Source organism: Excalfactoria chinensis, chromosome 1 (genome assembly GCF_039878825.1).
Source record: "Excalfactoria chinensis isolate bCotChi1 chromosome 1, bCotChi1.hap2, whole genome shotgun sequence".
Classification (NCBI taxonomy): Eukaryota; Metazoa; Chordata; class Aves; order Galliformes; family Phasianidae; genus Excalfactoria; species Excalfactoria chinensis.
The window spans coordinates 87,271,619-87,343,147 of record NC_092825.1 but is presented as its reverse complement, the minus strand read 5'-3'; the positions used below and the strand labels follow the sequence as shown (position 1 = coordinate 87,343,147).

Below are 71,529 nucleotides of genomic sequence, written 5' to 3'. Positions count from 1 at the left end.
TTACCTAGCTACAGTTATGCATACATCTCACGTTGCTGCTTCCGTTCTCTGCTTGGGAAACACTGCTTTATTACAGGCAGTTAAAGTTGTTGTACAAGCATTTACATCCATTTTGCCTTTGAATACACATGCAACATAGCTTGCCTGGAGATAAAGAGAATGGGCTGCTGAGGCAAGTCTTTGCCATGGGATTAATTTTTCCAGGAAGACACCTCTGGTACAGTATCTCCTCATGTAGGGCTCCCTGAGCATAGCCACACAATATTTAGGGTAAAGGCATCAGAGGAACGCAATTTCTTCCAGATCACCAAATTGGCTAAAGGAGGCAAAGGGAAATGCTGCAGTTTAATAAGGAAAGAAAACAGAAGAACACAAACCACATGGTCGGGAAATATCCAACAAGGATCTTTTACTCCCTTTCCACTGACATTTTCCTGCTGCTCCTTCCCACTGCCCTCCCTCATCTAACCTCTGCTGATGCTGAACTCCTCTGCCCAATCCACACGTGGCATGCTTTGTAACTCACCACTCTATACCATCTAACCACAGTCCCCTTCTTTAAAATTGAATGACCCAGCAGCTGAGGATAAGCAGAAGCTTAGACACAGCTTTAAAACTGCAGCATATGTCTGTGAACCAATTGCATGGTCAAGAAATGTAGGCTGGGACTCTATGAGGTCATTTCATGAAACCAGATTTGGGGCAATAGAACAGTGGGGTTTCTGTGGTTCCTTCGGCTGAAGAGGCTCATGTTTCTGGCACTGAGGGCATTCAAACACTGTAGTATGGAGACTCCAAAAGGAAAACTGATCAGGTAAGGAGTAAAAGGATCAGATGACAACGGTATTCTGAAGCTTTGTGGTTATAGCAGTGTGTGAGCAATCACTTCAGCTTCTGGGAAATCTACTGCATGTCATAACAGTGCACAAGACATCTGTGCTGAGAATGTCTGCACCTCCAAGTAATGATGGCTGGCTGTGGAAAGTTCGCAAAGGCTAGATATGGAAAGTTATACTGAAATCAAAGCAGAGACATCTTTGCCTGCACTGCAAAGACATTATTTTAGTTACTTTACTTGATTTGTCAAAAAAGTTTTGGTTTTGCAGAGTCTTATAATAATTACACATAGAAGTGGGCAAATACGTGCAATGTACAAACTAAGAAGAGGGAGAGCTTACATGTTCTAAAGGACTGTTATCTTTCTGCTTTCTTTGGAGTGCTTTAAACACGCGCCTCCAGGTTAGAGCTTAAAATGGTCATAGAATCACCGAATAAGATGATATTTGCATGCATTGTCACAGATTCAGAATACTTCTCTTTTCAAGGTTTTCCCTCCATTTACATACTTAGTAGGGTTTGACTTTTTCAGTTTTACTTCCTCTTGTGCAAGGAACAACAAAGCATTCTAAAGAGGCAGTAGTGCGCCTGAGAAAGATTGACTGTAGCAGCCCTTAAGAGAACACATAGTATAGGTTGCTTTTCCATTAGTTTTAACCATATAGTATAAAAGTCAGAGTGAGCATTGTCCAAATAAGATCACATAGGCTGTATGTCAGTTCCATCAGAACTGCTTCTTTCCTCTGTCAGTAACATTACCAAAGCATGCCTGTGTTTTGCATCAAAAACTTCTGCCAACATCACACCTGATTAATTACCCCATAACGCTCCCCCCTAATGTTCTGGAGGTACCATGTAGGTATGTGTTCCATTCAATTGTCTTGTTCTAGGGAGTCCAAGACTAGACAGCACTCCAGATGGGCTCTCACTTGAGTGGAAAAAATCATCTCCCTCAACCTGCTGACAACACTCTTCCCAGTGCAGCCCAGGATACTATCGACCTCGAACGTGACAAAAGCCTGTTGCTGGCTCACGTTCAACTTGGTGTCCACCAGGACAACCAGCCACTCAGTTCCCTGTGTATACTGACATGTGAGGTTATTCCTTCCCAGGTTCCACAATTCCATTTGTTAAACTTCATGAAGCTTTGTTAAACTTCCTCCAGCCTTCCAAAGTCCCTCTCCTGATGTGGCAGTCACTCCTTCCAGTCTTGTGCTCTCTCTGCAGCTGATAGATACTCTGTCACAGTGTCTATGTCAGTGATGAAGAAGTTAAGCAGTTATAGGGTCAATATCAATATCTGGACTATACTACCAAGGCTAGCCACTGGATTTTGTACCTCTAATCACAAAATCCTCTGAGTCCAGCAGTTCTGCCAGCATTCAGTACACATCAGAGTGTTCAGTCCATTTACCTAGGCCACGCTTTGTTGGGTTGGGTTTATCTATGAGGACAGCATGGGAGAAAATGCAGAAAACCTGTTAAGAGTTGAGATAAACAATACTGACTGCTCTTCCCAAATCCCCCAAGCCATTCATCCCACTGCAGAAATCTACCGTGTTGGTTAAGCACTGTTTTCACTTAGTGAATCCATGCTGACTACTCACTATCACTTTCTTTTCCTTCACGTGTATGTAGATCATTCCCAGGGTTTGAGGTGAAGCTGCCTCGACTGTAGTTCCCTGAAACCACCCTCAGAAAAGGCCGGTCATTTCTGAAACTAGACAGAAACACACCCTGGCCAGGATCTCAAACCAAAGCAAACAGTGGCCACCCATCAGCACTGCACATATCAACAAACTACTGCCTGTTCTATACCTGAACAGAAACTAGCATCACATGGTGCATAAAAGAAGACAGTCATTTATAGATATGACTTTTTTAAAGCACTGGAGCTTATGAATGACACTCTCAGTGTACATGAACTTAAAAAGGAAATGTTGAAGAATCTCTTATTCCTTCCTACCATGCATGTAGCGTTATGCAAGAAAGTAAATCTTCACAAGCATCTTCCTGTCCATAAAAATAGGAATGTGCATCACTAATAACCAAATTAACTTAAGACTCAGTATTAATATCATTACCACTGCCATCCTGTTAGTTTCAGGGTTCCAGGACTGATACATATGCACGAAAGTTAGCAGTGTAGTAGGTACATATAAAGAAGGGAAGATACATTGGAAGTCACAAAGAAAGTTTAGTTTTGCTGTAGAGAAAACAAATGAGTTCCCTGTAGTATGTTTCAGCTCTGTAGTATGTCCCAGAGTTGATTTCCTTCACAGTGGCTGGTATGATACCATGTTTTGGCATTAGGAGAAAAGCCTCTGTTGCTAACACACCAATGATTTAGTTGTTACCGAGTAGTGCTGTACAGAGCCAAGGACATTTTAGTTTCTCCACTTTTTGTACTGTTCTGACAGTGAGGGAGCTGGTAGGGCACAAGGAGTGGAGGGGGGACAGAACAAGGACAGCTGACCTAAACTCCCCAAAAGGGTATTCCATGCCATATGGCATCATGTGAGAACTATACAACTGTAGGGAGCAACCACTGGCTGGGCATCAGTGAGCAGGTGCTGAGCAATTGTGTTGTGCATCACTTATTTTGTAGATTTATGTATATATAATGATTAGCATCATCACTACTATTTCTCTCTTCCTTTTCTGTCCTAGTACATTGACATTTAGGTTTTTATCTCAACTGTTGTTCACAGTGCATTTTTTACTTTCTTTCAAGGCAGCTTTTACTTTCTGTCAGCTGCAGAACTGCAAACACAAAATTGCAAATGCCATGTGCTTACAATGGAGAAAGGAACTATTGGGTGGCTGGAAATACGTCCTATACCCCATGCAACTGCCCATAATACTACACTGGACTTTGACAAGCAAGTCTTGTGGTGACATGGCACTCATCACCACACTCCAGGCAGTGCTGGATATATCGCAACTTATCAGAGCAACAAAGCAATGCTTCATTATGAGAGTACAATGCTCAAAAGGATTCAACAGGGATGCACACTTCTGTAAGCAAACCAACGTATCACCAGGGTGTCCCTCTGTAACAGGTAATAGCAGTAGCATGGCTTTCAGACCCCTCTACCTCCAACCTCCCTTCATTTCCCACCCAGCCCATCTGTACCCCTGGTCAGGTGCCCTTATATAGGGGAGAGAGGCCCTGCCCCCTATTTTGACCAAGCCAATCATAAAGTAGCCCAGAACATTCTAGAACCAAAGGCCTACTGCTACCTGGCTGGGCACCTGGTTGTACAGTTACCAGTGGTGCCCAAGCAGCACAGGGCAAGGCACACAGTCAAACCTCCAACTGAAGCCACCTGCAAGCATCCAGCCCTTCAGAGCTCCCCCAGCATCAACGGATGGGACAGCACTGACAACACTGCACTTCACCCAGGAGCACCACATAAAGCCCCAACTCCCTCTGCCATCACTCAGAGCATCACCTTGGTGCTGCTCCAGTCTCAAGGACAGAGTTTGTGCATGAGATGGAGATAGACTGAAGCACCTGTGCTGAAGGGCCCTGAAACCCCAATGGGGCTTTCGCATTTCTTCTGACCCAGCATAAAGAAACCCTCTGCAAACCCAGAGTGTATTAGACCTCACCGCTTAAGAAAAGCACGTAAGAAGGAACGCTGGTGGTGAAAATGTCCTGAAACACATTGAAAAGAGAAGCTGGGAAATTTCAGCTCTCAGGTCTACAGCCCCAGTTGCTCCTCCTTCCCTCACCAGCACTGCATGCTCACATCTGCTGTAGCTTAACAGCAGATACCTGCATCTGTTTCTTTGCAACACAAAGACATCCAGCTTACATAGCAGATGGCACAGCCCCTGTAGGCCACACTGCAAACTGAAGCCTTGCTGAAAAAGCAGTCAGGTGTTTGCCAGTGTGACTGAGCTTTTTCCCTGCAGGCAGAAGGAAACTCCAAGCCCACTGCCCATTTGGAATGAGCTCTTCATTCATCCTCTGGCTCAAAACTTTAGTAGCATTTTAGCTCTCTCACTCTGGTTTCAGACACTTCGTCATCATCAGATCATATTTTTTTCCCAAAAAAGATGTCAGACTGGGCATCTCCAGAAATGTCATTCGCTGTCACCAAATCATGATGATTCTCAGTCAGTCTAAGGCACTATTCAGTGGATTCTGGCAAGTAAGAAGCTGAAGCAGCTTTTTCATCTTTCCTTACAAGCACCCATTAGGAATTTAATTTTACACCATGAATACTCACAAGCTCACACTGTGGGCTGAAGAGTTTTGCCTTCAAACCAGGTGTTTGCTGTGATAAGCCTGAATGCGGGCTAGCAGGTGATTCCCTCCAAAAAAATATCTAACCTCTTGTAAGGGTGGCTAATATAAAGATGTTAACGAAGATGATGGTAAATATACAAAGGTTATATGCAAAGGAAAACTCACCAATGTTGATGCCTTGGCTGAGGAAGCTGGGGCAGTCCTCACTGAGGAGCAATCTCCAAGAGATGCTGCCTCAGTGGGGGTCAGCCCTTAAATGAGGTCATAGAGGAGGTGGAGTCGGAATCCACCCCTTCCAGGAGCACAGCTACATTACACTCACCTGTGCTCCCAACTCTTGCCTCAGCTGATTAATCAGAGGTTCAGGCTGTGATTACCAATTTCCCATACACCTCTCCTTTCTGAACACAGTATGAAGGGTAAGGGTTTTAAAGACGGGCTGTTATCCTAATTGCAGTTCCTCAGTAAAAACTGCTGCATCATCTGTGGTAGAGTATGCTTCCCATGTATAATGCGAACTGACTCTACCTCAGTGGTATATTCTTCTAACTAAACACCAGTATCAAAATCATGCCGAAACTGCAGCTTTCTTAATGGTATGCATTATCTGAAGGCTTAGGCAAGCTGCTCATGTCCATCAAGCTTTCAAAGTGTTCACCTTCTTCCCCATCCACCCACACAGGTGCATGAACCACATGAGATAGGCACAGAGATGACAGCTCTTAGCATAAGTACAGATGCAGTGACTGAACTCTTCTCCTAGTTAATTACATCTGCTTTCCAGGGGATTCTGAATGGGTCCTCCTGAATGACCTTCAGAAACACAAAGGGTAGAGAAAGGCATCACCCCTGGAAAACAAACTAATCTCCAGAGAGATTTCTCTTCAGACTTTCGGCCAATTCTTCAAAGCAAGCAAAAAAATCAGGTTTCTCTGAACAACAGCAGAGTTACAAGGTGAGCTCAAAGCCAGATGAGCCCAATGCTGCCAACACATTTTCTGGTAAATCTAATAGCCTGAATGTCCAAATTTGTCCTGTGTGTGTCCCCTTCCGAATGAAACATACTGAAAGGAATCAAGTCCTCCACTGCATTTCCAGGAGACTTTGCATCTTGGAGTCACATGGTGTAATGGAACATTCACTGGCTTGTCTTCTCCTTTATGCTGTGTTGGTGGGAGCAGTGCTTCTAGCCAACAGCTCACTCACATCTACCAGTACTACTGAGCAAAGACACCCAACCATTTTGGATAGGGCTGGCCACAGCTCTGCACACCAGTAACTTGGGCCTAGTCTTCAATTCCACTGGAAGATCAGCCCTGACCATAGCATGGGGGAGCACTGCCCTAACACTCCCCTGAGCACAGGTCAACTGCTTTGCCTGGGCAGCAGTACTTCCTTTGCTCCAGCCTGAGTGTTGCTTCCAATCCACTGTACAAGTTAATGGCAAATTCTGCTAACACTCTTCTTGTTTGCTGCTTGAATATAGCGCTGCTTTTGGTTAGTTTCCTTGTGTTTGCTTCTGATTACCTTGAAATGTGCAGACAAGATGTATCAATGTCAGCCGTTGCTGGGTTAGTCTCTTGGCTGTTGTTCAGCAAATCTTCATTGTTTTGCTCAGTGGTGTTTGTGGAGAAGCTGTTTCAGCACCATCTCTGTTAGATTCAAGAATATGAACCCACCAATAAATCCTATGATTTCTTCAGATCTTTCCACTCCTGAGGGAAGAAAAATGTATGTTCACTACTATGGTATTTTACATATCAAAGAGTGACCACAAGCAAGAATATTCCTGTTCTACCTTCCTAATTGGGACTGTTCTTTGCTCTAATGGAAATATCAGCCCAAAAATCAATACAGAGAGATATAAGACTGTCTTAATAACCTAACTTGCAGTAAGATAGCTTTTTCCCCACTCTAACTAATGCTTCTTCCATTTCAACTGCATATACAGCTTTTTCATCACTACACTAAGGTTGGCCCAATAGCGGGTAAACTCTAGGTTAGTGGCACTTTATCCAGCCTTAAAACAGTAACTGACACTAAAAACATTAATTAGCTATCTGCACAAGACAAATAAATCAAGTGTAGCCACTTCGCATTTTGCACCTCCATTACAGTCTCAGCTCCTTATTGCAGGTCACATAGACCTGCAATAAAAAAAGGTCAGTGGTAAAATACCAGGACACTGTAGTGGCACAGAGCTCTGGGTGGGCTGCAAAACATGCTTTGGAGGCTACACTCTACATAGCTCACACTGAGCTCTACCTCTGCATGGGTAAAAGGTACCACGGGAGCAAAGTCTGTCCCTATGAATAAATTGTTACATGTGAGCTTGAAATTGTATTCTACACACCCCTAGCCCATCCCCACCCTCAGCCTGCTGCCTACAGCAGAAGAGCAAGTCAGAGATTTACTCATGAGGCTGAACTTGTACAAGTCTATGGGGCCAGATGACACGTATCTGGGATGACAGGTATCAGGGTCCCGAAGGAACGGGCTGATGTGGTCGCCAAGCCACCCTCCGTTTAAAAGTTATGCTGTCAAATGAAGTCCCCAGTGACTGGAAAAAGGGAAACATCAGTCCCTTTGTCAAAACAAAAGGAGAAAGGAAGACCCGTGGAACAGTTCTGTGCCTGTCATGGAACTGGGCACTGCATGTACTGAAAGGAACAAAGGCAGTCTGAGGAAGGACTCATGAGCTTGGAGATAGAGCGCTCTTACACAAAGCCAGACATGCCTCTCTGTTCAGGGTTTGGTTCTACATCACACCCAGGAGCTACGTCTCTAGCCCTTTTGTGGTACATTGCAGAGACACTTACTGTCTGCCTTCTTATCTGGGCCACAGGCTGCTTTTCTTCCAGACAACATAGACTTATCCAGATGACTGCAAGCAGGCCAGGTAAAAAGCAACACAGTCACTAAGAAGCTCTTTGACAAGGTAACCTGTTGAAAGAACGCACACACGTGAATATTTACTTAAGGGACACATAGGATATCATACATATTTGCTTTTTGAAATCTTTTACTACCTTGGAAGCATTTCCACACAGGTTTACAAGTTATCTGCTTGGTACTTGCATGCCAACAGAGCTTACTCTTGAGAGAATGGCAGATAATGAATAAAGTCCCTGAACAGTTCCCTAAGAATCATATGAAGGTCCATTTCCTTGTCATGCTGAGGAAGCAGTTTACTTGGATTTGATTTAAGACAGTGGTATTCTACTGGGAGGTAACAAGCCAGAACAAGAGTGTATTATGAATCAGCATCTGTCATATGTATTAACACCTAGGGACACATCTACAAGATTGTCTTCAACACTGACCAAAACTCAAAAGACTAAGTTTGAACAGTTTTCTTGCAGAACCACATCTTGTCATTTACAACAGCAGCTATATGGAAACAATAAATCCTGCGTCTTTTGCCACAAGTTGAATTCAGGATGTCTGAGTTATAAAATGACTATGCTCTCAATGTCTGAATGAAAATAACTCCCACGTTAATAATGATTTCTTGCTTCTAATAACGACAATTGCTCCTGTGCAATTCTGAGATTGTTTTGCCCCAACAAGCAAAGATTACTTAACTTGTTAAGAGTACTTATCTCTTTCATCCCAAAACTCTCAAATCAGTCAACATAAAACTAAAGACAATAGAAAAAAATATCTGAAATCTGAAAGAAAGAATTCATGAAGCCCTAAGAAAAGAGTCCAACAGACTGCAAATCCTGCCCATGGAATGACAGTGAAGGCTAACACCACTTTCAGTAAACCTTGCTGGACTGGGTTGACCTCAGTAGCAACGTTAGCACAGACTTCATAATTAAGATCTAATTTTTGTAGCTGGTAATTTCAAGCAGTGGATAAGAAGACAGCAAAACCAAGATGTGAAATGAAGCGATGGCTGCATTTAAAAGTAGGATCTTGTTTCTAGACTTGCGTAGATACTAATTGTGAGTGCAACAAAGGTTTCATGAAAAGCGTAACATGCAAGTGGTCTCATGAGATTAATACATAAACTGGCAGAAGATGCCAGCCATGAACACACATCTTATTTATCATAATGTAATCACTCAGAGGGTGGTGATGCACTGGAACAGGTTGCCCAAGGAGGTTGTGGATGCCCCATCCCTGGAGGCAATTCAAGGCCAGGCTGGATGTGGCTCTGGGCAGCCTGGTCATAGCAGGCTGGCAACCCTGCACATAGCAGGGAGGTTGAAACTGGATGATCATTGTGGTGCTTTTCAATCCAGGACATTCTATGACTCTATGATATGACAATGTAAGCATCCCTGTGCACTGGGAGAGCAAGGTTAAATGAGAATTTACACTCACAATGCCATATGCAAAAAATATCCTTTTGTAGGGACAACACCAGAAGCTGATGCATATCATAGCTTTGTGCTGTCTTGCATCCTCTTTCCCAACAGTGCACAGCCTTAGTGTTCCATTAGGAAATATGTGAATCCACTGTCCTGATCCTGCAATTAGTAAACCCAGCAGCATAAACCCCACATCGTTTTAAATCCCATTTAAATGTAGAAGCACACTGCTGCTACAGAATTAGGAATTAAGCAAACGCATTTTCTTACCTTCAGGAATAACAAGTGCACACAATACAGTCTGGAAGGTGAAAAAAGATAACAATCCAAAAAGGATCCTTCCTTTGCTAGGATGCCCATTTCATGGGCTTAATGACCAAGAAATCACTAAGCCCCACTAACCTAGGTCTCACCAGTGAATGATGTGTCTCGAGGTAGGTGAGTAGAAATACTTAAAGGATGCTTTCACGCTAACTGCTAACTCTACATAAAATTCTCAGGCACACAGAATAGCTTTTCTTAATTTGTAAGACACACTTTGTGGCTTCAGGCCACTGCATCAAAGGTGTAGCAGCTATGAACTTGTGGGTGAGCATCCCTTTTTTCATCACGACATGACTGTTACTGCTGAAGTTAGCACCATCAGACTGCTTTTCATAGGAAAAAAATAACTATCAGAAATATGTTTGTCGTTGCTACTGTGTGCAGAACTTCAGAGCAAAGCATGACCTGCAGGTCAACAAATGAAGACTGTGAGCTGGTGATGGACTTGTGCATCAGCACAACTGCTCCTCTGGTCTTCTGCAAAAATACTGTAGTGCTAGAGGTGCACAGGGAGCTGGGAGGGGACACAGCAACGGCAGCCGATCCAATTGACAAAGGGTTGTCCCATCCCATGCCATACGGCATCATGCTCAGCAATAAGAGCTGGGGGTCTTGGCTGCATGTCTGCCGCTGCTCCAGGACTGAGCTGGGCATCAGTGCTGAGTGATTTTGTTATGCATCACTTGTTTGGAGTATTCTTTTTTCCTCTTCCCTTTTCTTTCACGTCAAACTATCTCAACCCACAAGTTTTACTTCTTTCCCCCAATTCCCACTGGGTGCAAAGTGAGCAAGCAGCTGCACGGTGCTTAGCTGCCAGCCAGGTTAAACCACAACAAGTGCATAGTTTTATAACCAGAAGCGTGAAAGTGTCTACCATAAAGAGCTATATCTGCCAAAGTGAAAGTTCCCCAAAGTAAACTGTTCATGTAAAATAGAGTAGCACCAAAATATTGCCACACAACCCATTCAGCTTCTAGTTTTTCAACAAAGCATACATGACACCAATAAAACAACCCATGGGAGACAACGCAAAGTGCTTCTTGACAGGCCAAAGGAACACAAGCGAGACCAAACTTCTGCAAGACTCAAGAGAGGTCTGTGGTTCTAATGTATCTGTCACCTCAGCAGTCAGCTCAAAAAATACATTCATTTCTGCGGTTCAAAAAGTTTGATTTCTCATCCCATAAATCTGGGTGAATTTGCCATTCATGGCACCGAGACTGCAATCTGTGCCATAAATTGTCAATTGGACTTATCTTCATTGTCTCTTCATTGCCCTGAAAATGTTTATCTTCACTTCTACAAGACAGAAGCAAAACCACCTAGTCTGAAGCCCAGGATGAACAACTAAATGGACAGGATTTGTAGTGAGGAAAGCAGGTCACCTCTCTCTGCTTATCAAGCAATACCTCATGTCCGAGTACAGAGACATAGAAGTGCACATATCCGAGAGCCTTAAGATGAAATGTATGTCAGCTAACCTGCACCGACAACCCAAAATAACTGCTTACATGGTGCACTCATATAGAAAATGAGAGACAGATGCAACTGCCCTAAAGACCACAGCATGACTAAAAAAAATTGCTGCTCTGCAGGTAATCAACAGGACAAGCAGCCCTGGCGTGTAAACTTGATCAGAGTCTCCGTAACTTTCATTGCTGCCTTCACTGGATGTGCCTGATCATGAAATATAGCTTTGTGGGTCATCTTTATTGCCTTGTTTCAGCAAGTACGCAGACCATGGACATTAGAGCACTCTGAAGACTAAGGATTTATGATGGCATATTCAAAAGAAAAGGACAAAACCCACAAGCTAGCTTCTTTCAACAGGAAAATATTTAAACCAACAAGAAGTAAACACAGAAAGCCATCAGATACAAGAAGTCTAAACAGTACAGCACCAAGGAGATACAAATGAACAGGGTGATCTAATAAACCCAAGGAAGTAGCCAGAGTCTGTCAGTACCATGTAAAGCCAACATCATTTGACTACAAAAGACCTCTGGGGCAGAGCAGCCACACCAACAATTACCCTCTTTAACCATGATGAAGATGAACCGTGTGCTGCTTCAGTAGCTTCCTCCCCAATCCGGGTATGGTAATCTACACCCAGGCCAGCTTAATGAGCTCCACAAGCCATGTAGGCCCAAAAGGCACCCATTTACTGGTAATTGCAAACTTCCTCTTCCTTCCTTCCATCCCTTGTTAGAAAGGGCAACACTTCAGTCAGGCAGTCAATAATTGGCTGAGCCTTTACACAACCCAAGTGGGGCTTAATGAATTCATTCACCAGGTTCAAAGTGGAAAGGTGTTGACTTGCATCATTAGTCACACTGACCCTGTAAACTTCAGCATGCCCTTCATAATTCTCATGCTAAGCTGAAGAGACCTGCGCATCCACAAGCATATGTGCATGTATCCACGTGCAGCCCTGCTTCAGTTTTGGTTGTAAGCTTCCTCTGGCTTGGTTGGCCCTCAGGCAATCACTGTAATTAGAAAAGGCATCCAGGGAACCAGCTGAGTGACTCCGGCCTGCCTCTGACAGCCTTATGTACAGCCTTCCCCAAGCGCTAGATGCCAGTTTTCTCATCACCACCTGAACTGCTGAAAGTCTCTTTTGTGAATCACTGCTTCTCAGCACCCACAGACCACTGAAGCCCAAATCATTTGCATATCATTACCTTCGGGCAGATAAGGCATGTGTATGCAATTTCAGGTACACAGATTCACTTGTACCCTGTCAAGCAGTCTGTTCCAATTGAAATTAAGCTGCCATGGGACCTGGGGCTGCTATCTTTAACTCTGCAGGACGCAATTACCCTGATGAAGGCTACAGAATGCACATTTAAACAAATAGCCTTGTTAATATCGTTCAATTTCTGGATCAGCCATCACTGACACTGAAGTTATTCAACACCAGGCCGCCTGAGGGAAGAAACAGGGAAAGACTGCCCCCTCCAGTACACAGATATGTTATTCTCCAGATATCTGAAAGCAAAACTCTCAGCACACCCTGGAACATTTATATAGCTGGAAAAACAATAAAATTAGCAAAGCACAGTGACAGCTGTACAAACAATTTGCAGCTTCGCCCTGCTGAAACACAAGCCTAAGTGATAGCTGCTGCACTGGTGGTTCCCCTTCAGTTCTCTCACTGCTGTACAAGATGTTTTACTTGACGCATCCCAGCTGCCTTCCCAATGCTTCTGAATGACCGATAGCCCTCCCAGCACAGGAGTACATCAGCAGTACAACACAACCTCCTCAAAAACTGCTGGGAAATGAGTGGATATCTGTATCTGCCACTTCCTCTCATCTCACTTCAGCTGCTCAATACGGTATTTTTTGGAAGGTTTTCTACATACTCAACCTATGCCCCAATACACCCCCTGTATCTGTTGTTCTTTTCCTTGGATAACAGCTCCTATGTAACAGTTCCTTGAAAATGTTCAGTTATTCTTAGACATTGGAGGGTGGAGAGACATAAACTACTCCTCACACTTTAGTTGCAGGTATTAAGGGAAAGCCGAAACAAAAGAGCACAGAACTTGCCACATCCATGAGATGGATTAAAATGATTAGATGAACCCTTGGAAAGCAGTTTGCTACCACCACCAAACATTGCCTGCTGTCACCTTATGAAAGAGAATGTCCCATTCCTGTGGAACAGGGAAACAGGCTGCAAAGCAACATGAAATCCATGTATCATTAGGGTTGGAAAAGAGATCCAAGATCACCCAGCCCAACCACCAGTCCACCCCCACCATGCCCACTGACCACGTCCCTCAGTGCCACATCCACATGGCTCTTGAACACCTCCAGGGATGGTGAGTCCATCAAACGATCTCAGTTGCTTAATTTGCAGACTATGTAAACTGAATGTCTCCTGCAGATGGCATACGTAGAATTCCATGTCTGTTGAGACTCCTCAATGTAGTTTCCCAACCTGTTTTCACTGGGATTTTTTTGTTTGGGTGGCGTGGGGCTTTTTTTGTTGAGCTTTGTTGCTATTGTTTTGTTGTTTATTTGTTCTGATCCTTAGCCCCCACTGGGTTTTCTAATAGCATTGCCAAAGCAATAGATCTAGGTAATAGGCAAGGAAGCAATCAGCAATAGAGATCAATCACTCCTTCAACAAATGACTTTTATTGGGTACATATCACCAAGACATGCATGAATTCCTCAAGATGCAGACCTTCCAGAAAGCTGCCATGTATTACAGTATAAAGAACTGATAGCTTTGATACATGAAGGAGTTGCTCTTCAGTACTAACACAAATGGAACACAACAGCGTACTGCTGCTACACTGTTTGGAAGTTGGCTTGCTTCTCCACAGTCTCATACAGATTCAGGTAGCTGCATTTTAGCATTGATGTACCAATTGCCTGCTTTACAATTTTATTTTTATTTTATTTGATAGTAGTTTGCATCCTGTCTTGCTTTCTTCCCATTCCCCATGAAACGTAATACAGACGTATGTAATGGAGACAGTAAAACTGTGGCCCAGGGCAGCCTGCTGCAGGTGTCCCTGTTTGAGCAGAGGGTTGCACCAGGTGATCCTCCAGAAGTACCTTCCAACTTCAGCTATTTGGTGATTCTGTAATTCCCATATCAGAACCAGCTGCGAGATTGAAGGGGGAGCTTTGGTACTTCCAATCAAACCATGGCATGTCAGTGTCCTCTGGGAAAAAACTATGCTTTCCGTGGCGTTAACAAGCAATCTTTTCTAGGCTATGGAAAACCATGGCTCTGGTTTAAAGCTAAAATATTTACAGTTGCGTTCTCTGTCTAAATGTGTTTGAAGAATAAGACAGCAAACCGGCCTTACTGTTTATTACTCTTTTAGCAGCTGTGCAGAGCAAAAGGTGAACATTTGAGTGATTAATATATCGCTCTGCTCTTTCAAGTGAAAATGGTCGATCAATACCTAAGTTTAAGAAACAATCTTCAGTAGGCAGCCACAATCACTCAAACGTCTTTAAAACCTTCCTCCCTTCTATTCAGATGGCAGCTGAGCTAAAGGTAAAGTTAATTACCATAAAGACTGTTGGGCAGATAGGGCATTCATTCAGGCACCACAACACCAAGAGAATGGTAAAGCTGAGAGGCTAAAACTAACAGCAAAGTGGAAACTTAATCACTCCCCTGTGTAGCATTTCTCCTTATTGACTGTAAACCTCATTAGATTTTCATTGCTTTGCTCCAACAAACTCTTCATTAGACACACACCTTTGGTCACTGCAGCTGCTTAGGTTGTTTTAAAGACAAACAAACAAACATGTTTAACCCTTAATGCATGGAACCTTTAAAAACCGGTGTATCAGCTTTGTCAAAACAACAGCAACAAAAGGGTGCTTCCAAATCATCAGCCAAATGAAGCTTCACCAAACAGTAACACTGTTCTGCAATAGCAAATAAAGGGAGCCAAGGCATGGCATGGAAACCCACTTTGGGGGGCACTGTATTGGTTATTAATATACAGATGGTAGCAAATGTACAGAAGGAATAAGTAAAGGAAAACTCACCAATGGTGGTGCCTTGGCTGAAGAAGCTGGGGCAGTCCTCACTGGTGAGCAATCTCCACAGGATGCCACCTCAGTGGGAATCAGCCCTTAAATGAGGTCTCAGAGGGGATGGAGTCGAGCTCCACCCCTTCCGGGAGCACAGCTACATCACTCTCACCTGTGCTCCCACAGCTGACCCCACACTTGCCTCAGCTGATTAATCAGAGGTTCAGGTTGTGATTACCAATCTCCCATACAGGCACTTTACTGCTTTCCACATTTTCAAGACAGCCAAACACTCTTGGAAAGACTTCTCCACAGTTACCAATTGGTAATTATCGAGTTGTCTGTGGGATGATACATGCATGGCTGCTTATAGAATCACCAAAATGTTGATTGGAAGAGACCTCTGCAGTCCAACCTCCTGCTCAAAGCACAACTACCACCAGCACTAGAACAGGTCTGCCATGGGTTTGTCCAGCTGAGTTTCAAAAGCCTCCAAGAACAGAGAACCAGCAGCCTATAAGGTATATATAAACCACTTATATGGTCTTTGTTAGTCACGCCACCAGTCATGTCTGGATAGTAAGCAATCATGGTAGTTAGATGGGATTTGTCATGGTAGATTGAAACCAAGGGTTTCCAATCACCTTCTTCTCAACACTGTATTTGGAAATGAATTCCATGGTTGCCTTCACTGATGCTGGACAGCAGTCTGATGCCTGAGCCTAATGTTCCCTCATATCAGTATTTAAGCCACAGCCAGTACCGTAGTTTCACATGCAGGATACTCTCCTCTTTCATTCTTCTCTATACATCTGTACTCTGACTGTAAACATACTCATCTTCTGCCTTCCACATTTCTAAGCAGATGTGCTGCGCTGCAAACATGACAAGGATGCACCAACATGCCTGATGGTCATATTGCTTTACAGATAGATGGGGATGCAGAATCACAGAATCATTAGGTTAGAAAAGACCGCTAAGATCATCTGGTCTAACCATCAGCTCATCCCCACGCTGCCCACTAAACTGTGTCCCTCAGTGCCACATCTCCGTGATTCTTGAGCACCTCCAGGGACTCCATCGCCTCCCTGCGCAGCCAATTCCAACACCTCACCACTCTTTGTGAGCCTAACATCCATTCTGAAGCTCCCATCACAGAAACACAGAATGACCCGGGTTGGAAGGGACCTCAAGGATCATGAAGCTCCAACCCCTCTGCCTGGCAGGGACACCAAACATACACATTTACTAGATCAGGTTGCCCAGGGCCCCATCCAACCTGGCTTTGAACACCTCCAGGGATGGGGCATCCACAGCTCCTCTGGGCAGCTGTGCCAGCGCCTCACTGCCCTCTGAGTATGCGAGCACAACCCTCCCTCTCGCAGCCCGCATCCCTCAGCTCCAAGCACGACCTCCTCCCTCCCTCCCCGCCCCGCCCAGGAAGCGCCCTTTGCCCGCGGAGCAGGAAGCGTGGCGGCGCCGGGCGGCAGAGGCGCCCTGCAGGTAGGCGCAGGGCGGGGGGAGCGGGGCGGCCGCGAGGTGCTGGGCCTGGAGGGGGCAGCCCGGGTTGGAAGCTTTGGCTGAGCCTTTGTCTGTCGGCACCGTGGAGGAAAGAGCAGCCCGGAGAAGAGACAGAAAGGAGGAGGGGAGGGCCGGCTGCCCTTTTTGTACTCCTGTCTCCGCTGACCCTGCGTTCCCCAGTCCCATCGCTTCCCACCTGCCGCAGGCAAAAGCATCTCCTTGCCCACTTTCCGATCTGTGTTGCGCACAGGCAGCCTCACACGCTGCCCCGGTTCCCCAGAGCTCCACGTCTCTCGCTTCTCATCCCTGTTTGGGTGCCGTGGCAGTGCCCTGACCACCCCATCTCCTGCCCGTCCCAGCACATCAGCCTGTGCTTTAGGGTTTAGTGAGGCTTTACATCACTGGCTAGTGCTGTATACCACGTACAGGTGGGCATGGAACAGCTGCCCGGTGTGGAGGACATGGCCCCACGTGCAGGAGTTCAGAGAGCACTTGGACACCGCTGTCAGACATAGGGTTTGGATTTTGGGTGGTCATGTGTGGAGTCTGGAGTTGGACTCAGTAATCCTTGTGGGTCCCTTCCAGCATGGGAGATTCACACCTTGCTCTGGATGGCAGCATTGTGCCCGAGGGTGACCATGCAGAGAACGCTCAGCCAGCAACAGCATTTCAGGAGCAAGCTGCAGGACCCCAAGGAGCCTGAGAGATGGAGCTCTACACTGGGATGACTCCCACAGCCTGACGCAGCCATAGGACAACTATGGAGGTGAGTGGCCAGGAGAGAAAACGAAGAGCTGTCAGCAAACAACAAGTTAAGACAAGGAGTTGTTGGTCCTTGAAGACCATCTCTTCTGTTGGTGACATCAGTCTCCTCCTTTCACAGAGAGAGGACTGGCCATGGGAAAGAAGGAAACTCCCTACTCCAGGCTAGCCTTTCAATGGATAAGGACTGCCTGCTTTTTGCTGAGCTGCCATAGCAAATCTGAGCAGAGCAGCCATGCATCAGGAAGCCTTTGCAGAGTCAGAAGTAAACTCTTCCTTATGCCTCATTTGCATGCTTTGAGGCTTCCCCTAGTAGTTGTGGTCAGACATTTATCAAGATACTGGTACCACCTCTGAAGGGCAGAGGGTTCTGCTTCTCTGCAGTTCCCATTTGTACATGCTTTACAGGGAAACCCTGCTGTTTGTGGTTAGCTGCTCAGGGAAAAGGCCTGTGTGTGCATGGGGCTTCAGCTCCTGCTTTCAGGTGGAACAGGCCATCTGGTACACAGCACAGCATGTCAGCACCTGGGTTCGCTCCTACCATCAATCTGCTGCAACAGAGATTCTCAGTAATGGCAAAGTTCTGAGAGCTGTAAGGCTCCTGAAAGCAGCCTAACATTGGATGTTGGCTCAGGACAGCCTGAAATGGCGCAACTGCAGAGATGGGCCCCATCAGCATTCAACAGATACTTAAAATAGGCACTCAGCTTCTTTTCCTTTCCCCTTTCTCTTTTCTTTCTTCTGTAGTTCAATAAATCTTTCGCTTGCTCCCTTTCTTTCTGTCCAGCTTTGCCACCCAGTATCAAAGACTTCAAGGCTGGTGTCTGAAATCCAAGACCGTTCCCCTCATCTGAGTTATCTCCTTAATTCTGATGCCATCTAATCTCTTATTACCTTTCATTCAATAGCTGTCGGTGATGGATGAAGCAGTCCACAACAAAATGTCCATCAAAATGACAAGAGTCATTTTCCATTTAGAATACTTTGAAGACAGTAATTAGTCTTGTGGTTGTCATTATTACAGAATCATCTCCAGTTCAGCTGTGTGTGCAGATGTGGCTCCGTTTTGCTTTTTCCTTAACCCTATAGCTATTGTCAACCAATTCTGAGTCCAGCACATCTGGTGTATCTCCTCATGTACTGGTCATCAGAAGAGAAGCAACCTTAAATGTCCTGCAAGAAAATACAACATATCTGATATCAGGTACCTCACTAGTGCACAGGATGCCCATAAATGTTTGTTGCTCAGATGGTGCCATTCTTTTAAGCAAATTCTCCATCTGTTTTCTGTATTCAGCAGGGGGAGTAGATTTCAAGGCATATTACACAATGCTATTGCTGAATATTCATCTAAGATTAATTTTGTTTGCTTTTGTAAGGAGGATCCCTGATCGGTGAACTTGACGTAACTTGCCCAGATGGACCAAGGAGAAGATCAAGATCATGAGACCTCAAAGGAGATACGCATGGGTAAGGAATAAGATGAGTTTATAAACATGGAGAAAGCAAAAAGCAATCTGAGCTCCTGCAGTGCTCTTCAAACCACTTTTATTTCATCCAGCTTGATTTGAGACCTTCTCTTTCCCTCTCACTGCAGCCTTGTCAGTGTGTTATTAAGAATATGTATGAAAGACAGCATATTAAGAAGACAGAACATGACAGTTTCCTGGGAGCAAGGAAGGGCTGATTGCCCTGCCCTCGGCTCTGCTTTTTGTGGCACATTGGCTCTGGGTCCTGTGAAGAGGTCTCATTCTCACAACTAGTCTTATTTTTGTTCCCAGTCTGTATAGTTAGAATAATACAAGTATAGTTGTAATTACAGAGAAAATGAATAGCCAGAGGGTATCTAAGAAAAGACTCACCAATGCTGAGGCCTCCAGTTGAGATGGATGCTCACCAATGTTGAGGCTCACCACAAAAAACTCCACAAAAGAGCAATCTCCAGAAAGAGATGCTGCCTTAGTGGTGGTCAGCCCTTAATTGGGATCTAGGAGAGGTGGAGTCAAGATCTACCCCATCTGGGAGCACAGCTGAATTACACCACCTGTGCTCCCACGGCTGACTCGTTGGTTGCTTCAGATGGTTAAACAGAGGTTCAGGTTGTGATCAACAATTTCCCTTACACAGTCCTTCCCTGTAACTGCTTCTCCCACACAGTGCAGACCATACTCTCCGGAAGAAGAACTCGCCTGTTCTCTGCTATGCTCATCTCCCAGCAAAAATTACAATTAGTGATTACAATTAATCATGTTTTTTCCAGGTGCTGAGATCAATCCCTTTCTGAATCACTTTGCAAGCACAGATCAGCAGGACTTGTTGACAGGATCCGTAGGAGGAGAGGAACAGCTGGAGAACAGCCATGGAAGTCAGAGTGGTTCCACAGAGGCATGGCGAGGTGACCACAGGGAGGCAGAGGAGGCTAAGCTGCCTTGCTCTGCCATCACCCTGGTGAAAAGACAAGAGAGAAGGGTGGCAGGAGCCCCCCGGCGAGCCCCTCGTGCAGAGCGGCCCACCATCTGCTCCGAGTGTGGCAAGGGCTTCAGCCGGAGCATCCACCTCATCCAGCACCAGCGAATGCACACTGGGGAACGCCCGTTCCTGTGCGGGGAGTGTGGCAAGGGCTTCAGCCAGAGCTCCCACCTCATCCAGCACCGACGGGTCCATACTGGCCAGAAACCCTACACCTGTGCAGAGTGTGGAAAGAGCTTCAGCCAGAGCTCCAACCTCCTGAAGCACCAGCGCATCCACACCGGGCTCAAACCCTACATGTGCAGTGAGTGTGGGAAGATCTTCAGCGACAGCTCCACCTGCATCAAACACCAGCGTATGCACACAGGCGAGCGGCCCTACAAGTGCCCAGCCTGTGGGAAAAGCTTCAGCCAACACTCCCACCTCCTCCAGCACCAGCAGGCCCACAACGGTGTCCGGCCTTACTCTTGTGGTCAGTGTGGCAAACGCTTTGGGCAGAGCTCTGACCTCATTAACCACGCTCGTACCCACACTGGTGAAAAGCCTTACAAATGCAGCCAGTGTGGCCGAGGCTTCAGTGGCAACTCCAACCTCATCAAGCACACCCGCATCCACACAGGTGAGCAGCCGTACCACTGCAGCCAGTGCGGAGCAAGCTTTCGTTTCCAGCCCCAGCTGGTGCGCCACCAAAAGCACCATACGGGGTAGTTGGCCACATGGACTGTGGGCCACGGACCTGGTGCTGCTGGACGCCTTGTATGGGGTGTGAACAGGGGGCAGGGAGCCCTCAGAGCCCGTGCCCTTCTGGGTAAATGGGTCTGTGAGCACTGCCTGGGCACTCAGACTCAGCGTGCACTAAATGAACTAAATGCAGGTTCACTGCGTGGGCTGGCTGTTCTCAGCCCCTCTTTCGGGGATGAGGAAAGAAATGTGCTTACTGTGTGGTACATTCAGGACCAGGAGAGGGAACACAGAGACATTCCAAGGATCAGTGCCTTCTTTTGCTATTCTTAGAGGGGTGTGATTTTTGTCCTAAAATCCATTTCCTGTATGAATCGCCTGGATTTTGCCTGTTGTAAGGCCATAGTTCAGCATGATCGCTCCCCTCAGAATCCACATCTCCCACTTGTCAGTTTTCTTGGGTTTAGGTGGTGTTAGCTATTTATTTCAAAGCCCTGCAACAGAGTTGGATGCCCCTGAGCGTATATCACAGGCCCAGCCATCCTCTGAGTGGGCCATGCCTGTGGAACTGTGTTTCTGCTGGGTTGGATGGCTGCTCAACTGACAGATTCTCAGATGCTGCCGTTTGACAGCTTTGTCCTCAGCAGCAGTTAAGTAAATTAACATAAATTAACATAAATACCTAATAGGTATTTCTCACAGATTCTGGTTTAGGCGCTTTTGTGGGTGACACTTTATGAATGTTTTTATAAGGCTGTTAAAAGTATTTCGGATGACTTTTTTTGTTGTTTAATTGTGATCTTTCATTGACAGCTGATGAAAAGAAGGAGGACGGTGTTTAAAAAATAAGCTATGTCAAACCGGTTTTGTAGTCGATGTTAAACGTCTTTTCTCACATAAAAGTTTTTAACTCTAACACGGCCTCTGAGTCGTTAATGACTGCAAAGAGGTGGTGATGACCTTCATTTCTGGAATATCCATGAATTTTTTGCAGGTGGTTTTGACATCTTCTTTAGTAATGACTTTCTAAGGAATACGGGGGAGGCAGAGTTCCGAGAAAGCAGAATGAAGTGACCTCTGAAGAGATCTTCACTTTGAGGAGGAAAATACTACTGCTGGGAGTCTGTCCTTACAAGGAAATTTAGCTCACGACCGCTTGGTACGGGGGAGGAGAGAACTGGCAGTAATAACAAAGATGTTAATATCTCTAGCACGGAAGAACTCCCTGTAATGAACGTAGCAATATATACTGAAATGCCTGTTCCACCCACGGAGCCAAACAGTTGAAGAAATCAGAGTGTGCTTTAGGCAAGAAAATGAAGTGATCGAATCTGTTGTGCTGTAGAAGTTTTATTTTCAGCATTGCTTAATGCTAACAGTGAGCATTCTCATGAAGATGAGCTTCCAAGTAGCAGATAGCAGTAAGGACCGAAAGAAAGTCCAGCTTGTAAAGCACTGGGGAAAGAAGCAAGCTGTGAACAGAAGCAATGCGATTGGAATTACTGGCTGAGTAATGCACAATGCCATGAACAGGACTATTACTTCTACCTGGTAAATTAAACATGCCAGGGGCACGGAAGCCAAGTAATAGTAGCCCATTTGAACTCCTTGTCTGCTTCTGTTTGATTTTCAAAGAGCACACAGAGAACCTACTGATGGGCATTATCTGTTCCCTTTGAGATGTAGATCACTTTTGGTACTCTCTTCTTCACTTGGCCATGTCAAGCCAGGGCATTTCACACTCTCCGTTCAATAGTTATGAATGCTATAGTCCAAAATGCAGAGCATACCGTTCAGCTTCATATTCACTTACCTTTGAAAGCGAGGGAGGTGTTAAGAAACAACATCTCCACAATACCACATTTGGGCAGCACAGTGTTAGAAGGACGTACAGCCCTTGGTGTCTGTCTGAAAATGGCTTTGTCCACTATGGGGTCCCTTCTCAGCAAGTCATCTCTGCAGACCCTCCGCCATCAATACCTTGTCAAATGAGCCAAGTTTGCTCAAGCTTGTTCTTGCTGCCATGATAAATGTCCACACTTCAGGACACCAGGTGCAGCTCAGGTCTGTGCTGCCATGACAACCACTGTGTGTCATAGTGAAGTCATCATTGCATCACAGATACGTCCCTGGTTTAGTGGCCTTTTAGTGGCTCTGGTGTCACTTTGCAAGCACTGTGCTGAGCAAAGTGGAGCAAGCAGCCAAGGACTGTGGCAGTGGAACTGGAAGAACAAGGATGTGGGTAGGAGTAGGGTACTCTGCCATGGCCCCAACCTCTTCTCCCCTTTGGGCAGTGGGCGTAACCCCAAGCTGCCAGAGTTTAAGGAGAGTTTAAGGAGAGTGGGTCCCTTCCAGCTCAGGATATTCCATGATGCTGTGAATTTAATCATGAAGTCAGTGTAACTGAGATGCTCAAAGAACCAGTTTAGCTTAGCTTCATGGGCTGTTTTCTACAAGTGAAGTTGAGCTATTCACAGAGGTGTACAGATCTCAGGTCTGCTGGGCAATAACCGAGATGATACCTGCACTTTTCCTTTCAAAGGTCTTAGCACTAGTACAAAACTATGCTGCATGCACTCAAGTATGAAAACTTCTATTAGACTTTTAATTTGCTTGAAGTCCTCTAAACCCATTGTATCTGGGAGCTCTGTAACTGCATACTCATTGATGTGCTCAGGGAAGTTGAGACCCCTAAGAATTGTTTCAGCTCCAGTATGGCATCTTTGCTTGATTAAGAAGTGTCTCTCATCGGGATGACAGGCTGCCCATGGGGACCTCTTGATACAGGTGTCTTTCCTTTTACCACCATTTACAAGAACGAACCTAAGCTGCACCTTACTGAAGCTGGAGGATGAAATCTTCCACTCAGGCACCACAACAGCCTGAACAGAAGGCAGCCTCTGATCGCAGAAACTGAACACAGAACTGACTACATCGAAATACATGTTTCTATTTAAAAAGAAACAAACCACATCTCACTCCAAGTGCAACTTAAAAGTGTACCATAATCTACAAGCCTGCTGTGCACAACTGTTCCGTCACATTGGGTGAAGGTGTCTTTGTGCATAGGACCGAGCTGTTGAGCAAAGAGGTAGGTCTTGCATTGCATCAGCTGCTTCTGGCTGTGAGGGGTGCACAGTGTAGTCTGTAAATAGGCCTCACCAAGATGCACACAGACTGTGTTTCTGCTAATTTGGACATTGCATATCTATCGAAGGTAAAGCCTGTAGCGTTTTACTTTGCAATTTTATCCCATCTCTACTTTCCTGGAGGTTAAAGTCCTTGCAAGGGCGAGGTGAGTAAGACTGAGGCCTCTGGAAACACAGGTTCTGTCTTTGCTAGGGAACAGGTAAATTCTCGAGGGATTAAATAAATGAATCACTTAGCAGGCTCTTGGACATCAAATGCATGCATCTCTGGAGACACCCAAAGTCAGGCTGGGCAGGGCTCCGAGCACCTGATGGAGCTGTGGGTGTCCCTGTTCATCGCAGGGGAGTTGGGCTGGGTGGCCTTTAAGGCCCATTCCAAGTCAGATGATTCCACAATTCTATGATTCTGTAAGAAAAAGGCAGATAGATAGGCAGCAGCTTATCCTGCTTTTATTCTCCATGGCGACAACTCAAAAGCAACAAATTGGAAACTGCAAGCGTGGTGAATGCATAATGCTTGGTAACTGAGGGTGAGGATGTGTCCCAGAAAGCTGTCAGAGTGCTTGTATTGTCGCTGTACAGAGCAGTGTGTCTTTCTGACACTCCCTCCAGCCTCCCATTACGGAAATAACTTCATTACAGGCGAGAAGGAGAATTTAAGTAAAATAGCCGAAGCTGAGCACAGCAAAGAAAGCTGCTCCCTCACTGCCTAATGGGGGAAACAAAGCTGTTGCAGGCAAGCAACTGCAACAAAAGAAAGGAAAAACAAAATACAACTAACAGCTCTGTGACAAACAGCGAGAGGACCACAACCGTGGCTGGAATTTTCAGTAGGGTCTGTGAAAAGCGGGCACCTGGCTGCCACCAGATGTGAGGGATGTGTGATGGGCCAGTGCTGGTGCTCTGCAGGCTGGGTGACACAGGTGCATAGGAGCTCCTCATTGCCTCCGCATTCACCTGGCGTTTGGGCACAGAGGACACATGGCTCTCAGGGCACAAGTAAAGGCTTTGAAGGAATAAAGATAAGTGAGCAGGTGTGGAAGAGATCTACCAAGGAGGCACTGGAGATGAAACCACGCCATTTCCTTGACCTGAGTTTTGCTTTTAAAATCAGCCCGACGGCTTTTAATTCATCCTTTTAAACTCAGATGTAACACATCATCTTGGAGCCGCATTTGCACTCTGGGTGTGATGAAACACTGCTTCCCTCCCTTTGCCGTCGCTCTCAGCCAAGGACAAAGAGATCTGAATGGGTTTGCTTTTGTTGTTTGCTCTTCAGAGCTCTTACTGCAGCTGCCCTGGGACTGGAAACAATACACACTTGTTTAGAAATTGTCTTTGGCTTGAATCTTTAAAATGTTTCCAGTAACATCTCTGCTTGAGTTCAAGAACAGATGGAAGGCTTGGGGTTTTGTTTTGTGCTGCCTGTAATTTTTGCTTTTATAGGGGGTAAAAAAGCTCTTTGCTGTTGTTGGTGGGTTTTTTTCTTGGCTTTTGTAACAAAATGCAACTCAGTCCACAGCCAAACTGACTGAAGCCCCCAAGCTCAAGGTCAGCTGTGTATAGCCGAGCATGCAGAGCAGTCAGAGAGGGATCATATGCACAACACAGAGCAAAGGGCAGAGAGAGAGAGGGGGTGAAGGTCTCTTTTGGCAAAGGCCCCTGTACAGGTAGGGGTGAACGTCCACAAGCAGTTATAAAGGTCACAAGGGAACTGACATGGGAATCAGGGCATATTCCTCCCATTTATTCCTAACGTTATTAATACCATTCCGTTTCTGATACTGATAATTCAGCTGGCATTTTTTTAGATGGTATCAAAAATAGCTGACCCATCGTGCAGTGTACAGGGATCTCTCCTCTGACCTCCCGGGTAATAGGCCAATGGCTTCAGGAGCCCCACGCGAAGATGACTGTGCATTTGGCAGCTCAGCTTTGTGTAAAGCATACACGCCATTATAGCCAGATGGCGGTGCTGCCCCACAGAGGTTCCAGGAGTGAGGGTCAGTCCTGCAGCACCTGGCTTATGCCAAAGGTCCATTTGCTCCTGGACCCAGTTAAAGAATGAGCTAAAGCCACTTCAGCTTTCATTTCCACGTGTCCCAGACCTGTACTTCTTAGCGGCACACAACAGAACCTCACCCACAGCTTCACGTGAAAGGTCCCTGGAGGAAAAAAGATAGCTCTGAGCTTTGTCTCAGTGGAACGGTCTCAACGATGATGTATTTTATTTTCAGAATAGTCCAGGCATGATAAACATTGTAGTTAAGTACCTCACTGTGGCCTTCCAGTACTTTAAGGGAGCATATAAACAGCAGAGGGGATGGCTGTTTATGAGGGTGGATAGTGATAGGACAAGGGGGAATGCTCTTAAACTGAGACGGGGGAGGTTTAGGTTAGATATTAGGAAGAAGATGTTCACCCAGAGGGTGTTGATGCACTGTAACAGGTTGCCCAAGGAGGCTGTGGATGCCCCATCTCTGCAGGCATTCAAGGCCAGGCTGGATGTGGCTCTGGGCAGCCTGGTCTGGTGGTTGGTGACCCTGCACGTAGCAGGGGGAGAGGGGTTGAACTACATGATCATTGTGGTCCTTTTCAACCCAGGCCATTCTATGGTTTTGTGCTTCTATAAAAGGTTGTTGCTATGTTTGACTAGTAAAATATTCTGTGATCGCTCCTGCTCAGGGATCTGTATTTGTACAGGCCAGTGACTGCCCTGCATTTCTTCAGAGAAGCAGCTTTGGAAGGGACCTTTGGTCAAAAGAGACATTAGCAGTTAAGAGTACTCAGGATGACCTGGGACTGTGGGAGCAAGCTGGCAAATGGGCTGAGAAAAGCTCTTCCGCACAGTGTCAGACTATTCTGTTACTGGGGAAGGCTGGTCACATTCCAACAGTGGCACCCTTGTGCCAACTCTCTTAAAACTCCTTGAAAAAAATTTCACAGAGAATAAATTTTCCCTATAAAAGATTAATTCTGTCTTACTGTGCCCAATCCTGATATTTTCTTTGCTTCACAGATTTCCCTGGCCAGTTTCAGATCGGTCTTCAAAGGGAGGTTGTATGTACAGGTCTTTCATCGGTTGCCAAACTATTGGTCTTTTTCTGTTGCAGGTGAACTAGTGAACTAGTATTACCCAGCCAGAGTGGGCTTGTTGGAACAAAAGGTCAAGAAAGCAGTTTATCTGCTGATCCATGGTCAGCAGGGACCCTCAGAGTCACAAACCAGTGCTAAAATCATGATTCAGTGTGCTGCTGAGGGATCCACGCAACAGCAGGAGCTGGAGCTTTCCAGGGAAGTTCAGCACATGACTGGCATTGCTGGCTGAACAGGTAAGGCAGGCCTGGGGCACGCTGCTTGGTATTTACTTTCCCATTATGTCAAGACTTTATTCTGAAGCCTAGATAACACTATTGACAGCACAGCCAGAGGTAGCACTGATACCTGATCCTGCTGTTGCCCTAAAGGCTTATAATTTTTTACAGGATTTGCTCATCATCTTGGTTGTTTACTTTGCTAGTCACTGTTGTGATGCTTCATTTGAAGGTCACAAAACCATCATCAACGTGACTTAGACATCCATATCTTGTATGAAAAGGATTTAAACTTCATGCCAGCTATAAAACTTGATCACTGGAAAATTTATAATTTGAGATCCCATCACTGTCAGATTAAGTGCAATAATCAGGCTCATTATTTTCCAGTGCCAGCATCTTGCAGGTGCTCTTAAAGTTGGTCTAGGCACAAAGCTACCATTACTCTTTTCTGAAGCAAGTGACTCCTACCAGCTTCTGTCTTCCTGCTCCCTCCATGTTGCTTATCCAAGAGTCACAGGTCATTAGGGTTGTGCAGCTATGGAGATAGCCCAACTCTACGTCAACCCTCACTTTTCAGTTGATCCATTTGGCGCTGATACAGACACGTTGCTAATGGGCCCGTTTCTGACACAATCACTGTTACAGATGCACATTTAATACAGATGCACATCTCCGCGTGGTGAAAAGCTTCCTGGGTTTGCTGGATGTCTGATGTTAAGGACAGCAGGTTAAAGTTCCCTAAAATCCATGGCATAGAGCCTCCCAAGATTCTCAGACCAACAAAATATTAGCATCTTTTTGTTTGACAGTCTTATCATATGTCAGGGGTGAAATGCTTAATTTTAAATGGCACGTCAAGAAACACCGTAGATCTCTCAAGGCCTTAGAGACCTCAGATGGAAAGCACCCGCCAGCCTTTTGGTAACTGAGCTGTGATTTTCCTAGGAATATACATTGATGATAATATCAAAATGTACTTAAAATTTAGTTTCTCAAACCATACTGCAAGGCAGATCCAGGTCTAATATGTTCCTGCAGGCTAATCTTTCTTTGGCCGGGAAGAAAAGCATGGAAAAGAAAGCCATCCTTCTGTCATTCATCTTCTAGCATAAAAAAACTACAGCAGCATCAAGTCTGTGGAGATTACTCTTCCTCTCCCACTCCTGGTGAGCTAATACCACAAAGGACTTGTACAGAAATGAATCTGCAACTTTGATGGAGAACTGCAGTGATGTTAACCAATCGATCCAGTGTTCAAAAACATATTGCTAGAGTGAGCACCCCATAAATTTGAGGCCAGGTAACGAACAAATGCCCCAAGTTATGAGATGACATTTTAGAGGCTGACAACATCTGTAACAAAACAGAGCGCTGAACTTGTTTCCAGGCCTGATGGTAATCAAGATACCAGACCCTGGATTATTCCCGCTATCTTTCCTCATGTAATTTTAGCAGCTAAAAAATAAATGACTGCATTTTACCTCACAAAAAGCAGAATGCCGGCTTCCAGATGGTGTGATGCATTCACTTCTAAATTCAGCTGTTCCTGAGACAACAGCCACCAAAATCATGTCACAACTGTAGTGAAAGAAACGACTGTAATTGAAAAAGGTCTTTCAAAGTTTGTGTTCACCCAGTGTTAATCCTTTTCCCACTGCTGTCACTGCTTTGTTCAGTGCCTGGGAACAGTGACCAGAGAGGAGCAGTCCCACTTCACAAAACAAACATCTGCAGCCTTCTCACTGCATCTTTTTCCCTTTTGCTTCTTTAAAACAAAAAGGCCACTAAGTCTGGAGGTGCTGGGAGCAGAACACCAGCAAAGTTGGAGCACTGCTTATGATATGGTGGAGTAGATATTCTAGCCTGAAGCTCTAACAGGTCACTGCTCAGCTGCAAGAAAATGCAACTTTATCAAAACAAATCACAGTTGGGGACGGGGGGAAAAACACATCATGCTCTCATCACAAGAAAAGCTACTTTGATTCACTTTCAAAACAATACATCAATCTCACTTGCAGCTCTCAGCACACAATGAACGTAACTAAATATATTGAACAAACCAGCCCATACTTGTCTCTCTCTCTCTGTTCAGCCCTTGCAAAGAAACACCTCATCAGTCCTGCTCTGTGGTGTCTGAAAAGATGTAGATTTTCTTTCATAATTTAGAGCCTCGGAGGCAGTCTGCAGCTGTAAGAACAAGGCCTCCTCCCAGCGTGGGGATGATACAGAATAGACTCTAAGCATGGAGACAATTTTGAACCAGCAAACAGAGGAGACAGAGGGAGCATGAGGTACGCACGCAGGCCTCTTTCTGCACGAGATAGGGAAAGAGGCACAAAGGCAGCCTTGCTCCTAGTTCAGGACTGCAGGGGTTGTAAGGACATGGCTGCCTTCCAGTGCAGAATGGAAGGGGCCAAAGAGAGCCCTGGACGCATTTTCCTGGCAGACTTCCAAAGCTTCTGAGACTTGGTGCTGTTCATAGGAGCCTGCTGCCACGATGATACAAACAATTTTTGAACAAAGAGTCCCTGGCCAGTGTCTGTAAAGGTTCACCGGAACCCAGTTCGCTTGTTGCTCTGCATCCTTTCCACTGCAATCACATCATGGTATCCAGCACACTGCTATGACATGTCCACAGTGACTTCAAACCACGAGGGACATTCTCGTTGGGAAATCGTTCTGAAAGAGAGGAGAGAGATGTCAACAGGAAAGCACCCACAGAACAGACAATCAGACGGATGTAGCTTTGACGGAGACACAGCAAACAGCAACAACAACAGGCCACTTTGGCTCTTGTTTCCCTCTCCCCAGAAACTACAGGCTCATCAGCCCTCGCTAGTTCAGATGGGGGCAGGATGTTTTTCACCTACTGGCATTCCACGTGACTTTGTGTGCCTTTGGCACATAAGGCACACATGCCCGTGGGCAAACATCTAGGGGAGTCTGTCACCTCACAATGATGCCCCTGAGGTCTCTGCAGAGTTCCTTGCACTATCAGGGGTTCCAAGGCTTTGTCCTCTCCTAAACTGGAAAGCTGCTAAACTGGTTATCAACCCCTGCCTGTTGGCTCCCTGCTCAGCCTACTTGGAACAGCAGCACAAGACAGGGCCTTACTGTTTTCTTGGGATCCTTTTTCCTCTTCTTGTCAGAGGCGTTGAGGTAGGCCTGCTCCCTGGCCCGGTACGAAGGGCCTCGGCTCAGCTCCCTCTCGCTGTAGGGAGGCAGGGTGTCCTCCCCTTCCTCCTGCTCAGGTGGTGGTGACTCCTGCTGCTGAGATGTATCAGATTTGTAGGTAGAAGGTGGTGACCAGGCATAATACGTTCCCCCTCCTCTCTGGCTGGGCTGTGAGCTCAGCTTTGAAGGGGTTTCACAATGGTCTCCACTTTCATCATAGCTCCGGGACTTTCTCTCCAAGACGCTGCTGAGGTAGGAGTGATCATACTTCTGGCTCCCTCCGGGTGTCCGGCTCACCAGCCTGGGCAGGTGCTTCTCCTCATGGGCCCGTCTCCGGGGCGGGCTGTACGACCAGCCCCGGTCCGAGTCCGTCAGTGGCTCTCGGTTCCCTCTGCTGCGCTTAGTGTAGTACTCCTCCATGGAGCTATCCTGATGGGTCAGCCCTCCACCACGGCCACTGCGCGACTCCGACCGCTCAAAACGACGAGTCTCCTGGCTGTCTGCCCGCCGGGCCCGCTGGCTGTAGGATTCTGCAAAGGCTGCCAGCTCGTCCATAGAGACAGCTGGAACTCCCACAGAGAAACTCTTGCGGGACAACATCTCGGACTTGGATCTCTGCTGGCTGGAAGAGAGAAAAAACAGAGGGTGGGAATCAGCTACGCTCATCCCCTTGACTGCCTTCACAAACAGTGGAGGGTAACAGGCACTGTTGGGGCACGGATCATCTGACCTGTTTTTTCCACCTTCTGCAGAAAAAGATGCATCACATCCTAGAAGTGCCTACTTCTCTCTGCTGATTGTAACAGCAGCCTATTGTGGATAGCTCACATTCTACATGTCTTCCCGAGATTCAGTTCTCTTGTCCTTCATTAGACAGGACTGGACTTGCTTCCCCTTGCCCCCAGCACTTGAAAGGTATACGTCCTGCTGGGAAAACCCAAGAACGAGGCCATAGAAGCTCACAGAAGGTTAATTTTGAAACAGGTTTAAGGCGAGTGAACTGGAACACTAGTCCAGTGCTGAGGGAAAGAAATCCCTGCCACTACTTCTGGGAGACCAGGCTGCCAGCATAAGAGGGAAAAGCACACTGCATCTCTCTTCTAGGTGCCAGTTCTGTGATTCCTAATAAAGCACACCAGCACCGAAAACTGCCCAAGGGATCAAGTACAAATCTGAATAGAGCACTATGGAAGCTCTGTTTCTCCAATTTATCTCACTTTTGCATCCCACCTGGAATGCTGTCAGTACCTAGCTTTGCCCAGCTTGGCAGGCTTCAGCAGACTTGTGGAAATCAGATTCATGCTATCCTCATCTAGTGACACTTCCATCTTTCTCTACAGCTGCAACCTCCCCATCTTGCTAGACTGGACCGTGGCAGGAGGAAATGGAGAAAAGCTCCCGGTACATCTAGCCCTTCTCCTTTTTTTATCACTTTTATATGGCAGCCTCCCAAACAGAGCACTCCTCACCTGTGCCGGAAACTGTCCCTCTCATCTCTGTAATCAGAGATCGCCTGTGATCTCGATGTGCTGCCCCCACCGATGACTCCTGCCCAGTACTCAGCATCACCATCCAGGTCTTCTGCAGGAGGCAGAGGTTTCCTCCGTGCCTGGCGGTAGGGCTGCCTGAAGTTCAAATCATCCTCATGCAAAGAGCTGAGCTCAGAGACAGTGTTGTTATCTGCAGGGGAAGTTGTAGAAAATAAGATAGGCATCACCTAAGGGCATACGTGAGGATGAGAAGACAGGAAGTCTGTAGTGAAACTGGCTGCATGGCTGCAGCTTTTTCAAAAAGAAGCTAAGCTGCTCTCCATTAGAAAAAGTCCAAAACAGAACCCAAGGCTCTCCTCCAAACCTTTGTGCAACCCTGCCCTGGGTCTCAGTTTGAGCACAGAACTGCTGCCAAAACTACCGGTCTTCTGAGCTAGAGCTCAGCAACCAGATGGGATATTCCAAGGGTACCTCAAATGGCATCAGATGCCTGCATTCAGACAGCTGAGCTCAGCCTTCGAGCAGAAATCCCTCCTCAGCCCTGCTTCACCAGCACGTGGGATCTCTCCACCTCCCCGAGGTGGCACATCGTCACAGCAGTTGTGCCACCTCCCCCTTTCCTGGTGTGAGACAGGCTGGCTGTGGATTTGACCTGATTTGCCCATTTAAAACAAAAACAGCCCCCTCACAAAAAGAAAAGAAAAAAAATTAAATATATGAGACTGTCTGAATCACTGTCAGTCTCTGCCTCATCAAGCACACTGACATCTGGAAGCCTGACACACCAATCTGGAGAGGTCTTTTTATAGTAAATCTTGTGGGTGGAGAAGACGGTGTACTGAGCAATGACTGTTTTAGAAGTACATATCATTTGTTAGTTATGCCTAATCTGTACCTTGATTTCATGTCACTCCCCAATGCCATTACCTTCACTGATTTGCAGGATCTCACACATCTGTTTTAAAAGAGCCTCTACCGCTGCTAATGTGGGTTAGCACTGCACGAGTCGGGTGCTGCACAAAGGAACTGAGCCCCTGCAGTGCTGCAAGTCCTCCTCATAACCATTCCTACTACTGCACCTTCGTTTCCTAATATAAGGAAGATCCTCACTTGGGTTTGTACTCTGACACACCTTAGCACTCTCTCAGCCTTTATTTATACAGCCTGCAAGAAGCCATAGGAAAACAGTGAGGAGTTCCATGCATCAGCTTTCTTGTAGTCACTTTGCAGGGCAACAATCACTCCAAACTTTCTGCACTGTTCCAGCCATGCTGCAGTCACTTCAGCCCATAGAATATCATTTCAATAGAATCATCTCTTTCCTATTTTGCCATGCTGGGAGTTTAAGAGGCAGCCACACTGTAAGACTTGTAGAAATTCTAGGGGCTATATTTACAGTTATTAACACAGATCATAAAAGGCTCGAGTACAGACCTGGCTTTGCAGACAACAATGATTCAGAAGTTGAGTGACTGAGTGGCCAATTTTCGTAATAGTTTGAGTTTCCCACACTTTGTTTACTCTAATGAAGGATGATCAGATAAGAAGCAACTCTTTAAAATCAAAGTATACCCATAGGTTCCTAAAATCTGGATTTTATCCATCCCAAGCATTGTATCCTAGAGTCTTTCAAGACAAAGACAGCTGACTTTAAGCTATGAATTTGCAGAGTACTATTCAGGTCAGTGAAAAACAAAAATCAAACCGTTCTTGTTCCTCACATCGCTCTCGCATCCTCCTCGCTGGGTCAAACTGGGCCAGTTCTTTCTCGACATAGTACAACACCTTCATGGAGTCCCTGTCCTTGTCAGTCTGGATCCTGTACCCTTTGCGCACCGCTACAGAGAAATGAAAAGCAATTAGAGGAAAACATATTTAAGTTCAAGGAGACCTTCAGCCAATACAATTTCGATAGCTGAGCTCATGTCTGCAGGCAGGTAGGCTGCAGCCTCCAAAACAGTGAGTCAGTCCTTGCTTCAGGAGAAATCTGTCTGTAAGGTGGGATGTGAAGTTGTGAGCAGCTGCATCGTTTATAAAGTTTTGCAGTGACAGCAAAAATGGCTTATAAATGCCTTGGAAATGTAGAGCCACATACACCAAGTCGTGACATTGCCACAGAGTGACTCCACCTTCTACAGAAGATGGCAAGGAGAAAAGAAGCACTTATTTCTCCTCAGTGATACAGGAAGGATTTGTCATGGCATGGGAGAAACAGTCCCAGGTCAGACTGCTTCTATGCAGCAGGGGCCCTAAGCCTGCAGGGGAAGCAGGTGGCTGAGCATCTGGGAGCTGTCACGCAGCAGGACTGGCCCATCTCCCCACCCAAGGCCTTCTCACACAGGTTGAAGAACATGTGGCAGAAGCTACACAAGATGCAGAAGGAAACAAAGTCCCATAAAGCACATCAGACTGCTTTGAGATTTATACCAAACTCACTTAAGTGGTCAATCAGACCACTGGGTAACTGAAACTGTTTCCCCTGGCATTCTTTATGTGCTCTATCTTACAGAAAAGGCAGAACTCACACGTATGTTAAGCTCTCACCTCCTGGGATTACTCCATGTGCAGGGGAAGTCTGGACAGCTTTTTTGGCTTTGCTATATTCCTTCATGTAGAAAAGATATACATGGAGCTACAGCAGCTCTAACTCCACCAGGTTGGCTCCAAGCACACTTCAAGGCTAACCTGGCAACCTTACAGCAGGCCTACAGCTAACAAGTAGAAATCTGCCTTTTGGAGATGTGAAGAAAATAACATTTCTACAGCAGTTTCTTTAAGAAAGGTCTCAGTCCACGGCTATTCCAAGATGGACAAGAACACGGGTCTAAGTCCAAAAGGGCGAATGTTCAAAGCCTCACTGGAGTACTGTCAAGAAGATGTCACTTAGCAACACAAAACGAACCCGTCTCCCTTGCAAGAGGTTGCTATGTTCCCTTGCATGAACATTGCAGTGTTGCACAAGCAGTCCTCTTGAGGCATGATTTTAAAAAAACAGCTGGACAGTGGTACTGAGCCAATCTGTTTCTTCTGCGTTTTATCCCATACCCCAATGCATCATGCCTTAACACATGGGTTTAATAGTATGCTGCATAGTAGAGGGCATAGTATGCACTGTGTAGGTTGAACAAGGACTTGCCAGCAGTATTTTTAGGCACCTTCTGTCCTCAATGGCTATGCATGTGTCTGTGCTCTATTAAATAACCACGTTCTGCCTCAGAAATGGCTGTGCCATAGAAATGGGTGGAACAATTCCTGTAATAATCCCAAAAATGTCTGCAGAAGGAAAGTGCTTCAGTGAGGGTTAACTTGTGCATTTACACTAACAAAATATATCGGGTGTTAAAACGTAGTATCTGTCTATCACAGTCCTGCTTTCAGTGTGTCTCCAGAACAAACCCAGACAGCTCAGCCAATAGCAGCCTGGGTTTCAGTTTTATTTTAACCACAAGTGCATGTAAAATGACTGTAAATGCACACAGTGATTTATGGAACGCAAGGAACCCTGCCTCTGCCTTTCAAAGCAGAAGGCCAGCACTTCTCTTTGAGAGGCTGCTGCTATGAGGAAGGGCTGGCACAGCATGAACAATGGCACAAGTTCTCCACTTTGCCTCACTATTGTTAAGATCTGATCTGGTACACTGCCAAGAAAGAGACCTCTTGCTATTCTTCCTACTAATGTGTCTCCTGGGAGCTCAGCTGAGCTACCACCTCATTTTTACACAGGCCAACAACCAACCATCAGCTGGAAATGACTCCAACCTACTAATAACCTTTGGGGACCTTGAGCAGCAGCTTCCAGACTCTGGATCAGAGCCAGCACTCATACTGAGACTGTGCCAAGCATCTATTTGGGCAACATCTATAACTCCTGAAACTGGTGCGAAAATTAGCTAGGCATCATGCTAGCTTCATGCCTGACTCGGTATTGCAGCTATGTATCAAAAGGAAAACTACCTTCTTGGTTAATTCCGTAAGCATCTAGAAATTAACTTTGAAATTAAATCTGCAATGATGACCATGAGCAGCTCATTAGAAGTATTTTCTATTACGGATAAGGCATATTTTGTCTCTAGGTTTATTTATTAAATACTTCCAACCACGATTAAATCTCTTTTATTATTCCCCCGTGTGAGAACCACATTCTCACATGCTTCCTCTTCAAACCCTTCCTCTTCTACAAATTGCCAGAATCCTTTAATAAGGTCTGCATATTTCGAAGCCCATCTCAATTATATGGAAATGAAGATGCAGGGATGTTAAAGCACCACTCCTTTAAGTCACAAGGAATGGAATGTTCTTCCCTGCTACAGCGTATTTTCTTCTTCTGAGCAGTTTATGGATTTCTAATGTTTAATCCGTGTAACTACAGACAGGCTTTTTCTTCATTCTTCTGTGGGTGGAACCAAGTCAGACAAAACTGTAAACTGTTTTCCTCCCTTGAAAGGACAGCACTACTATTTTTTTTCAGGCAAGCGTTGGGAATTAAGTGATTTCTCATCTTTCTATACTTCTCATAGGAGAGTTCTGGAGTTCAGCTCTTAGATCTCTTAGGACTTCCCTACGCGCATGGATTAGAGTCTGTGCAAGTCTCCAGGCAACCATTACATTTAAAACAGGCAGAGCGTACATCCTAACTTATGTGTTGCCAACCATCTTCTAAATATGAAAACCGAGATTTCATTTTTATTTCCTGTTCAGACCTAAGTTCAGGACAGAGTTTCTGAGCTTCACTGGAGCTTTGTTGCATGGTATTTATGTAACTAACCATAGGCTAGTTTTTAAAATATCCCCACCCCTTCGTTTGCTCACCAGATCACCACACAGGGGTCACCTACAAGCACAGAAGCCATCTAAGGCAAAGGCTGCCCTTTGCAGGCAGGCAAGACAGGATTACAGAACCCTCCAATCTCCATCCCACAGCACTTCTGATCCCACTGACCAATTTTAAATGAACTAGACAGAAGGGCTGAAGTCTCAAAGATACCAAGTTTCAGATCAGACTTATCCTGGCTACGTGGAAGACACAGAAGCCGTAATTAGTGCTTCTTCTGAGCAAAGACCTTAGTTATCCATTCAACCATTAACCCTTTTGTTTAGCTTGGTGTGTGGCCAACCAGCAAACACATAGTTTGGAAGTGCCATGCAATTGTTTTCTTTTCTACAGCATCTAATTAGGGGATACACTGGCATGATGGGAGGAGCCCAGGAGGCAAGGAAGAGGATGTAGGTTGATACCAATGTCTTCCTTACTGGCACAGTTCTAGGAACATATTTTATGTGCAGCCCCCTGTACCACAGAGCATGACCCAGGCTATGGGTTTGTCCATACTACTACAGTGAAAATTAATTAAGAAAAAAAAAAGCTTAAGAAACTGTGCTGTCTCTTCACAACAGTTAAAACTCAGTGTAATGATATTAGTATTACTACTATGGCAACATACAGTATTACCTGTCAAATCCTGAGTTAAGGGCTTTAGTCTCACTGGTTTGTTTCGGATTATATAATAAATGCATTTTTCTGTGCAATAAGAAAATGCCAAAAAGCCACTCCATTTTGTTTTCACACACATCCACTGTTTTATATTCTGCATTTGTGCTCTGCTGGTAAAGCACAGCAGAGGTGACTACTGGGTCTGCGATGGGACTCCTACAAATCCCTCAGGTCCCCACAGCCAATGCTATGCTCTACACCAAGTGACATTTAGCACAAGAGGGGGAAAAACAAGCAAAGCAACAAAAAAAGCACTGAGCTGTTTTTCTTCCCTTTCCAACAAAGACTTTTCAATTGGATACGTTCTGCTTTGGATCAGTGACTGATTTATTTCCTATTTCAAAATGTTGCATTTCAGGGCTCTGCTTTTATTTCACAGGAAAAAACTGTCAGACTGTTGAAGGAAAATACTTCTAGTAACTCTGGAAAGATTAATGCATTGACTGGGGCAGGGGAAAGCTGCAGAAGACTGTTCCAAAAGCTTAATTACTTGAGAATGCTACTTGATCGTGTCTTTTTGGAACTGTCTTATCAACACGCTGCCATGAGTAAACTTAACAATTGATTATTAGTGCAGTGCTTTGAAATCAGATGCAGCTGGGTCAACTGCAATCACGCTGTGTCAGTATGGAGACCATCTTTGGTTAAGAGTCACTTCTCCAAAAAGTCTGAGATCAGGCAGCTACTCTGATCCTGAAATGCCTGATGTGGCTAAATACTTCATACTTCCTGAAGGCAGCTTCCTTCACAGCGGGAGAAGTGACCCTGCACCAAGACAGGGCCACTATACCAGTGCTCTATGTCTGGCATCGATCCATAACTTCCCTCTAGTTAGAAGTATTCTGTCACTCACGGTTCATAAATGAAAAGGCTGAATAAGCCAACTAACCTACTGACTTCCGTAACACAGGGGAAGGGATCCAGCCTCCAATGGTCTTGGTTAGAAATGATGAAGAGGCATGCTTCTGTGCCCAGGCTGCTACAGGGACAGCACCACATGCTACAGCAGAAACTGCAGCAGGAGGGCAAGGAGTGCCCCACACAGAGCAGCAAGAGTGGTTTACCAAGAAAGCGCAGCTTCTAAGGCATTGGCTCTAAGAAGAAAATAACCACTACCTCTGCTCCCCTAAAACCATTCACCCCTTTTTACCCTGCAAGTGAAGGTTTACAGCTGTATCAAACGAAGCTCAGAGTGTGGACCTCCCATTCTCCACTGGCCTAATTCATTACTCAAGCTGATAACCTGCTGACAGCACTATGAAGGTTGGACTGCATGGTCCTAAGGGATGCAACTGTCATTGTCAATGTCAGGATTAAGATGCGGTTTCTCCAGGTTTACCCTGTTCATAGCACTCTATAAATGACCCTCATCCTTTCCTTCCTCAGACCTCCTCCCAAGTAAGTGGACTGAATGCTGCAAATTACCATTTTGGTTTCCTCCGCCAGTGTCACTTGGGGCCAAGGGAGGTGGGTGTGACTTATCCATCAGCACAGCAGGAGATGGGACTCCAGCTACAGGAACACTGGGGATGTAGTATGGACCTGGGATGGAGGACACCGCAGGAGGGTATCCTGCTTTTGCTGCCTTGCCTGCAACATACACTGAAAAACAAAAAGAACACCAGTCAGCATCGCACCAGCTTTCTTCAGACCCACGTCACGTGACAGAAACCTGCAATCCACCCCAGCAGGAGGCGACTGGACAAATGAAACGACAGGGAACAATCCGATTTTCTCTAAGCCTCAAAGGGCACTGGGGGAGTTTAAAAATGCATATGTCAAGTGAACGCTGTAAGATGTCCAGCGACAGAAAGACATCTAGCGTGTCTGAGACAGCATTTCTGCTGCCACAATTTAGCAGCAATTCAGCTTCTGAAGCATCTGATGACTCAAGCTGAAGGAATGAGGCTCATGAAACCTGACAGATATGCCTGATTCTGAATGAGAACCTTGCTGGATCGCAAGTATTTTGCACTGTTGCAGAAGGCAGCTGCTTTTCACTGTTGGGAAAAAAACCTCCCTGGATGGTCTTAGTTCTGCCCCCACAACACTCACGGACATGATGGCAACTTTGGAAGAGGAGCATGACACTATGGAGAAGAAGGCACAGCTGTCAAGGCAGGGAGGACTTGGAAAATTACATTTGTAATTAACTTTGAGCGCTCAACCATTGAGTAATAGGTCAGATGCTTCACTCCCCAGGAACTAGTTCTTTGGTTAAGCGAAGTGCTCAGGGCAAAGGAAGCAACATTCGCAGATTTTCCTCCTGTTCTGCCAGGGAGCAGAAGAGGTAAGAAAGATCTGCATCAGCTTGGATGGGGTCACTCACACGCCCGGGGGCAGCAGCAGGACTCGGGGCAGCAGGGGCAGCGGACGTAACAGCAGCAGCTGTGAGGGCAGCACTGGCACCAGCAGATCCCCACCAGGAGGAAGAACAGGAACGCTCCCAGGATCACCAGGCCCACAAAGACCCACTCTGGAAAAAAACAGGGAGAAAAAGAAACTTATTAGATTACACATCACTGGGGAAAGGAATGGCAGCAACATTATCCGTGCAGACAGCACAATGGCAGAACAGGCAGGTGGGGCTTTTAGCAAAAGTGGGTTCCCTACTGGCCTAAGACTGCATTGAAGAAGAAATGGCACATGAAGCTGAGAACCAGAGCTACTGGAAAGAGTGGGAGCTACAGCTCCCTCCTGAGAAGGAGCAGCATGGAGGCAAACGCTCTGTCTCCCCAATATGAAAACCCTTTGTCCCAGAGCAGACCTGTATGAATGCTGCAGGACATGCTCCATTAGCATTTGTGTCTCATCTAAGACTCATTCTTCCTGCCCATGTTCATGCCCTGCTTGTGTGCTTGTTCCCTAACTCTATTCTAATTTTAATGGGACAAACTATGGTGAAAAGCAGGCTATAAATAGCCCAGCAAATGAGCCAGGCCTGCCCCTTCGCAACTAGGCCCACGCACACAATTATTCTTTTGAATGTGCTGAACGAACATCCTATTCAGGCGCTGCAGCCAGCCAGGAAACCTAACAACCACTTTTTTTTTTCCCCATTTTCACTGAAGCCTCAGATGAAGCCTGTAAAAGTGACGAGGTAGAAGAGCTGGTCACAAAAATCACAACGGGGTTTTTCTCGTCTCCGTTTACATGATGTGGAAAGGGGAGCAAGGAAAGGTTTCTCAAAGTCTGCTGTGGGAAACTTGGTGCAGCAGGAGGTGTGGTGGGGGCAGGTGCTTGGCCTGCAATGGGGGCAACTCCCAGCTCTGCATCCAACCACCATGCACTGCACAGGGGATGATGTGCACGAAGCTGCACATGCTGCCATATCAGGAGAATGGTCAGTAAACACAGCCAGACCAAGGAATTTCAAGACTCTGAATGTACAGGAGGCTTGCTTTGCAGCAGGGGGATGTAAGCACCTAACCAGAACTCAAGACCGCTGGTGAGTGAAGACCAGATGGGAAGACCTCCACAGGTTCCCAGGTGGTTTTCCAGCCACCCTGGAAAGCTGCGAGGAAGGCAAAGAAAGAAGTGATAGGGTTGTTCAGCTGTGGAAACAGCAACAGACCACTCTTTCTGAACAGAAGTCAAGCGTTCACCACAGGGCTTCCCGGTACACTGTCATTTAAGTTGCAGAAGGTTGCAACAAGGATTGCAGTGTGAGTACAGAATTACACCGGATAAATGCAGTACCTCTCACACGGGTCAATGAGCTGAAAAGGCCAGGAAAGGTGTTCAGCTCAGAACAACCGAAATGCAAGATTTGTCCAGTTCTTAGTTCTTGAAACGCAAAGACAAGAAATCTCATTTTTGATTCATCCAGAGCATTCCGCTTGAACAGAAGTAAAATCGTCGCCTTTGTTGGCATCTTCCCTTCTCCTTTCACAAACCACTGCACTTATCAAATGCATTTTTTAATTTCAAACTTCCTTTTAAATTTCTCTCAAATTTCCTTTAAAAAAAAACAAACCATCAGTGAAAGATCTGGCACTTACAAATCAAAACACTTCATTTCAGACGTGTAGAGTGAAATGTTTTATGTTTTCTGAATACTTTATTTCACTCTTGGCTGAAACAGCTGAATTTCACTTAAATTTGCATTAATTTTGGTCCTCGTTGAATTCGTTGTCGTTAGTCTATGTCAAGAAGAAAAAATACAGCTAATGAATAAGGAAATGGCTGGGAGGAAGCGCTAGTGAACTGGAAGGTAACAGCTGATAGGAAATTACTAGTACAGTTCCTCAGGTACTGGTTCTAGGAACCATCTTATTGTTTTCCTGAATGACTGACAGAAAAGAAGAACGTGTTAATGCAGCTTGAGAGGTAGCAAAGAGGTAGCAAAGCACAGTCAACAAAGACTGGGATGTCTTAGAGAAAGGGCAAGTTGTCCTTGGGCCTACAATAAGGAACAGGAAACATGACAATATGATGAACTTCAAGGTATGCAACAGTAATTGCAGGGTCACATGTTCAAGGATTGAGGAGTTTCTGCAGTGATGGGGACTGCATTGCTGGAAAACAACCAAAAAAGAAAGGACTATTTCACCACAGGACAACTGCAACTGCAGGAATTTCCAGGAGTGTTCAGGAATGCTTTTGCACCAGGGCTTCATGTGACTCCATCTGAAATTACTGACATTATGCAGCTCTGGTCATCTTTGTACAAGAAAAGATTGACTCAGGCTGGAGCTGATGCAAAGCAAAGATTCAGGAGTGATGAAGGGATATGACAGCCTGCCTTATACTGTGAGAGCAGAAGCTTGCTGCATTAGTCCATCAAAAAGAAGGCTGAAAGCAGGCATAGCTGCTGCCTGGAAATACGCTAGGAAAACGAATGCTAAGGGGAAAAACAAGCATTACAGTTAAAGGTCCTAAATAAACAAGCGTAAACAGGCTATGAGCAATCCAGATGGAAGCTAGAAGCAGCGTATCAAAGAAAGCCATCCAATGGGAGAAAGAAAGGCCATAATCAGGTTACTCTTAAATTTGCTAAGCGCATGAGAAGTATAAAATTACAAGGTGCTTGGGAAGCAAGTAAGATAGAGAGCCAGACTATTTCTTCCAACCCTGTGTTTCCTAATCTATGCCACTCCAAACAGGACAACAGCTCAGAGGCTTCTTTTGTCATGTTCCCATTGAAAAACAGCACTGCATGATGCAAGTGACCAGCCACAGCTACACAATGAAGTGCAGGTGTCAGGTCTCCAGAGCTATCAGAGAATCTCTTCACTGACAAAAGATAAAAAGATAATGGGACAAAAAACTTCCAGAGGAAAAAAATAGCAAGTTCACTGAAGAGTATCTGTGGTCCTTCTGAAAATGTCCTAAGAGTATAAAACGATGTCAATGTGCTTTATGCATTGAAATATATTCACTGAGCACAAGAAGAAGATATTTGAAATCCAAGTCCTGGTCAGAGGGACCTATGAGTCAGGATTCGATCTCACAGAAAGTTAAGACTATTTGCTTCTGTGATAAGGTCAAGAAAGCAGTAAAAGAGCCTGCTGGCTCCTCCTTAATGCACTAAACTGGGAGTTCAAACAGCTTTACCTGCAGTTCTCTAATCCTTGCTGCAACAACCAATAGCTTTTCTCACAGCTCCTCCAGAAACAATTGTGTAACCCCAAGATTTAAACATCTAACAAGCTGAAATGCTATGTGGCCTCACTGTCTGAAAACAACTGTTTTGTCTTTAAAAGCATCTGATTTTGTTTACTCGGATGATGCGTGGTTTGCCACTGCCTTTTATGCTTTCTTGTTGTTTATACACACAAAGTGAGGGTACCAGAAAATTACCTGGTCAACATACAGGAATTTTAAACCCAGTCAGACTGTAAACAGTGCAAAATAGTGTTAGGAAACAGAGAATCAATCTCTATCTATAATGAAAACCTGAATCCCTCTTCTGGCACACTGAGCTTCAAGGGAGCTTTGGGTTACTTCGGAGGTGGGGGAAGTATCTGCCTTCTCTCTATTTGCATCTTTGAGATAGCTTTGAAAATAGCTTCACACATTCATGTGGAGATGTATTTTTGCACAAACGTGTGAAAGAATGCCTTCTTGGGCATTGTCAGGGGATGATCATGACTCTAGGGCTAAATGTTCCCACAGCTCTTCCCTCTCAAGGACAATGTGTTGCTGTTTCTTCTTTAAGGAGTGCCAGAATTGGCGGCTGTTAGTTTGGCTTGTGAGCAATTTGTCATGGGCAGAGAACTCTTACAGCCCATCCAACCACCTGGTGTTACCTAGATAATTCCCTGGCCACGCAGCACAAGAAGGACTGTGCCACCAACGTGTCACTAGCCAGTACTCTATTGCTAGCACCTCCTGTGCTACCATCTGTGGCAATGGCTGTATTAGTACCCGCAGCACACAGATAGGCAGGGGAAGCTCCTAGCGAGCTAGGATGGGTGACACACAGAGCCATATGGGCACATGAGGCTGTCAGTGTCTTCATAGGTTGCAGCAGTGTTACCTCTGCTTTAGCAGAGAGCTCAATACAAAACCTCTTCTGAACAGCACTGGAATTTCTGCTGTCACACTGATCCTGGCAGGGCATTAACATCTCTATGGGTCATCTCCCAGAACGCCTGTTCCCTTCCCTGTCCCACATTCACTCCTCCATTTTTAACCCAACATACATTCTCATTAAGCAACAAGGTTGTTTTTTCTTTTCTTCCCCAGATAAAATACACGAGAGTTAAAATGCACACCACATAAAAGATGCTGCAGAAGGATAAACAGACAAGATGAGAGAAGACTGGGTAATTAATGGGTGAAATGGCTGAATACCTGGCATAATCTCCACAGCAAAACTGGGCAAGAGATCAGCAAGCAGCCCTGTCCTGCCTAGAAAAGACAGAAGGAGGAGAACAAGGAGACAGGTTACTGCAAGAAAAACACACTTCCCAACCCCTGCCTTTGATTTTAGTCCCCTTCCTCATCAGCCCACTTGCACTCCTGTCAACCACAGATGTCACCATGCTCAGTGTCTAGTGTCTGCCCCTGCACCTCTTCCATTTGCCTGGCCTTGCACTTTGTCTTCATCAGCAGAGCTGCAGCAGGAGGAATAATCTGGAGCAGAGTTGCTCTGATTTAGGCACAAAATGACAAGAACATGGAGGTCTCCTTGGCATAATTACAAGGTAGTATCTTGCTGGAGATATGCTTTGCACATACAAAAAGCTCCTGGATACGCACAACAGCCCTCAAATAGAAGAATTTGGTTTACTTTATATTGTTTGAATGGATGCAAAACATCTTCAATGCAAGTCCCTTGGCAAGTCAGTCACATGCATTTATACCTGTGGGTGGGACTCTCCATGTGGGGCTCTGCAGTTTCATGGACAGCTCCAGGAAAGGAGTTCTGAAGCATGACTGTGAGTATGTGCTGGCTATTTCACAATGAGCAAGCAACTCAGTCAGACTGTATAGTATAAATACAACCTTTGAGTGAAGCAAATTAACCAGGGAAGGATTCCTACGTAATTTTATGGAATCACATTGCAAAAAACAAACAAACAAACGAATTTGACTTTTAATTTATAAGTGAATACGAAGAAAATCCAAGCTCCATGGCAGCTTGGGGCCTATTTGTTTTGGCACTGAGTGTCTGGGATATTTCTAATACACAGCAAACATCCTACACAACGTTCAGCTATAATTTACACATATCGATGCATTGGCAGAACATGACTGTGTGCATCTGTGCTTTGTGCTCCTTTAAACTGCACCACGTTCGTGCTTGGTTTTTTTAATGACATGAACAAGGTAGGGGACTTGCACCTGAGAGAGAGATACGTTATGGGTGGACTGTAGCAAAGGCAGCTAAGGACAAGCCAGTGCAAAGGCTACCCCACACATCCTTCAGGTCCAGCACTAAGCAGTGCTCAGACACAATGATGAATTGGATCCCAAGCTCCTTGCTCTCTAGCCTGTCCTTGAAGCGTGTTATAATCAAAGAGATTGCCACTCTCAGTTTTCCTTAAATGTCTCAGCAGAGCTTCTGTAGATACAAAAAAATCCACCAGGATGCCTGCTGGAGCCATAATAAACATCCTCTGAATGTAGGCAGTGATTTGCAAACAGTTGCAACTCATCAAAGCTGCCTAGTGCTCACTGTAACACCATCATGGGTGCTCCTGAAGCCTTCGCAAAAGACACAACGCTGAAAATTCAGACAGTTGTTCCTCATTAACTACTCCTGCCACCAGCATACTTCAGTATTTTAATCTACAGATACAGTTTCATGACATCGATAGCAGAAAGGATCAACTGTCCAAGCTGCTCACAGCTAGCCCGTTATACAGAAGAACGTATGTATGCTTTCTGCTCTCTAAAAACTGGCATGCACATAATACATGCAGGGTAGGACCTGTGTGTTACAGTCCAAGACCAACATCAGGCATCAATGGACAAACAACTAGAGGCAAACAGCTAATGCAAGGCTGTTCACCGTGAAATCCCAGTGGTAAGGCAGTGACAGCTCTATAAAGCAGAAGCTCCATCTCACAAGTCCAAGCAGCCATGATTTGTTTTGAAGCTACCCTAAAAGTTAGTGAGGCACTGTAGCAGGTTGCCCAGAGAGGTGGTGGCATCCCTAGAGATATTCAAGGTCAGGCTTGACAGGGCTCTGAGCACCTTACGGAGCTGTAGGTGAACCTGTTCATTGTAGGGGAGATGGACTGGATGGTCTTTAAGGGTCCATTCCAACTCAAATGATTCTGTGTTAAAAGCCTCAACCCCTGCACTTGCTGGGGCTTACAGCACCCTGCAATCCTCCAGAGGAACCATAAGCTCAAGACAGAAGAAGCATCCCCCAGAAACAACAGTGAAGACTCATAATAAAGACAACCAAAGCAGTTTTCCTGTTATCTATAACCAGCTACTGTTTTCCTGACTGTGTAGCTTGTCTCAGTCCTTCTGGGGGGTTGCCCCATGGCCCCACTACTACCTATGAAGGGGTGCACAAAGCCTTCACAGGAGGGCTGCCCCTCAGCTTCAGTTCTGGGCAGCTGTGTCCCCACCAGCTTCCACTGCATCTCAGCTTTCTCTGTTTCCCTCCCAGATGAATTCCCTGACAACCCTTCCACCTGCTGCTGCTCTGCTCAGGGCCAGACAAACCAGGCCTGGCCACAGGCCGGGTTGCCACAGTGACAGGAGGCTCCTGGCGGTGCCTCTCGCAGAGACTGACCTCCCTCCGCACCACCAGCAACAGAAACTCAGGAAGGGACCACGGCTGCTAAGCTGCAGCATGACTCCATCTGCAAAGACTACACATCTCCAAGGCAAGCTCCCAGTACTGAAATCCCTGCAGGCATCACTGAATGAAAGAAGGAATAGAGGATACAGAGGACAGTCCTGTTTACCAGGGTTGTCCCAGGCAGCAATACTTGAGCCAGGAGCTTGTCCTCACGTGAGCACAGATCTGGGACACGTTCCCATCACTGTTCCCACAGCAGGCACCCTGCATGCCCTAGGCCTCAGCTGGCCCCAGCACAGAGGCAAGACACCAGCCCCTGCCTGTGCCATCACAGAACAGCAGGACAGGTGGAGGAGAGACAGGAGGGTTCTGATGGTGCGGAGGTACTGGGGTGTGGGTGAGGACAGAAGCAGATAGGCAAGAGAAGGGTGGGCTAGAGTAGGAGGGCACGAGTAGCAGCGGAGATGGGAGAAGCAGGAGTCAAGCAGTTACTGAGCAAGAGTCTGCGGAGAAAAGACACGAAAATAATTAGGATAAGTGCTTAGCCAAAAGAGAACAATGGCAGGAATAAAGAAAGCACAAGAACAGTAAGGAGCGTGGCAGTTGGGTAAATACTGGCAATTGCATCAATGCGATACGTATCTGGTAAATGCAAGAATAACCACTGAACTGGTTTCCTGCTGGGGGCTGCCTCCGCAGCTCCATCTGCAGCTGCGGGACCACAGGAGGCAGCAGCTGCAGAGGGAACAATTTCTTCCTCAGAGGCAGAAGGATCTGCCAAGCTGTGCCACAGCCAGAGGCCCTGGCACAGGACACAGCCCCAGGGAGGCCAGAAAGCACCAGAGAGGAAACACGGCACTTGTAAATCCAGCACTTTTCCAGGGAAGCTGCTGTGAGATTTATTGGGACAGCACGGCTCTCTGCAGCAAGTTCCTCCACACTCCCTCTGCACGTAGTAAACTTTACTCTTCCTTCCCACCCTTCCCTTCCTGATGCCAATTGAAGGGAGAACAGCAGCAGCCCTTCTTGGAGATCAAAGTTTTAGCAGGGAACAAAGACCTCCAAGGAGGCTGTTGCCATGGCGACCTTAGTAAGGGAGGCCTTTAATCACACTAGCCTCCTTTGTGACCAGCATGTGGCTGTCGCTGGCAAATAAGAAGGAAAAGAGGGGTAAAAAATCCTAGGCAACAAGTAGCGCTTCTAAATGGCGTGAAATAAAGAACTAGGAGTAGCCTGGCGTGGGACGAGCAGGAGAGAGAGGATTGGAGCTGATTACAAAGGAGGCAGTGCCCAAAGAGGACTGTGCTGGGGGTGGGGAGGCCGGCGGCCTGCATGGCATCCAGGCCTTGGCCAGCTTTCCCAGCGATGCCTCTGCCTGCTGGCACTGCCCACCCTCGGGATCAGAGAGCCTTCTCTGCGAAGGCACCTGCTGACACCTTCCAGCTGAGAGGTTCCACTGTAACCTAGTGCTGGCTCGGATTCTGATGAACCCTCTCAGCCAAACAGAGTGAATCCTGAAACAGCCCTTTTGTCAGGGAAAATTTTGCCAAGAACTTTTCGATCTTCGAAACCGCATCAACTTTTATTACACAGTCTCTCCCAGCACACAACCTGCCTATATTTATACCAGGTATTGAGTCATTTTGCTAAGAGCCATCTAATTAGCGTTGTGCACCATACACACACGTCCCAGGAGAGATTTATCCTCTCTGAAAGCTGACGCATGTCTCTATTAGCACATTAGGTACAGTGCAATAAAGCTGCACGTAAATGTGCCTACCTCCATTCCTACCTACAAGTATTAAGACGTGACAAATTTTAGTTGTAGACTGCATGAGTATTGGCTGGTCATGTAAACTACCAAAGATCTCAAAGATGAAGAGGGGCCAGGGGCATATCCCATATGAGCAAAGGATGGGAAACCTGGGACTGGTCAGCACGGAGAAGAAAAAGCTTAGGGGAGGGATCTCATCACTGTTTATTAATATCTGAAGTGCAGTGGTGTACAGCAACAGGACTGGGGGCACCAGGCACAAACCGGAGCACAGGAAGTTCCACATCAACACAAGGAAGAACTTCATCGTGACAGAACCTTGTAGCAGGCTGCCCAAAGAGGTGGTGAAGTCTCCTCTGGAGATATTCAAGCCCTGTCTGTACACTTCCCTGTGCAATCTGCTGTAGGGAACTGCTTTAGCAGGGAGGATGCATTGGATGATCTCCAGGAGTCCCTTCTAACCCCTACGGTTCTGTGATTTTGGTTTACCCGTCAGCTAAATTTTAGCTGACTTCAAAAATTAAGAACAACTCGTGGACTAATTGTTGTTTTTTAAAATATAATACTCTAGAAGCTGAGGCTGAAACATCTACAAGATCAGTTATAAAACAGTATTTCATTAACGTATCATTTATGCAGCACTGGCTGCTGAACTGGTTGGACAAAAAGTAGGCAACAAATGCCCACAAAGCACAAAGTTCACTGACCAAAGTATCAAACCAACAACTGAAATGAGTGGATCACTTGGCTGCCTCTTCCAGCAACTTGTAATGTTTTTGGGAATGAAACCACTGCGTCTTGAAGCACGTCCCTGGAAGTGTTCGAGGCCAAGTTAGATAAGGCCCTAGGCAACTTGTGGCCACCCTGCCCACAGCAGAGGGGTTGGAACTAGATGACCTTCAAGGTCCATAGCAGAAATGCTAAGTCACAGCTTGAAGCAGTGACTGAGCACCTGGTGGGAAAGCAGGGCCAACCCAGTGGAGCTCAGGCATAAGCAGTGCACCCAAGTGACCAAAAGGGGTAGAGCCAGGATCCATCCCTTCCCAGACCTCATTTAAGGGTTGGCATTGAAGGTGAGGGCATCTCATCTGGAGATCCCTACTTGAGGATTGTACAGGCCTTCTGAAGGTAAGTAGTCTCTTTCTACATGACTTTACTGAAGACCACAGACATGCTCATAAGAAAAGTGCATATATGGTATGAAGAACAATGTGATTAATAGCACTGTCTGTGTGTTTCAAGAGCCGGGTCACTCAGTTGCTACCTACTAACATAGGAGACTTCAGTTTTTTTGGTTTAAACATAATACTTTAAATTGAAATAATTTCCTTTCTCTACAGTAGGTTCACCCACTTTGTGTTTCTAAGGCACAGAAGTTACTATCCCTCTTCCCTTGCCTGCACTGATTTCCTTAGAGAGGGCTGAAGACCCTGACGAAGCAAAACCTACTAAACAGCCTTTTCAGCAAAGTATATAAGTACATGCTTAACATCAGGTGTGCTTTATAAATCCTATTGGCTTTGCTGAGTATAAATGGATGTACATAAATGCTTATGTGCTTTTCAGAAATACGCTTGAAATGAAGACAGTGCATGGGATTCTCAGATACTACCTACAGCTGTCCAGATCGTGCTCATACCAATGCGATAGGTACAGGGGACAAAGCTCAATATGCAATCCCACAATGGCATAGGTGGACTGGCTACAGAGACTCATTCAGAAAACTGCAAAGTAAGGCCAGAAGTCTCTGCATTTTTTTCTCTAAGAAAAAAAGAAATACTGTAATTTTAATCAGGATTGGGATTTGGCCCAGGTTGTGACAGAGCAGCTTTTGACCAAATTCTAGTGTCATGTTTCACTGTGTAAAAGCAGGATCTTCTACCTTTAAACTAAGTTTCTACACCTGTGCTGCCATTACCAATAGGTATCTACCACTTTTGCTTCTCCAACCTTCCAAGGTTTGTAAGACTAAGCTCCTCTGCCAAGCAGCATCTTTCTCTAACCTAAATGCACTTTACATCTTGGCATTAACAAGAAACAATTAGAAGATAAATCTTTGTTTCCTTTTCTATTCTGATAGAACATCTGCTCTACTCAAAAGTCTAATCCAGGCTTAAAATAAGCAATGTAAATTATATCTGGAAGACCACTGCCAGCATGGAGCAAACAGCAATGTGTGGTAGGAAAGGCAGTGTCTGCAAGACATACTATCTCTCTGCTGCTCCAATGTCTCCAACAACAAACCCAAGTTCCATTTGAAGAGCAGCATAAAAACCTCTTAACACACATCCCCTAGGACTACTGATGTGCTCAGATCTGCATCGGTATCACTGTCTCTGCAAGTCACTAATACCTCATAGAGTAAGGAGATGATATTTAAAAAAACTCCCAGAAGATAGCAGAATATTAAGAAATAGTGTCTTTCACCATTGGCTGCTTTCTCCACCTTGTCTTTCTTTAGCCAAAACTGCGGAGAAGTAAAGGAAAAAGAAGGGGGGGGGGTGTGTGTGTGTGTGTTGGAGATCAACAACAAAGCCATCACAGGTAGAAGACGACTAAAGTAGGAAGAAAAGAAGATAGGTGGGTAACCTGGACTTGCTCTGAAAGCTGGAAAGTTGCCTCTATACGCATTACCCAGGAGAAGAAATACACACAAGCTGCGCCAAACAGCACGAGGCAGAACAAAGTATGCCCACAGTAAGTATGCCTTCATGCTGCTGCCAAACTTAGCAGAGGGCTGTGCAACACGCAAGGTCAGACCCAAGGGTTGCTGCAAAAAGAAAATCAGATGCAGTCAAGGTAACACAGTCTAACCTCATGTTTCCTTCCAATATAACCACAATGACCTGGCCGGGGGTATCATCAGGCCAACTTCAGAGGAGGGAATTTCTTATTTTTCCCCCCTCTCCCCTGCTCCCATCCTCTGTGTATGCTGAAAACTAGATTCTTCCTGTTACCATGGCACTGCATCATCGCTGGTGTCTGAGCACAACCACAGATACAGATAAGACACCAAACTATGGCAAGGAAGGTGAAGAAAGGACGAAATTCAACAGCCCACCACCGCACAGTTACAGTTGTGGAGACTATGTAATAGCTACAGCTTCTCATGGCAGAGAGCCCCACACAAACTAACACAAGTCAGTCTTGCATGTAGTCTTAATCAGTGTATGATCCACAGTCATATTGTGAATTTAGACAGGAGTATTAACACTTTCTTTTTTGAGGGATCCATCCTGTCACCTGGCTGATATCTGAAGGAATGAGTGGAGGAGACAGCACTGTTCCTAGCCCGAACTACTCAATCTTGTTTATTTTGTGATGACAAATACAGTTCTATATACGACTGTCAAATTCTCACCTGAGCCCTGTCTCTCAAGTGCCCTTGATCTCATGTTCTACCGTATGCCTCTAGGCATCACAATGAACTACAGGTCCAAGCTTTCTAATATTTCCTCCACAGGATGTACAGGATCTGTAAGCCCAAAAGCTCATACAAACACGCTGACCAGACAAACACATATTGGTATCAGCAGATCTTAAGGCAATTAGAAAAATCTCATCATACCCTTCTGGGGCAGTATAATATTACAGCTGGCTCAAGCAAACTCAACAAATGCTCCCAATAGGTCCAGTTCCACTCTGCTTTTCTCCTATAGCTCGGATGAGTGCTTTCTTTTGGCTTATAAAGTGGACTATAGACACCGTACCTGAAAGCTAAACTTGCAAACAGGCAAAAACCTGATCCTACTGACCACAATCCACAAGGAAGCCTAAGAGAAGCACATACAGCCCAGTGTGCATACTGCAGAGAAGACAGGTCCTTTTACTGGCAGTAGTGGCTCAGACTTGATTGGGGTGATCATGAAACTGTTCCTCTAAATGTCTAAGTACAACTAAACAGGAAGAAAAATATCCCAAACTGCCACACTCAAATAGATAAACACGGTGCTTCTTTGCATTCCCAAAGCTCAGAAAAGTAGGACCAAGGGAGACTTGAGAGACTGCAAAAGCATATGATTTGATGTCTTTTGAGAGAAAGACACGGTCTCAAACATTCACTTTGCTACATGTTTATTGTTTTATGCCTTAAAAACAAGGGTTCTGACTTCCTTGAGACCAGCACTTTCTGTAGTCATTTACACCAGTTTGATGTGTGAGCAGCGTGGGTGTAAACATTACTATTCTGGTTTGACAGTACTTGCCACCCACTTTGCCTAGGTGTGAATGACTGCACAAGGTGCAAGGCAATGGTGAAGGTACTGCAGGGACTGTTTAACATAGATTTTACACCCATAGTAATACAGTGCACAGATACATGGAGAGAGAGCAAGAGAGCAGAAGGAAAGAGTTACATCAGCTACCTACTGAAGATGAGATCTGACAAGAGAACTTACCAAGTACAAGCAGCTCCACTGATTCTTCATTCTTGCCCTCCACATCATCTGGTGTGATAATAAGGCAATAATAGAGCCCACTGTCTCCCCACATCAACTTCCCAATCTGAAGGTCTGCATCTGAAAGTCAAAAAAGAAAAGTCAAGGTTTCCCTTCAACACCAATTGAAAAAGTGAGTCCATCTTCAAGTTCCAAAACCAATTCATTTCCTTATGAAGAGTGGTTAACTTTGTCGAGAACATACAGAAATTCAGGAAAAAGTGGAACACGATTAAGACCCTGTGCCTGTAAGTGGCAACACAGCTAGTGCCACAGAATTTCACTTCATAAGTATCAAGAGCAGAAAAAGTAATCAGAGTCTTTTCCACCATGTAAGGCCCAGGGGCCCAACAGTATTTGTGCTATGAAGTGAAGCACCAAAGGGAAAGAATGACCTTTGGGTTCCAGAGCTGCTTGGCTGAATCCTGAATTCCTGTCACACAAAAGCTCCCTCCCCTCCTGACACCTTTCCTAAAGGAATTAAGTGAACAACTACTACCAGCCTCAAGTACTCCAAATTGTCAAGAGTCACTTCCAACCCCCATCACAGGTCACTAGAATAGCAAAGTTACCATGGACAATGCTGACGTCTCTTTCCTTATAGAAGTCCCCTATAGTGACGGCAGATCCTTGCTTAGAGGCCACGACACGGACCGTCCTTCTGCTGTCCACACAGTCCAGGTAGGGATCCCAGTCCAGGTTCCTCTTGCTCATTGTTTGTAAACCAGAAGTTACCATACCCAGTGCTTCTCCCATCCGGTCCTGGCAGTAAGATTTATACCTCCACTGTACCACAGCTGGTTGGGTGGAAGAAGTAGAGAAATGACAGCGAAGCAGAGCAGGCTGAAACAGCATGGCCACCTTCTTCTTCTCAGGCACAGTGACTTGCAGTCCTTCCACCTCAGCTGAAAGACAAAAACATCAGTGTCATATATCTTGGCACAGCTTCAAGAGGGGATTGTGGCTCTTTGCCATGTTGTCATTCTCCCCATGTGCATAACATTAAAATGACCATCAGTTTGCTAGGGTGCAATATTTCTCAGCCTATGTAAACAAAGGTTGGCAGCTTGCTCCCTGGATGTTACAGCCACAAGGAAAAACACTGCATAATGGGACTGGAGGCTCAACTGAAGTATCCTTATGCACTGTAGTGACACCAACATAGTGGTGTGCTGATTCACACTTCTATGGCATTTTCATAAATAAGGAAGAGGTATTTCAGGGATGGCCATATTCCACTTTGCAAGGTCAGATAAGGGGTGAGATCCCACATTCACACCAGTCCTAATGAAGAATAACTGACCCCCTCCTAATTTCAGTGTCATCACATTTACTCTCTGAAGGTCAAGCAGCAAGCAACACCAGCCTAGCAACGGTGTTCAACGTTGCCGATAGCTCAGCCAAACTAGAGACATGGGAAAGAGTAGATCCAAATTGCATAGCTTTTGCCACAATGGGTGTGTGGTACTGAGAGAAACTGATCCACGTGGAAAGCATGGAGAAAAATGGCCCAAATACCCACATTTTTCACATTTCCATGGAGGAGATGAAGCTCAATGCATAATATTTATCAACCAGTTGACAGGAAAGCTGCAACTTGGAGCTGATTGTATTAGGGCCTGAGAGAAGATACGTGGAAAAGAAATACATAGCGGGATTGCTGCCACATCCTTGTGTAGCTTTAGGAGAAGCCAAGAGATGGTGAGCAGTGCCAGCAATGAGCACTCAGAATAGCGAGATACTGCATCTACCCACAGTGAAATGGCCAAAACCTCCCACGCATGCCCCTCTTTGCTTCCTGGCCTCCTGCACTGCAGGCATTTATGACTGAGGAAGCACTTACACAACACTGGAAACATATGCAGCCACCCTTCCAAGCCTGGATGTGCCAAGTGGTGGAGGCACAGAAACAGCCCTGCAGTGAGGGGGGAAGTGCGAAGGAACAAGTTTGTATCTAGGGGCACTCTGCAGCTGAGGGTCTGATGGTGACAGCTCATGTGGAAAAGTTTCAGTACAGTGGCAGCTCCCTATGCACAGCTAGGATATACCCTTGTATACCCTGAGGCACAGAGCACACTGAAGAAGAGAACAAGCCAAAAGAAAACATTATAGGGAAGAAGGATGCAGAGAAAGCCTACACTGCATCATGAGGGACTGCTGGACTTGGGTGAGGCTTAGGGAAGAAAGCAAGACTGAGAACACTTCCTTATGGAGGGAAACGGTAGGAGAGAAGAGCAAGTGCCAAGAAAGAAGAAAACAGAGTAAGGCTAAAGTATTAGGGTAAGTAGATGGCTGATGCAGAACAACGAAGTTTGCATTAAATGGGAAGGGCTGAAGGTGTCTTAGCCTAGGTCAAATAATCTCAGGAAGCTAAAGCCAGGTTACAGCAGATTAAAACATGATGCCGAAAGGAATCTGAGTCAACAAAAATACACACCACCTCCAGCAGAAGTTGAAGATGAAAAGGAGAAGAGAGCTTGCAAAAGAAACTGAAATGACAGATGTCTTTAGGATGGGGAAAGACACAGACACTAAAGCAGCAGAGCAGAAGGAAGAGGGAACAGTAAGTACATCAAAAGCATGACAACAACAGGCACAATGGGACAGAGTCCAGTTGGATACAGCTGCAGACCTGAAAAGGATAAGCAAGCAAATGCCTCGTGATCAGGAGTCATAACTAAAAGAAAGTGAGAAGCTTAGACAATGCTGAATATCATTTCAAAACATTATCAGTGTCCACATCATAAATCACAACGAAGCCTACAAACAGCACTTGGGGGATAAAGACACAGTATGGACAGCACCCAGGGAGAAAGCTTAAATCAGAGAGAGGAGACAGTCACTGACACTAGCAAAGAGTTACTAATCTAGGCAGGATGTGACACTGGAGACTACTAAGTGAAGGCCTGGTGCACAGGGGTACTATGGCATTTGCAAGAATGCTGTATGATACGCGTAATGAACACATGACATTACACATATAGCACTTGTGCCATATTGAAATTGCATAGGAGATGTCACTAGTTTTGCTAGAAATGCCTGGACTCAAAATCCAAATGCTTAAGCATGTGCTCTCCAGAGTACCGTGTACCACAGTTGAGGTCCCAGCAAGATGCTGCCACAGCAGATGCAGGGACCAGAGGCACAAGGTATGAGTAGAAAGAAAACTCCAGTAGCAGTAACTGGGATGTTTCTGCTGGATCTTGCTCCCCGGGGAAAGAAGGACAGAAACATGGGGCCATGCCACTGGGGGAACGTCACCGCTCGGTTCTCATGGTGATCCAAGTGGTGATGTGATCTTATTCCCTCCCCTGCAGAGACCCATGCTTCCCAGGCCGCATCTGCATTTAAGAGACAAGACAAACACCTCCAAAAAATGAATGGGTACAGGCCAGACTTGTATCTGACGGCTCTGCACCTGACTCCAGGCAGCCTGTGGCCAAAGCCAACATGTGATATGAGGTGACCAAGTGACTCATCACGTTACTTCAGCTTCAGGGATAACGCACTGACACAGGGAATATTTAAATCTTTCCCTTGTGAACCAAGTACGCTACTCAGTAAACACAGTGCTTTCAGCTCTCCGTGCGCTGCAGCGCTCCTTTCCTGTTAATGAGATTAATGAGTTTGGCGAGCAAGGGACTGCTTTAATAAATGATTAGCTGAGCTTTAGCAAATTCTCATCTGACTAACTTTCCCCACCCCATTCCCATGTGAACGTCTATATTGAGAAAAGAAACTTGCAAGCAGCTTTTGGGAAAATACAAGGTTTCCTTTTCTATCCAAAAGCGTTTGGGAGACGTGCAGTAAGACATCTGGCATCTTCTGCCCCAAGGTCTTCTTTAACTTGTAAAACATTCTTTTCGGATCTTTTCCAGAAATAGCATCTGGGAACAACGCAGTGCCTCAAACTGAGGCCGGATCGGTGGAAACTCTCAATCTATTTAAGTCAAATTGTATATAATTACACAGGGCCGAACTGGGAAATTATACACCTGTTACTTCCTCTGAATCTATTCACGTAGCACGCCACTGCTGCAACAACCCCCACCAAAAGGCCAGCAGGACACTAGGCTGCCTGACGACAAGATGGCGGCCGTGCACCTACCACAGATGTCTGCACACGCACGAATTACAGAAGTCTCCTTAGGAATTCCTCAAGCTCAAGGAGCAATTGCTGAGCTCAATGATCTCAAAGAGACTAGCCAGGACGCCAGAAGCCTCAGGACAGAAATCTGGGCTGCTTACATAGCAGAGCACAAAAACAGTCAAAGATATGAAAACAGATGACAAGCTTGGTGACAGCAGATTGCAGCGGTTGCATCGAGTTTAATATTAGCAGGATTAAAAAGAAACGGAGCTGTGCTCTGCTATGTTTTGATAAACATGGGCAGAGCAAGAGGAGCCCTTATTTCAAAATCATTATGGAAACAAAATGCTTGCACTCCAGGGAGCCAACCTGTTTACTGTGAATTTCAAATGGTTTGAACTTTCACAAGAGAAATCTAACTTGTAAGAGCCACAGAACCACGTGACAACTGCATTTTCCTTTTTCTTTGCTCCCCCACAGCCCTCGGAAAAAGTTCTGCAAATATTAATCAAGTACACTTTAAAAACACGGACATCCTGACTATCAGAAAGTAAAAATCTATGTATTTGTATCCATATTTGCTTCTGATTGTATCCCCAAACCATCCTTACATTATGCATGCAAACTACACAGTCAACGTTACACACAAGCTATTCCTAATACGTTTTACTGCTGATGAAAGAAAATTCCAGGAAGTGATTACAGAGGGGGTATCCGTATGGGCATACATACTTGAACCTCGTGAGCCTGATCTTCCTAAGCACCTTCCACAAGACACAAAAAATGGGAGGGTAATTGAGAGGTGCAAACTTCAGTTCTTCTTTTCACTTGTCCTTCAGAAATAAAAGCCTGTGCTTCCCCAAGGTGAGATGGATGCCAGGAAGATTCAGCTTCATTACCCAGCCTCAAGCCAGCCTTTATGCATAGAATAATGCTGATCTGAAACACTCATCTCTGTAAATAATGACAAAGCCAAACACTGTACTTCAAGGGAACAGGTCTGCATCCTTCTAGCATATAAGATAAGAGTCAAGCCCAAGAGAAGGCAGTACACATCATTCTTCAGGTCAGTACGGATCTCCTTATCTGCACGTGAATCACATCTCTTTCTCTGCTGTTATTTGGCCCTCGTTGCAATTCGCCTGGAGCACCAGGGCTGATGCTGAGAAACTACAGAAATGACACCCCACAACCTGATGCACCTTTACTGATATGAGGTCCTCAGGCCCTAAATCAGGCGCCTCATTAAAACTACTCCTAGCCTACACTTCAGGGCTTTGGCAGAAAAAAATAAGACCATAGGTAAGACACAGCGCCTGTGGGGTGTTCAGGAAAAGGGTAAACGTGGCACTGAGCAACGTGGTTAGCGTGCATGGTATGGATGGGGTGCCAGTTGGATTAGATGATCTTAGTGGTCTTTTCTAGCCTTTATGATTCCGTGATTCTCTTCATTGTGCCATGGCTACTGCCCATCAACTAGAAGTGTTCTCTCCCCCAGTGCTGAACACAGACCGTGCTTTCAGATGTGGATCCAGCCTCAACTGTAAAGTCTGGGTTCTAAGATTGGAAATCAGCGATGATACGCAGAGATGCAAGCAAGTGAATGGAGTGTGACCACTGAAATTGTGCTGTACTGACTCCTATCAACTTGGGCAGGATTATATTGCACAGTTAACCAACAAAATGCATGTGATTCACCAGCAAAGCCACCACCATCAGATTCAGTGGTTTATGGGAAACAGACTGCACATCACAGTCTAGGTGCTATCAGACTTGTGTTCTTAGCTCCACCACTAACTACCAACTTCTGTAGCCAGCAGGAAACTAATGCCTAAATAGGTCAGGTGCAGCTGAAATGGAAGCACGGCGCTTTACACAGCTCCAAAGCAAAAGCAAACCAACCAGAGAGGTTGCTGTGCAGGCCATGGAAGGGCAAAGCTCACCCATGCTCCAGCTTGCCCCTTCTGAACTGCGGCTGGGAAAGGGTAGGAAATGCACCCACCCCTGTGTTACAGCACAGCATTGCAGTGGCCCTTCCGCACATAAAAGTAAACAGGTACTGAGTGCTAAGTTACTGGGGAAAAAAAATATGACCTCACGGGAGGGAAGCCCAGCCAAACCCAGGGCACTTTACGGGGGATTTTTGGAGCTTGCAGTAAGTCGCAGTGTGCGAAAGGAGACAAAAGATAAACGCAAAAGCTAAAAAGTAACTACAAAGGCCGGACAAGGAAGAACAGCCACTGGGGGGGAAGGAGCTGCGAGAACTGATTGGGAATTTCTCAGCCCATCTCGAGGGGGGAGGAGGGGAGTGATGGGGCGAGACCTCCCTCTCCCTCACTCCCCTTTGTCTCCCAGTCCCGCTCTCCCTGCCTCAAGCCCTCCAGCTTCCACCCCCACTCCTCTACCTCGGAACACAACTACCTCCAGCAGGACGCGGGCTCTCTACCCCGAGACAGAGCTCTCATTCCATTGCACAGCCATTTGGCAATCCCGAGTCTGTGTTTGCCAGCCTCTCTCCCTTGTCTGTGCACACACACACCCCTTTGCTTATTGGTTTGCTCTTGGCTGAGCAAAGCGCGGTGCCTGCTCCATCCCCGCGCAGTAACCTGTTGCCTGCCCGGAGGACTGGGGAGCCTGGGAGCTCTCCTCTGGCTCCGCACTGACTCGGCGGGCTCCGAGCGCTGGCTGCTTTCAATGGCGGGGAAAGGTGTCAGCAGGCTGATGGAAAAGTCCTGATCTAGCCAGACGTTTGCAGATAACGAAGCTCTTTAAGGAGAGGGAGGAATGTGAAGTCACGTCTGTGCGTCCCCTGCGCTCTTAACCAGTCCCTGGATGCTGTTCGTCAGCCGCTACGGCGAGCGGAGGGGAGACCGAGTGGGGGTACGCTCGGAAGCGGCCAAACGGAGGGCAGGGAAGTGGGGAGGGGGCGACGGGCAGGGAGCTGCGAGGCCCCAGCTGAGACCGTGTAGCGCTGGGAGGGAGCAGCAGGCAGGCTGGGGATGACTCAGAGCCAGAAAGCAATGGAAGGGGTGGGTGGGCGGTGGGAGAGGTGTTATGACTAAAAGCCGAATTTACAGCCTGCAAATCCTAAATCTGAAGAGGAAGAGCCTGAGGTCTTTTCTGTGGGATTCACGGGCGGCGGTGTGAAATACCGGTGTGAAATTGGGAGCGCTCCCGCTCCTTCGCCTCCCTGGCAGTCAGCCTGCCGCAGCCCTTCCACAGCCTCCTGTGCCCGGCTCGAAGCAAGCAGAGCGCTGCCCTCCGTCCTCTCCTCTCCTCTCCTCTCCTCTCCTCTCCTCTCCTCTCCTCTCCTCTCCTCTCCCGAGACCCTTCACAGCCCGTTCCCGGCCCTTTTCCCACACCGGAGTCCCGCCGCTCCCCCGCGCCCGTCGCCCCCGGGTAGCCGGCCCGGGCAGGAGCGCCAGTCCCGTCCGGCTCTCGGAGGCCCGGGCACGGCCGCCCCGGCGACGCAGAGCAGCGCTCTCGTCCCGCAGCCCGCCGGACCAAGGAGAAGTTCCTCCAATTGCTCCCGGCCGCCGTCCCCACCGCCCGCAGCCAAGGACACTGCGGCCCCCCCCCGGGCTCCCGCCGTCGCGCTCCTCTCCCTGCCCGCGGTGGCAGCCGACCCTCGCACCCCGAGCCGCCCCCGCAACCTCCCGGCGAAGTCTCAGCAAACTGCCCCGCGGGACGGCCCCCCGGCCCCAGCTCGACCGGCCGCTCGTACCTGCGAGCCACAGCAGCACGACGCAGCCCAGGAGGCGCCCACCCATCTTCCCGCCGGTCGGGCCGGGCGAGCATGCCGCGGGGCGGCGGGAGAGGGCCGGGACTGCCCTGCCAGGAGCCGGCGGCGAGGCCGCGTCGCCTATCTGCGCTCCGCTCAGCTCAGCTCCGCTCCTCCCCCGCCGCCGGCTGCCGGCTGGGGGCTGGGGGCCGCCTCGCGGGGCCGGGCCGGGCGGGGACAGCGCGGGCGGGGGGCGCGGATCGGCGGGGCTGGGGCCGAGGGGAGCGCCGCTCGGTTGCCAGGAGCTCCCTGTAGCGCTGCTCCGCAACTCCCCGCGCCCGCGGCGTCGCTGCTAAAAATGTCCGCTCCGATCATCCGTGCCCCCGAATTAACCGCGCGTACCTCGGGAAACGAGAGCAGACTGTTGCAGTGCAGCGCTTCCCTTGGGCTTCCACTCGCACCGTGACCAATTGCTGCGATTTGCGATCCAGAGGAGATCCAACTTTAGGCGAGGAGGAGGTGTTCTGGCTGTTAGAGACTGACATCTGAGCCGTGGGGCGTTGGGTGTAGGTGCCAACACGATGTTGGACGGAGCTGGATGTTTTCGGGGGAAGCTGTTTGAACGGTGGATGTTGCTGTGCCACAAAACAGCCCTGACCAACGTGGGCCCAGATGCATAACACGCTGTACTTCTTTCAGGGGCTCAGCTTGCATCTGGAACCGAAGTTTGGATTCTGCAGATGTCGATGATCCACACGGGAGCAGCCTTCAGCCTCCACTCCTACGGCATGTGCCAAAGAGAATCACTGAATCATGAAATGGCCTGGGTTGAAAAGCACCGCAACGAGCATCCAGTTTCAACCCCCCTGCTATGTGCAGGGTTGCCAACCATCAGACCAGGCTGCACAGAGCCACATCCAGCCCGGCCTTGAATGCCTCCAGGGATGGGGCATCCACAGGCTCCTTGGGCAACCTGTAACAGTGTGTCAGAGAACACAAGCCATGCTGATTCTCTGCTGGGCCCAGTGGGATCAGTGCTGGTTGTGCTCACTGCTACCGGCAGGGTACAAGTGGTGCCCGCAGTACGACCCTAAGACACTTCCAGCAGGTGTTTTTCAATTGCATGCCTTTTAGACTAAACTTTTAGATTGCAGGCAAGATACATCTTCTTTTTTTTTTTTCAAAACCAGCAAATAAAAATAGATCCCTAATTTCCAAGCGAGAAAGCAAAAGGGCACGTTTGCTGTGATAAAAGATGTGTTGAAACATTTGGGTTGTTTCTTGAATAGCTGTGGTCCTTCTGTTGATGTAGTTGAACTGGAATGGGGTGAGGAGATGATCCCCAGGCACAGCCTGTTTTTAAGTGCTTTATTCCTGGCAACTCAATGTTATTTAAAAATACTTTTCACATAGTTTGTTTTTATCCAGTGTTGCTTATAAAGAAATACACACCCATCTTCAACCAGTGTCCTGATCTGCTGGGAGTCAGAAGGTCTCTCTGACCTGAACCTGACACATCATAGAATCCAAAACATCACAGGAAGGTTTGGTTTGGAAGGGACCTCACAGCCCACTCAGTCCCAACCCCCTGCCATGGGCAGGGCTGCCACCCACCACATCAGGCTGCCAAGGCCCCATCCAACCCAGCCTTGAATGCCTCCCAATATAACTGTTTTGCAGTGCTAACTAAAAGCCACCATGAAGAACTGAGACCCTACCATGCTAAATAAGGCACATAGGTCCAGTACTCAGGTCTGGTCTCCTTTGGCCCACAGGGACCGGACACCCAAATGACCTCCTCGCATACTTGCAGGTGAAAGGTAAAGTAGGAATTCTTAGAGCCACAACTGCAGACTCAGGAGATACATAAAATCATGAAAACTTACATGGAGGCCATGATAACTCAGATTATTTGAGGGCCCGCTTCGTCAGTATTAAATATATATGCCACATAATTTATGAAGGCTTGCATTGGCTGAACTAAGACTCCTCATAAGTGAACATGAAGCTGTTATTTCTCCCTCCCTCAAGCATTTTTCCTAGTAAACCTCAATGTTCCAAGTGAAATCCCTGCGCCCTCCCCTTTATGACTTAGTTGGGCAGGAGGCCGATCCAGTTTCCTGAGACAATGTTGATCTGGAATTATCTCATAGGTTAAAAGCTGGGAGTAGCACAATCTCTTGTGTCACTATTGTTAGCTACTCCGAGCTTTTGCTTTTTCTTTTTTAAATCTACTCCAGCTTTTCCAAATAAATTTGGCATATACAACCTTTCAGCTAAACTTTTGACTCACAACAAAGGAAGGAAAGATTTTCAATACATGGAAGCGCCATTGTTTTGCATGGAACTTTGCGTTTATAGCCGCTTTGAAATGTTCATATATTAAAACATAGGGTACGGTTCTTTTTAATGTAACGTGAGCTGTCAGTTGTGTATACACACATATGATGGATGTCTGAGCCTTGAATAGATGTTCCGGATCTTCGCAATCCCTTACAGCTTCTGAGCTGGCTTAATAGATAACGTTGTTGTCCTTCATTTTAGCCTGTTCTTGGAGACAGAAAGCTACACAATTAGCCTCATTTCACCTCCAGGCAGCAGGTGAATTCCTAAGGAATTAGCCAGATCACTTCAACCCACTGCAGGGACTACCTGTGCTCTGAAAAACAACATTCAATCAAAGAGCTTCAATCTTCATCTCTCTCCAACCTTGACAATGGATGACCAAGCTCCCCATCTCTGTCCTGAAAAATGTAGCCTGAGGCTGAACTGGAAGAATACTACTCTACAGCACCAATGATATCAGTGCTACCTCAACTGCTCGTAGCAGTTCTGTAAACAATGGGACCATGAACAATTCAGCTGAACAATACAGAAACAAATTCTCTTCTTGTTACTCATGCTGCCGCTACCCATAGCTCTTCTGTCCTCTTGCCAACTACTTAATTCCCCTCCCTCCTTTGATCTTCCATTACCAGTCTTTTGGGGTCATTTCCTCTGTTGATAAGCAGTCACCTTTTTAATGTTTCCAACATCTGGAAGGACACATGCCAGCGCTTCGCTCAGAAAGACCCATCTCAGCACCATACCAGAAAACCCCACATGTTGCATGAAAGTGCGTTTCTTCATGAGTACTTCTGCACTTCCATTCAGTCCCCTAGATTTCCGTGATAGAAATTTCCATAGAAACAGTGATTTCGGCAGCTTTCTGGGACGTTGTACTAGATTCAGCCATTAGGCACTGTTCTCTTGCTTTAGTACTGAGACCAGCACATTACAGAAGGTATCACTTGACACATCATCAAATCATAGTGTTTATTCTCTTCACAATAGCTACTAACTAAAACTTTTCCCCATTTGCTTTGTTAATCCAGAGTCTCCTATTAATCGTTGATAGCTTCACAGCAAGATGTCACTGAAATATATGCTCTCTCTCTGTATATTTTGTTTGTTTTTTTCCTCAACTGCCTGGGTACATACAATTGCACAATAATATGGAGCTTTTACTTCCCATTAACGTCAGGATTGGGTGATATATAAACTGCTCTTCTTCTTAACCATGCCATTTGTACCAACTAACATTCAGAATACTTAATGGGGAAACTTTATTTTCTCATTCTAATGAGCCCTGATCTCTATAATATAAATTCAGCACTATAAAAGAGAAAACAAACCTCCCGCTCTAATATTCACTCCATATAAGTCTCCCACACTGCCCCCAATTCTTTCTTAGACACAGTGTACCTTTGCTGCGCTTTGAAAGGGAACCCGAAATTTACACAGAAGTAAAACACGAAGTGCACATCAGCTGTAATGTTATGTGAGGTTAGTATATGGGTACATGATCAGAAGCAAATCCTCCCAGCTCATCCATCTTTTGTGTGTCATACACAGAATGGGAATAAGACACACTCTTCTTGCACAGCTACAGAGAGCCAAGGAGATAACAAACTGTGATTGTTGGCTATAGAGAAACTGTGACAGCACGAATGGCTTCAGGAGCTGGAATTCACAAAGTGGACTTTCGTGAGTGTCTAATCCAGCTTCCTTAATAAAACAGGCTATATCACTTTGCCACTCTACATCCTGTTTGAACTATGGCGTATCTGTTAGAAAAAGAACCACAGATGACTTTTGGCTCTGAGGGACCTCATCCTGCCCTTAATTTTATCTAACTTTAGCTTCTAATGGTGCCATTCCAGATGGAAGGGTCTTCTATAAGGATTTCTGATAGAGGCAATGACTGTGATCAAAGCATCATTTAACGCTTCCTTTGAGAGTTCAACAGATTTGGTATTTTTCTATATTCGGATATAACGACAGATTTGGAGAGAGCATCCTAGGCACGGCAGCTAAGAGTAAGAAAGCAGAAACACTACATCAGCATCACTACTGCTTGATACTTCTTTGTTTATCCTTCCAGTCATTGCACTGTTAGTCCTTTTAATGTGGCGTCACGTCACATGGAGAGAGCCAGTTTGACGGATATTCTGTTCTGTCACCCTCATTATTAACTATCCCCCCGTCTCTGTATCATTTGCAAGGATCTGTGGCAACTGCATGTTACTTTCAAAGTTGTTAATAAACATGCAGTAATATGCAGCCAAGAAGTGGGACGATCTTGCTGAAAATGTACAATAACAATTCCTCATTTCAAATTGCATTTTGAGACAACCCAAGCTAATGTCCTAACTCATTTACTGGGGACCGGATTGTCTCTGGATCATTCTGTTTCCTTGATTTACTGTTATGTGGTCGTGTTAGATGGCTCAAATGTGTCTGAATGCATTACCTTTCGTACCCACACTTAATATCTCTTTGATGCAATTAGAAACTAATGTGACAAAAAATATATTTTCTTCAAACCCACCTGATGGACATTAATGACATTGGTTTTCTTTAATTCATTACAGAAGCAACTCCAGTGTCAGTGATTCTATTCCTTTGCCTCGGATCCCTGCTAGTCTGACAGGTCTGTAATCACCCAAATCACTCTGTGTAAGGTCAAATCCAAAACAAGGCTTTGGAAAATTTTTGGTACCTAACTGCAGAACTACTGTTTTAAAACCCCTTGTTCAACAGCAACTGGAGACCAAAAGCATACATGTAATGCCAAAGTTAATGCAGTTACATTTCTGCTTCTCTGTGCGCTCAGACTGCCCTGAGCACATAGGCGTAAGAAAAGCACCAAAAGTAAGGCTTACATACATGTGGTTTGCCCCAGTCAGGTCCCTGCTATCCACCTGAAAGCCTACTTGTGCTCTTATCAGACATTAAGGATTTCCACTATTTGTCTAGGATACTGGAACGAGGTGGTGGTCTCACCGGAGCCATGACATTCAAGATATAGAAGGGATACAGCTGCAATACAATAGCAATTACTGGACTAGAAAACCAAAGTTCCCATTCTGTATCACTCTCCAAGGAAAATAACATAAACCTAAAACCTCCGTAACCAGGATGAGAAAGACAAACTGCAAAATTATGTGGTAAAAGCTCATCTGTGCACCCTTGAGGGAGTACAGAGAAGCAATGTCATGCAGGTAGGCAAATAATACTCTACCCTGACTCCTTCCCAGCCCATCGCAAAAGCTGTTAGCCCACTGAAGTCATCAACTTTTGGACTGAGGGAGGTTGCATACTAGGAACCAAGAGCATTTCAGAATTGCACAGGACTTGCTGTGGGGTGTTTAGGGGAAGAATCAAAGTCAGAGAAAGGGAAGGAGCTATGTGATGTGGAAAGGAACAAGTGTGGGAAAACAGAGGGATAAGGAAGTAGTATGCCTTTGGAGCTGGGTAATGGTGGTACACTTCTGATGGCAAGACCCCATGAGAAGCAGGATCTTGTCCAGTATATTCCCCTCATATAAACACCAAACATTTCACTTTGGTGAAAATTGCTAGACCCAGAGCAGCACATCACTGGGTAACAGCAAATGGAATTGCTGCCATGTTTTTTTAGAGTAACTCCATTTGTTCCTTCTGAGCAACTACTGTAAGATGTCTCATGGAAAGAAGGTCATTGCCATAAATCCTGAATGAATGAAGAAGCATTAGTGGCAGCAAAGTTCCAGGCAGTTTTTCAATCTACATCAACCATATTTTGAGACATGTAATGAACTACATACATTGATGGGAAAGCACAGGTCCCCAATTCCGGAGCTGCGTTTCCAAGGCCAGAGATCTAAAGGTCAGGCGTTGGCATATCGAGTAATTTAACTGAATTAAGTACTTTAGTGAAAAAGTAATATATAAACATCGGCACAACCCTTGCTTTTATCCCCTGGAACGGCCCCAATGCTACAAAAGTTATTTACAAATCAGCATAAATGGTCTCAAGGTCTCTTTTGCCAGCTAAGTTAAACAGCAGACAATTGCACAGTTAAAATATGAGTTTCCATTTCAATCACAAGGGGATTTTCCCAGGGCCAAGGCCAAGAACACTGATGACACTGTCGTCCAAAGATGGTCTCTTCCCTCTTTTTTTCTCTTCCTTAACCTTGGGTAGGAAAATCCTTTCTCTCCTCATTGCTTATGAATGTTATTTCCCAACCACACCTCTAGCCCTAGGAGAGCTATTACTGCAACCTTGTCTTTTTCAGAGTTGATGCACACGTTATCTGATTATTTCTTTTTAAAAGGATGGGCTGGTAAAGGCTGGGTCAAAAAACTGCACGAGAGAAAAAAGAACACAATGTGAAGAATACTGAAGCAAATGTGTACAGATTCACTCCTAGCAACAACTCACACAGTAATACAACACTAATATTCACCTTTGGGGATAAAAAACTAGACTCTGCAGAAGTTGTTATTTAAAAGAAATGAGTTATTTCTTGCAGTCTCTCTTGAGAGATTTGGTATTAACGTATCAGGAACTAGCCTGGGATATAAATGATTTTGCACAAGAGCGATAGTGACTTTAAAAAGTTATTCTCATTGAATTCACATCAAGGTTTTATATGTTTTTAGCAATGTGATTCGCTCTTCCTGTAAATTTAACAGCATATCTATTAAGTGGTTCACAAACAGCATAAAATAAACTATTTCATTGGATTTGAGCAAGACAGAAGAGCCTCCAGAAAACTAAACTGCATCAGCTTTTTTTTTAACCATCAGAGAAACCAGCCACCTGTGAGATGCAAAAGCAATCTGATCTGACCTTATCTGCCAGCAGTTCCAGCAGTGACAAACACAATTAGCTCAGTTAAAGACTTAAGCCTAGACAGTGGTTACCTCCTTTGGAGCTGAACAGACTCAGTTATCCAGACAGAAGATGCAGGAAGCCAGACTGAAGGGAAAAGGCAAAGCTGTCCAATGATTTGGAAACACAGGGAAGTCTTTAGCAGAATTTTTGATCCTCATGTCTAAGTTTACAGTAAATTCAAGTGTACTCTGCAGCAGAGGATTGGAAACAATCTTCAAAGCCAGAGCTACATTTTTATTGAGATGGCTGGAGCACCTTCAATTAAGTTGGCTGCATGAGAAGCAGTGAGCTGACTCTTGCTCCGCTACACCATGCAGGCTCTGCAGGAACTGCTACCGCATCCTGAAGATGATTCCCCATCAAGATGGTCCCCATAGACAAACAGAACAGTGAGGAATGTGGTAGACATCACACATCTAGGAGAAAAAAAAAACTGGCCAGAAATTAATCAGATCTTATGCTGACACCACCATTTCAGTTACCCTGCTTCAGATCAAACTTATGGTCTTCAATTGCAGGCAATCATATTTCACAGTCCCTTCTGTTAACTGATTAAATTTTCTTCTACAGCCAGTTGTGGTTGTTGCTCTCTTAATTTCCCTTTATTTTTTAATATATTATGGCCAGTGAGAAACGCTTTGAGAGAGAACAACAGAAAGCTTAAGGGAGGAAGCAACTCATGCTGCTCACCACCATGATGTGTATTTGATTGTTTCCAGCTTTTATCTTATTTGAACTGTGGCTCAGCATGCAAACCTTCAGTGAAATAAGTATCAGGTACTCAATTATAGGTTAAATAGAGAGAAAAAAAAAAAAGGGGGGTGGGGGCCTATACAGATGCCTCATTTTTGTAAAACACAGTACTATAGAATGTTTTGATTCTTAAGAGAAACCCAGTCCAACTCCCCTGCAATGAACAGGGACACCCTCAGCTCCACCAGGTGTTCAGAGCCCTGCCCAGCCTGACTTTGGGTGTCTCCACAGATGGAGCACCCACCACCTCTCTAGGCAACCTGTTACAGTGCCTCACCGTCATTACTGTAATAAGCTTCTTCCTTATATCTAGTCTAACTCTTTTTGTTTGAAACCAAAGGCCCTATAAACAGTCTGTCCCCTTCCTTCTTACAGCCTCCCTTTAGATGTTGAAAGGCTGCTCTCAGGTCTCCCCGCAGCCTTCTCTTCTTGGGGCTGAACAGCCCCAGCTCTCAGCCTGTCCTTGTAGGGGAGGGGTTCCCTCCCTGGGATCCCTTGTGTGGCCTTTACATATGAGCTCACTCTGTATTTCCAATAAGCAAGTTTGCCTTTCCAAGCAAATGCACGCCATCTCAGCTCCTCCACCCTTCTGCTATGTATCTCAAAACCAAACTCTGGCCTCTTGCGGGAGGCTGCTCTCTGTTTGGTGCCCAGGCCCAAGCTTAAATGGAGCTCCAGCTCAGGGGCACAATATGCACTGAGTCCTAGGGAGGCTGCTGAGGCCATTACTGCCTTTCAGAGCCCTCAGGGCCCTGCCCCTCACTGCTGTCCTGTGCTTCCTTTGGCAGCACACACCTCTTTCTCAAAGTACCCCTCACTGGAAAGCCCTGATCATCATTTGATAACACAGCACAGTGTCCAGATGAGGATCACATGCAGTCACCAGCAGCAGGAGGCTGTATTTTTGTTTGGTTTCCTGCTTGGCAGATGCCGGAAGACCTACTGAACCTGACGTTCAATGCTCACAGTCACAAACAATCCCAAGGAAGAATGAAAAGCCACCTGCCACGTTCTGCAACAGCCGACATTCAGAGGTGCCTCCGCAGCAGCAGGCCGGCACCGACCTCCAGGGGACAGCACCACCCACATGTTAAAAGGGAAGTAGGAACATGCCCTTCTCGGTCAGCTCTCCGCCCCTCTCGGCCCACAGCTCCCCGGGCCGCCCACATCAGCGCCGTCGCGGCGTGGCGGTGGAGGACGAGGCGAGGCGAGGGTCCGCCATGTCGCGCTCTCAGCGCTCCCGCAGCGCCTACTACTTCTTCGTGCGTGACCGGCTGCCCGTGTTGCAGCAGCGCGGCCTGCCTGTGGCCCGAGTGGTCGATGGCTTTCCCCACCTCACCCAGGAGTGGGCGGTGAGGGGAAGGGCCGTCCTTCAAGGGTTGGGGTGAATGATGCTTAGGTTCGGTGGGGGGAGGCACTCCTGGCTGGGGGAGAGGGCTCATGAGAAGAAATGTGTGGGTCCTCGGGAGGTGCTGTGGGACTATGTGCTGATCAGCTGTCTTGTGCCGGATGGCTCTGTGAGGGAGGAAACTACCCCGAAACTCCCGCTTGGTTGGGTGGTAATAGTTATCAGTGTGCCTGAAGTAATTGACAAGCCTCCCTTTGAAAGTGTGCTGATGTTCTGTTGGTTTGTGGGATTACTGATGGAAGAGGTAAAAAAGAGCCTCGTTGATAATTCGCTTTGCTTCCAGCTGCTGGCGGAGGAGGAGAGGATGTTCTATGCAGAGAAGGCTCAAAAGTGGAATGAAAAGAAATCCTTTCAGAAGGCAGGGAAGGAGGTAAGGGCTCAGGAAGGAGTGCCTCTTGGGAAGTGCTTGCTTCAATGGGACTAATTCCTCCTGTTAAGTAGTGTAAACTGATAACTATCAGCCCTTGTCAAGTAGGGACAGTTATCTGGAATTCGAGTGTCTGGATGTGGATGTTATTCACAATTTAGGCCTAGATTGCATTGTGTAAAGCCTCTCTGGTTTCTGGGCATCTGCCCAAATCTTTCTGCCACCCAAAAAGCTTAATGTTTGTGTGTGGATGTGCATTGCTTCACTAATAGGCCTGTGAGCCCCTCTTGACTGCTCTCTAGCAGAGCAATCTGATGACCTGGGGCTTTATCAGCTTTTCATGAAGACCTTTCCTAACCAAAGGCAAATGAGTGGCTCAAGTTTTTTTTATCAGAATCATTGGAATTGCTGAATAATTCAGTCAGAAAACGTCCTTCCATGCAACAAGTAGTTAAACTTTAACAAAATAGTGCTTATTTTGAAGGCTTTCATTACGGTTCATAAATTTAGCTGAAGTTCTTTCCAGCTGTGCAGGTTGACGTACTAAGATGGCGATCTCTTTGTTAGCAATCTTGCCTTAGCCAGCAAGTCTGCAGGCACTTGCACATAAAGATTTGTTCCACCTAGCTGTAATGAGCAGTGGGCACCCTGTGTTTCTGTGTGGGAGGTGGTGAACTTTATCGGCTGTTAATTAACTTAGTTGATCTTGAGTTTTCTCATCTTTTCTAGATGCTTAATAACCCAGTACCTGCTGGTGTGGCTACAGAGATGTACAGAGTGACATCTTTTCTCGATGCCTCTGCAATATCGTGGATGAGTGATCAGGGTATGGTAATCTTACAGTAGCTGATGCTGCTAGATGAAAGCTTGGCTTATAAAGATACCCTGGGTGGTAGCTAGGCAAAGATTGTTTTAATTTTGTCAGTAGTTACCTGTGCCAAATGTGTGCTTGTTCTTAGTGATGATGTAGGCCTGCGAGGATCTTTCCTTGTATAGAAGGAAGTCAGTGCAAGCGCTCCTCTGCATCCACTCAATTCTGTCCTCTGTTTTTTCTTTTAGCTCAATAAGAGTATAGCTACTAATGCTTTTATTTACAGTTCTCTCAAGGCTTTTTGCTCTGACAATTGTGATTTACAAGGCCTAATCCGAGTTCAGGATAATAGAATGTTTATATCGAGATCCGAGGGCAAGGAGTTCAAACTTTATATCATATGGGTGTTGCATTAAAATGGTTTCCTCATCTTCTCAGTAAAATAAGAGTGGAT

At 46.1% G+C, this 71,529-nt stretch overlaps 3 protein-coding genes across 4 annotated transcripts in view; 2 read left to right on the top strand and 1 right to left on the bottom strand.

The window, feature by feature from the left end:
• Nucleotides 1-16,704: 16,704 nt before the first annotated feature.
• Nucleotides 16,705-21,598, top strand: LOC140247963 (uncharacterized). 2 transcript variants are annotated; one of them, XM_072328201.1, is made up of 4 exons: nucleotides 16,705-16,752; nucleotides 17,356-17,536; nucleotides 18,912-19,002; nucleotides 19,793-21,598. In XM_072328201.1, the coding sequence occupies exons 3-4, from the start codon at nucleotides 18,951-18,953 to the stop codon at nucleotides 20,707-20,709; spliced, it is 969 nt and encodes a 322-aa protein (XP_072184302.1). In that variant the 5' UTR covers nucleotides 16,705-16,752; nucleotides 17,356-17,536; nucleotides 18,912-18,950; the 3' UTR covers nucleotides 20,710-21,598. The 2 variants fall into 2 exon arrangements, with proteins under 2 accessions (XP_072184302.1, XP_072184311.1); XM_072328210.1 differs by lacking the exon at nucleotides 16,705-16,752 and having other exon boundaries at nucleotides 16,816-17,536.
• Nucleotides 21,599-21,714: 116 nt separating this feature from the next.
• Nucleotides 21,715-61,092, bottom strand: ILDR2 (immunoglobulin like domain containing receptor 2). Its single transcript, XM_072328189.1, is given in 12 exon segments — nucleotides 21,715-29,827; nucleotides 30,263-30,944; nucleotides 31,792-32,002; nucleotides 33,534-33,650; nucleotides 38,729-38,905; nucleotides 39,633-39,779; nucleotides 44,102-44,158; nucleotides 52,683-52,802; nucleotides 53,294-53,626; nucleotides 60,536-60,737; nucleotides 60,740-61,017; nucleotides 61,020-61,092. Coding segments are annotated over 12 exon segments (2,418 nt in total). The 5' UTR covers nucleotides 61,078-61,092; the 3' UTR covers nucleotides 21,715-29,791.
• An 8,529-nt stretch (nucleotides 61,093-69,621) lies between these two features.
• Nucleotides 69,622-71,529, top strand: part of MAEL (maelstrom spermatogenic transposon silencer) — an 11,028-nt gene continuing 9,120 nt past the window's right edge. The window contains exons 1-3 of the mRNA XM_072349542.1: nucleotides 69,622-69,841; nucleotides 70,181-70,267; nucleotides 70,994-71,090. Coding sequence (XP_072205643.1) covers nucleotides 69,710-69,841; nucleotides 70,181-70,267; nucleotides 70,994-71,090 — 316 coding nt within the window. The 5' untranslated portion in view covers nucleotides 69,622-69,709. The remainder of the gene's footprint in view (nucleotides 69,842-70,180; nucleotides 70,268-70,993; nucleotides 71,091-71,529) is intronic.

Coding starts and splice junctions, on each gene's coding strand:
- LOC140247963 (XM_072328201.1), top strand. CDS start 18,951: ATGGACCAAGGAGAAGATCAAGATCATGAGACCTCAAAGGAGATACGC. Junction 19,003..19,792: donor CTCAAAGGAGATACGCATGG/GTAAGGAATAAG, acceptor TGTTTTTTCCAG/GTGCTGAGATCAATCCCTTT.